At 42.8% G+C, this 72,089-nt stretch overlaps 1 protein-coding gene and 1 long non-coding RNA gene across 7 annotated transcripts; one reads left to right on the plus strand and one right to left on the minus strand.

Moving 5' to 3' along the window:
• The first annotated feature begins 10,320 nt into the window (after window positions 1-10,320).
• LOC306965725 lies at window positions 10,321-11,206 on the plus strand. Of its 6 annotated transcripts, XR_013793051.1 has the most exons (4): window positions 10,321-10,416; window positions 10,507-10,785; window positions 10,917-11,096; window positions 11,147-11,206. It is a non-coding gene; the product is annotated as an uncharacterized lncRNA (long non-coding RNA). The 6 variants fall into 6 exon arrangements; XR_013793052.1 differs by lacking the exon at window positions 11,147-11,206 and having other exon boundaries at window positions 10,917-11,138; XR_013793053.1 differs by lacking the exon at window positions 11,147-11,206 and having other exon boundaries at window positions 10,507-10,746; window positions 10,917-11,138.
• An 11,335-nt stretch (window positions 11,207-22,541) lies between these two features.
• On the minus strand, window positions 22,542-37,830 carry cyp26c1 (cytochrome P450, family 26, subfamily C, polypeptide 1). Its single transcript, XM_079559945.1, has 7 exons — window positions 37,752-37,830; window positions 36,619-36,910; window positions 31,093-31,317; window positions 27,886-28,161; window positions 25,541-25,696; window positions 24,182-24,592; window positions 22,542-22,997 (listed from the first exon to the last, which is right to left on the minus strand). The coding sequence occupies exons 2-7, from the start codon at window positions 36,817-36,819 to the stop codon at window positions 22,653-22,655; spliced, it is 1,614 nt and encodes a 537-aa protein (XP_079416071.1). The 5' UTR covers window positions 36,820-36,910; window positions 37,752-37,830; the 3' UTR covers window positions 22,542-22,652.
• Window positions 37,831-72,089: the final 34,259 nt, after the last annotated feature.

Genomic DNA, 72,089 nt, shown 5'->3' on the forward strand with positions numbered 1-72,089 from the left:
ACAACCACCAACAATGTTCACATTTACGGCCCCAATGAAATATTTTGTAAGAATCAGTGTGAAAGTTTAGCCACCAGCAAACTGGCAGTGTAGAGAAGTTCTGTTCATTTTACAAAGTGATTGATAATTGGTCTGGGGTTGCTGCTGTCGGTCAGGTCCAAGTTCAGCAACATTAAGAGCCCAAAGAATGAGACCAGATGACGACCTGCACATCCTGGATGACCGGCACATTCCAAGACTGATTCACGGGGCTCACGTTGTGAAAGAGTGGTTCAGGGAGCATGAGAATACAGAGTCCCGTACCCCTGGTTGGGAAACACTGGGCTACACCATGCTGTAAATCGAAACTGAAAGTCATCTAACAGAGCCTGTATCTAATGCCCGTATTTCATTTTTAATTTTGTTATCTTACAGGGGCCTTATTCCTAATGACTAAACACAAAACATCAATTCATTTTTCTCAGTTCTAGCAAATATATTACTTATTATGAAAAATATAAATCTTGTTCACCTACTACTACAACCACTACTCCTGTCCACCGCAGCTCACCCCATACTCACCTGTCTCCCTCAGCTCACCCCATACTCACCTGTCTCCCTCAGCTCACACCATACTCACCTGTCTCCCTCAGCTCACCCCATACTCACCTGTCTCCCTCAGCTCACCCCATACTCACCTGTCTCCCTCAGCTCACCCCATACTCACCTGTCTCCCTCAGCTCACACCATACTCACCTGTCTCCCCCAGCTCACCCCATACTCACCTGTCTCCCTCAGCTCACCCCATACTCTCCTGTCCACTGCAGCTCACCCCATACTCACCTGTCTCCCCCAGCTCACCCCATACTCTCCTGTCCACTGCAGCTCACCCCATACTCACCTGTCTCCCCCAGCTCACCCCATACTCTCCTGTCCACCGCAGCTCACACCATACTCACCTGTCCACCCCAGCACACACCATACTCACCTGTCCACACCAGCACACACCATACTCACCTGTCCACCCCAGCACACACCACTCACCTGTCCACCTGACCTGTCCACACACCATACTCACCTGTCCACCCCAGCACACACTACTCACCTGTCCACCCCAGCACACACTACTCACCTGTCCACCCCAGCACACACCACTCACCTGTCCACCTGACCTGTCCACACATCATACTCACCTGTCCACCCCAGCACACACCATACTCACCTGTCCACCCCAGCACACACCATACTCACCTGTCCACCCCAGCACACACCATACTCACCTGTCCACCCTAGCACACACCATACTCACCTGTCCACTCCCAGCTCACACCATACTCACCTGTCTCCCCAGCTCACACCATACTCACCTTTACCCCCAGTGTTTTTGAACAAATCTACAATCGCTAACGTCTCCACTTGCGCCTCAGTTCACCCGTCCACTAAATGAAACTACCCGTCGTGCCGTTTACGCCTCATCACTGCAGGCCGTGAGGCAGAATTAACAGCTGTGGTGGAAATGAAAGTGAAGAGGAGATGGACAGACACGTATTTATTAAAAGCTGGCGATTTGTATCCAGAGGGCAGCGCACGGTCCACTAAACCGTCACTGGAAATCTCCTCAGAAACCATGCAGGTGCCCAGTACTGTACGTCAAAGAGCCTGACGACTGGGTACCATTAAGGCGAGACACTGCAGGTGAATAGGGACGTTTTTAAATTCACAGATATCAATTTAACACTTTTGCTGTAAATTACTGGCATAAATTTTAGAAAAAAATACATTGCAAGTTTTTTGTCATTTTATGTTTTCATATAAAAACAAGGTGTTCTATGCCAAAAAATGCCCCAATAACAGATTGAGCTGCATTCAAATTTGTGGTTTTATTTTATTGATAAGATGAGTTACCAAGACTTTTTTCAGAGGGGATTGTGGATATCTTGTTTAGTTTTAAAATAAGTTTTTTAGTGAAACAATGTGTAAAAATGTAATTTTAGCCTTATTTTTTGACATTCAAAACTCAATAAATCAGGCTAGGAATTAGATATTAAAAAATCCCTCTGAAAAAATCTTCCAAATATTGTTGTTGAAAATGTCAAGTCTTTCTGGGTGCTACTGACGTGGAGATAGTGTCGCCACAATGATAGAAAAATGTGTTTTGAGAAAACGGCCCTTGAAATTGCGTTGTCCCATATAAATCTCTGGGGAAACATTGAATCAGTGCAATATTTAAACATGTTATTGTGAAAATTAGGTATATTTTTTGTTTCCAGGTGAAAGCTTATATGTTCAGAGACCAATTTGGCCCAAAACCTGAAAAAACAGAGTTTTGCCTGCAGCGTCTCCCTTTAAACGATGCCGGTCTGGTATCAGAAACAAGTTTGGGTACTACTGGTATCAGAAAAATAAAGGTATCTAAAGCAGTACCTGAAAAAAAATACCACAGTACCGATATATCGATACCAAATTGCTACTTTTTAAGCATCGATATTGGACAAAAAGTATCTATACTAATTTGCATATGTAAAAAGAAGGCGTGGCAGCAATTTTAAACATAAAAGGACAATTTACATCTTTGTTCTGATCCAAAACAGTCCACAGCAGCAGAGGATTGAACTGAGCCAGTCATATCATTCTGGCTTAGATTCTGTTTGTCATTAAAGTATTCATTTTATCCATCCATCCATTTTCTTCCACTTTTCTGTTTCCGGGTCGTGGGGCAGCTGTTGGAGCTCCCCGACTCACATTGCACCAGCCCCTTATGGCTCCTCCTGCAGGTGGTGGATCCACAGAAGAACAGCCTCATAGTTCTACCCGGGCCTGTTGGTCTCTCATAAGGGGCTTCTGAACCGCTCTTTGTCTGACCCGTCACCTAGGACCTGTTTGCTATGGGAGACCCTACCAGGGACACGAAGCCCCCGACAACAGAGCTCCAGGATCATTCGGGTGCTCAAACCCCTCCACCATTTTAAGGTGGTGGTTCCAGGAGGGGTTATTCATTTTAAACTTTGTTTATGTATTTAATTTCACATTAACTGTGGAAGACTATGGATCAGCTAGAATTGTTGCAGAATCGCACTTTTAATTTTTCTATTTTTATTATATTACTTTAACTGGTATAATTAACCACTTAAGTAATATAATTTTAATTTACCTAATAATTATACAAAATAACCAGTTTTAGAAATGTATATTGATTGAAAGACATACCCATATAAAATGACCAGTATCGGTATAGAGAAAAATTACCCAAAAAATTGGTATCACATCGATTGTGTGATACCAATTGTGTAGGGATGTAGCCCATCCCTACTTGGTTGTTTCAGCAACCAGTTTTTTTCCCCTATATTTTTTATATCCCGCCCCCCATCTTTTTCTCTGAATGTTTGCACAATTTTATTTTGGACATTTTTTGCCAATTTTGTAATACTAAGAATTTCCCAAATTCCCCCATTCATTTTTTGATTTTATTTTGATTTTTTTTATATATATTTTTTTCTTCAAAATCCTTTTTCCCCTCCCCTCTTCCACACATTATTGTTCTGTTTTCTGCTTTTAGTCGATAAATATTTTAGTATCAGAATAAGAATCGTTCAGGTATCAGTATCATAAACCAAGTATCGTTAAAGTTGCGATACATAGTCTGTGCAGCACTGCTTAAACCCCAAACTCAACGCAACCCTTTTTTCAAAGACACCACAGGGTGAAGATCAGGAAGCGGTGTCAGTCGCGTGCAGCACAGCGCCTAGTTTGGACGTGCCGTTGGCTGGGTGTGGCGCCCCAAGAGTTCATGAATTACGTGAACTGTTGAACCGATCTCAGGTATGTAACGGACAGACAGGCCGTCACTCACATCCAACGGGGAAGCTAATCCGCCTTGACAAGTTTGTTCTATCATGCAGCTCATTGTTTCTGGAGTCAGAGTTAAATAGGGCACGGCTATATCTGGAACAGCGTGCGTACGCCTAAACCGCTCTGTATGTTCAAATCTGTTACTGACTGTATGCACAAAATAGGTCACGTGATTTGAAAGAGGTTTGCATTTCCGTCTTCAGACAGAGTTGGTTCTGAAGACCAGACACAGGCAACAGGCTCTATGTCAGTGGTTCTCAACCTTTTGGAGCCGCGACCCCCATTATAACAGGTAAAGGGGTTCGTGACCCCCCGCCCGAGTCTTACCGTGAAAAATAGGAACATTAGCCGACATAATTCTTAAACAACAAAGAAAAAAACAAATGGCTGAAATAAAATTCATCAAACTACGATCAAATATTGGCACAATATTGGTAAAATAGCAAACACATGCTACAATAAAACATTAGATTATATGCTAATGAAAATATGTATATTTTATCTAAATGATCTGGCGACCCTCCCAAATCTGTCTCGCGACCCCCTTGGGGGTCCCGACCCCCAGGTTGAGAACCACTGCTCTATGTACATGAGCAACAGGTGACGTCCAAGAGATGTGCGTCAGTGTCCGCCATGATAAGAAACGTCTGAATAGTGATGTCAGTGAAAGAAGAGGTAGGGAAAGAAGCCTTTTTGTACAGTCAAAAATTTAGTTGTAACAGATTAAAGGGATATTTCAAGATTTTTCACATAGGGCCTCATTTCCTAGTTATCCAGAGTGTTGCTGATTTCTGGAGATATTTTTTTTGTAATTCATGCAGTTAAGAGTTAAGAGTTACGTGGCGATAGGCTAGTGCAAGACTAGCGCATTTCTACGATATCAGCTAGCCTACATTAAAAACAGTCTGACCCGCTCCACAGTGCACCTGAGGCAAATCACTTATAACACCAGACTAACCACATAAATGTCTGTGTCCATAGAATATTTTTTGGAATATAACTGACCACATGATCACATTTTGAGGGACTATTTTCTAGCAGATCACTCCGCCGCCACGTAGGTTATACAATCACGAAGCTGATCCTGCTCAAATATATGTTATTTTAAATGCAAAATGGTTAAAATTACTCTATCGACACAGATATTTATATGGTTAGTCTGGTGTTATAAGTGATTTGCCTGAAAGGTTGTAATGTAAGACTGTTTTTAATGCCAACTGATATCGTAGAAATGCGCTAGCCTTGCACTAGCCTATAAAAAAATATCTCCAGAAATCAGCAACACTCTGGATAACTAGGAAATGAGGCCCTATGTTGAAAATCCTGAAATATCCCTTTAACGGTTGGTGTCCCCCAGACCCGGAGTTTCTCTGCTCCTCACACCTCAGACGTGACTTCCATCTCTTTCCTTTCCCCCTTGCTGCTGTGCGCACAGCCACCAGATAACTACATGATGCAAACATTTCGTCAGGACATATGAACTTCAGTTTGCAGTAAATACTTGTATACCACGTTTGTATGAGTGGGCCGTGCATGAAGTCTTGGCATTGGCACACAACTCTTCTTTCTCATCGTTCTCATTCAATCATTCTTTTGTCTACAGCATTTATGAAATGGTGGCGCAAATACTGTTCAATGCAGTTTGATCACATTGTGGTTCCCCTTGGAGACTCGATTTTCCTGGCACAGTACGTTATGAGCAGATAGGGAGCGCCGGCACTGCATAAAGTGTGCTGTTCATACAAGAGTGCAGATCTTCATGACCGAAGACCCTGTCCACTCGAAGTCAAGCTCAGGCCTAAACGCAAAAATCATCCACATGAAACCTACATTTTGTGGGTCTGTAAATGAGCATTTTCCAAACTAAGTCTCAGCGTGGATAGAGCTCAAAACGTTTACGGCATCTCCACAACTTTTCCTAAAACAGTGTCTGTTATCCACAATCTGCTGACTTAATAATGCCCTTCACTGCACAAGCCTCTGCTCCTCTGCTTCATGGCGAGCCACAGCTGACGAGGAGTAAAACACTGCAGAGCTGGCCTCCATCCAGTCTGTGTTTTTGGACTGACAGTGAAAGTCCGTTTGTCAGTTTAGTCCTGTGAGTCTGAAGAATAGACTTTTCACGTTTTGTCTCCGTGTGGATATGGTTGTCCTAAAAAAGCCCATAAAAGTCCCATTCGCATAATGCACAAGCTTTAACATATTTCAACACATTCAGGAGGGCTCCCTTGAGGCCTGGAAGCCCTGACACAAGTCTGCTGGAATATATGTGTTAGAATGTGCTCCCTGCTCAGTGCTACCATGTCAGTGGGGTGTGCAGCGCGGCTCCTGAACAGCTGCTGGCTTGACTGCGGGGCCCGGGGCGACGGTGCTGCATGCACAGGTAGAGCGCAGGAGGTCGAGGCACTTCCTGGACTCCCCGTGACATGTGGATGTGAAGGTGTCTCATCCAGACGACTGTTTGTTTAACTGACTGACCTCCTGACACCGGCGGGGGCAGGGGTCATGGTCAGCCTGAGGGGCCAGGTCTGGTCAAGGACAAGGATTTGAACTTGTGTGTGTGCCTGTGCTTTACAGTCAGGGGCGGGTCAGCACAGGCCACCTCTGACCGAAACACACGGAGGGGCTGTCAGTGTATTGGGAGTCAAATACAAGTTCAATTACCTTTAAGGTTCCAGATGAAACCCGACCCTGAAAAGTGAGCTTCAGTTTGCAGAGCCGGAATCAATTCCCTTCTTTCTCAGGAAGAAAGCAGGACTTTTATGCCATCCTGCAATGATAGATCGATCGATTGAGAGATAGATCTGTATCAAGACTAATACAAAGACATACAGACACAAGCCATTTCACAAAGACATGGAAAACAATTGTCCACTCACCATGACACACTTTGATTTCATAAGTTCTCCTCATTTAGTTTCAGGATGGACTGATGCACAAACGAGTTCCTCAATCGGACGATATTAAGGCGTGGAACTAAGGCTGAAATGACATTGATAAATCAACAACTAATCAATTATTGTATTCTGTATTCTGGTTTACACAGACTCAAAAAGAGAAAAAAAATTGTTGTAAATGTAGTGTTTTCTTACGGAAAACGACTTTTTAGAGGCAGCTCCACTCTTCTTGTTGCCAGATCCTACATAAAACCAGTTTGGAAACCCCAGCAACTGTCCCCGTTCAGTCACTTTTTTAAAGCACCAAGAGCCTCCAATGAACTTTTAAGTTTACTCCATCAACACGTCCTCAAGCGGGCTCATTAATCGTAAAAAAAAATATCTGCAGATTAATCGATGACCAAAATAATCGTTAGTTGCAGCTCTAAGTGGTGCTGTGGGACAACAGTCTTTCCAGACTCAGATGCTGTTCCCCGCTCTTACATTCAAATCTTAGCTGTAACCCCCCCGTATTCCCAAAGTGCACCTCCATGGATGTGTAAAGCCCTCGATCCCGGCCCCAATCCTAAACCTCACCTTTACCCCAAATCCTAAACAGAACTCTAACCCCTTCGAGAAGAAACGGCAATGGCACTCCACTTGAGTTATGATGCAGTTTTTGTAGCTCATGCTTTTTCTGGCAACGGAGCCACTTTAAAGAAGAGCACACAACTGCAGTAGATCTGTCGCCATGGTAGCAATGGCTAGCTAAAAGTGCTGTCCTGGGATTGCGCTGTTTCTGTATGATCACCACTACCGATATTTGCACCTAGTTTGCAGAAAGCGGTGACTTTGCATGTGTCCGAGTGTCCACACATGTCAGTGCTGTATGAATGAAGCACATCTCCTCTGCATTCTTCATGTCTGGGCGCTGCATGTCACGAGTGGGGTTACCTGCACAGCTTGGAGGTGCACAGGCACAGGTATGCAGCTCGCCCCCTCTCCCTGACGGCTGGAATGCTGACATAACAGATGTTGTCTGACAAACCCAGTCATTATGTCGGAGGGCTGTGTGTCCGTACCCGCTCCTCTGCCTGCACATCCTCCTCACCTCCGCCCAGCGCTCCTACAGCTGCACTGAGGTCCCACACCAGCAACTAATACTATGTGTTCAAGCGCCGCACACTCTGACTATTAGGATGATCGTTTTGTGAAACCTATGACAAGGTGTTCTGTCAAAATAATCTTAGTTTGCTTCATTTTGCTGCTGCTCCTGAACGTGGCCCAGGATTAGCCCCAATGCAATAGGCTGGATGGAATATTAAAATGCATAATGAACGAGTGACTATGGACTCTTCTTGTTAAAACATATGAATGTCCTTTATAGTAACGCAGAAACATAATTTAAAGGTCCTATATCATGCAAAATCGACTTTTTGGAGCTTTTAAACATGTTGTTGTACTATTTCCTTATCAGAAACACCCCAGAATGTGCCCGACTGCCCCTGCAGAGAAAACAAACGCACCGCTTGTGCGTCTGAACAGATGTCATGTTTGTACTGAAAGTTGTGAAGAGGGAGCTCTTTCTAACCTTCTCTGGACACACCTGTTTTTCTTACCTAACGCTAATGTCACACAGAGGTAATGGCTACGAGAGGTACAGGACTTTATTCAACCTTTCTAAAGAAGAGGCCACTCGCCAGTTTGAATTCCTCTCCGGGATTCAGCGACTGTCACCAAAATAGTGTTTTTCTGTGACTGTCTCTGATGGATGTTTGGTGAACCTTCACCAGAATCAAAGTGGATTCACTTTTATAACCAACACGAGTCCCACAATAAAAACACCCGATGAAGCGGCCAGGACAGAGCGGTGAGTCAATCAAAACACGTGTTGGCGTGTGTGTTGGCCATTTATGAAGCTGTGTTTCCTTATAACTGCATAGTGAAGTAACTTCACTTATTGCTGTTGTATAAATATTTCTACTACTGCAAAAGTTGCATGGAAGGAGAGAGGGGGCGGAGTTAACTGACTCCAAGCATCGTGTATTCTAAATTTGCAAAAGAAAATACCTATATTTATTACAAAAAATAGTAGTCCATAGTGGTAGAGGTACAATATATCATATAAATACCCATACTTTACATCCTGAGATATGGTCTTACCTCAGCTTAGACGAGTTGATGCGTACCTGTCTGGTATTTGTACGTGCCCGTGGAAGAGCGTGGTAGCATCCAACTTCACCCCTGTTTGGAGCAACAACATCTATGGTGTGGTGGTACCGGACAGATGCGTATCAACTTGTCTAAACACAGGTAAGAACATATCTCAGTACGTAAAAATAGTGGCCTGTTCCTTTAAGACGGGTGTAATATACACACGCATGTGCAGGCTTTACAAAACTTTCTCAAAATTAAGTTTTATGTATGCTCTTGCAAAATCATCTCCACTTTAGTAGCTCCTACAGACTACAAACTTCACAGGCTTATACTAAACAATATGTTGAAGTTTTTTTTCTAGAGGACATTTTTTAATATCTAATTCCTGCTTGATTGATTGAGCTTTTAAACCATAAAAAATACAATTTTAAAATGTTTACAGCTTTTTTTTATTACTATAAATGGCTTATTCAAAAACTAAACAAAATCCAAAATCCATTCTGAAAAACACTTTGCAACTAATACATCTTTCTTCTCACATGTCACCAACCCCATTTTTTGCTTCCGTTATTTTCTATTCTTGGATTTGTTGATGCACCAGAGTGAGTTTGTGTTCACCAGCTGCACAGATGACAAATTACGCCTATTGCACCAGGATTCGCTTCAAGTGGACCACGGCCCAACGCAATTGGCTGGCCAGGCTTTCGTTTTGACACGATCAGTCAGCCAGTTCAAGCATTTCCCCCACGAGCCCCCAGCCCCAAAACCCCAATGCCAAACAGACTACCCCTCATGTGCCTCCATCCTCTTGTGAACACTTGGGATAAAGGGTGGTGACCTGCCCCGTGTTTGTTGTGGTGGCGGGGCTCTTTGTAACGCGCCACTGCCCGGACCAATTGGTTAACTTTTCTCTAAAGACCTCTCTTTTACCTCATTATAATAATTAAGCGCTCTCCCAATGACCTGCAGCGGCCATTTAGAGAAATCATTACTGATGTGTATCTATTGTTGAGGGCTGAGCACAAGCTAGCGCGAGGAGGTGAGCGGGTCAAGTACAGAGCACGTGGGGCAAAATGGCAGGGATTCCTCGGCGGTTAGCTATTTGTCAATAATGAATGAAAACTAGTCCTTATTAACGGTCTATTGATGCGATAACTTTAAAGTCTTCGCTCAGAGTGGAAGACAAAATGGAAGCATCAATTTAGCTATGGTAGTTTTATCAGTGAAAAATATCTTCAGATGTGCCAGCCTTTGGCCTTTACCGTGTGCAGGGTATGTAAATGGTAAATGGACTCAGGGTTGCCAGATTCTCAAAACCAGCATATCGTACCAAGCTTCCAAAACTATTGTATTTCAGCACACACTATCGTACAGCCCACGAGTTCCAGGTGTAACTACAGGTAACAAGAAAGTAATTACACATGTAAGTGCAGGTACTCTTACAACGTTTAACAAGGGAAACAATGTGTAACAAGGAAGTACAAAGGGGAACAATGTGTAACAAGGAAGTACACAGTGTAGCAAGGGGGAACAATGTGTAACAAGGAAGTACACGGTGTTACAGGGGGAACAATGTGCAACAAGGTAGTACAAAGTGTCACAAAGGGGAACAATGTGCAACAAGGTAGTACAAAGTGTCACAAAGGGGAACAAAGTGTAACCAAGGAAGTACACAGTGTTACAAGGGGGAACACTGTGCAACAAGGTAGTACAAAGTGTTACAAAGGGGAACAATGTGTAACAAGGAAGTACAAAGGGGAACAATGTGCAACAATGAAGTACAAAGTGTTACAAAGGGGAACAATGTGTAACAAGGAAGTACACAGTGTAACAAGGGGGAACAATGTGTAACAAGGAAGTACACAGTGTAGCAAGGGGGAACAATGTGTAACAAGGAAGTACACGGTGTTACAGGGGGAACAATGTGCAACAAGGTAGTACAAAGTGTCACAAAGGGGAACAATGTGTAACAAGGAAGTACACAGTGTTACAAGGGGGAACAATATGCAACAAGGTAGTACAAAGTGTCACAAAGGGGAACAAAGTGTAACCAAGGAAGTACACAGTGTTACAAGGGGGAACAATGTGCAACAAGGTAGTACAAAGTGTTACAAAGGGGAACAATATGTAACAAGGAAGTACAAAGGGGAACAATGTGTAACAAGGAAGTACACAGTGTAACAAGGGGGAACAATGTGTAACAAGGAAGAACACAGTGTTACAAGGGGGAACAATGTGCAACAAGGTAGTACAAAGTGTCACAAAGGGGAACAATGTGTAACAAGGAAGTACACAGTGTTACAAAGGGGAACAATGTGTAACAAGGCAGTACAAAGTGTCACAAGTGTTACTTTCTTGTTACACATTGCTCCCCCTTGTTACGCTTTGTACTCCCTTGTTACACATTGTTCCCCTATTACACATTGAAAGAGTACCTGTACTTACATGTGTAGTTACCCGTACTTACACCTGGAACTCGCGGGTTGCATTCTAAAGCGTTACCTAAATGGGTCAATAGCGCTGTAGCACCTGCGCAAAATATGGCTCATATCATCACCACTGACTACAGCTCACGCACTGTCCCATTATGTTACATTATACGCACACGCATGACATGCAATCCAATGCCATGGCTGCAGCCAAGGCAGGAGGATAATGCGATAGTGGAACTGTAAAACTGATCCAGGGACAGTCTCTCCTTCTGACAGCAGATATTACACCTACGTGAATACGGAGGCTCAGTCTGACTCCAGATCAGAGCGCAGCTGAGAGGGAACAGTGCATTTGACCAGACTTTGTACCAGGCTTGTAAATTATCATACATTTAGGGCTCTTTTGAATTATTGATCGTACATCGTACAGGGGTCAAAATTGTCTTACAAATACGATAGTTATCGTACATCTGGCAACCCTGAATGGACTCAACTTATATAGTGCTTTTCTACCTTTATCAGGGCCACAGCGCTTTAAAGTAAGGAACCAGTCACCCATTGACACTCCTAGTGTACGCAGACACTGGAGGCAAGTAGGGTGAAGTGTCTTGCCCAAGGACACGACGACAGTGTGCATTTGCGTGAGCTGGGATTCGAACACACGACCTTCCGATCACGAGAAGACCTACCACTGTCGCCCCACTCCGTATGTCCTCAGACCGGACTGATGACATTACATCACCAACAAATTAGGGCCCGACCGATATGGAATTTTTGGGTCCAATAGGTTGGACATGGCCAACCACCAAGTAAGTATGTAATTTAATTGTTTTTTAAAATGATTTAGAAAAAATTTCAAATTCAATTCAATTCAAATGCACTTTATTTATCCGTTAGGAACTTAATTTGCAGGAGAAGTGCCAGTACGGGCCCGATAAAAACAGTACATCCACAGACATTCAACAACATACAGCAATAATAAATACATTAAAAAAAAAAAAAAAATAAATATATATATATATATATATATATATATATATATATAGTGGGCCTTTGATAGACCGAGGTCCACACAGTCATTTATTCAGCAGGCGGATGGAGGTCGGGAGGAAAGTGAAGGTCGCCCTCTCTGTCCCCAGAGGGAGGGACCTGAACCTGCGCCCTGACGGCAACAGGGCGTAGTGAGAGTGCAGAGTATGTGAGGAGTCTGTGGAGATCTGGGTTCCTTTCCTCAGAACTCTCGAGTCATAGATGCTGCTGAGTGAGTCCTGCTCCTGACCGATGATTTTATTGCTGATTTTGATTATTTTATTGAGCATGTTGCGGTGGGTGAGAGTGAGTGAACCAAACCAGACAGTGATGTTGAATGTAAGGATGGATTCAATGAAACATTTATAGAAAGAGGTGAGAATGGATGGGTGGACTTGGAGTTTGCGGAGTTTACGGAGAAAAAAGAGGCGTTGTTGACATTTTGAAAATATGTGTTCAGCATTGAGTTTGAATGTGAGTTTATGGTCGATTATGGAACCCAGGTATTTGTATGAATTAACCTTTTCTGTTATTTCGTTGTTGACAGTGAGTGAGGGAGACCTGGAGTGACCATGTTAGAAGTTGATGGTCATCTCTTTGGTCTTGGATACATTTAAATCCAGACAGTTTTCCCTACACCACTGTGAGAATGAGTCCAGTTCAATTTGCAGTAATCCGTGTGTGTTTGTAGTGTCCATGATAACTGTGTCGTCTGAGTACTTGATGTAGGTTATACCTGGGGTGGTGCTCCTGCAGTCGCTTGTGTACAGAGTGAAGAGAAGTGGAGAGATGACTGAACCTTGAGGAGAACCAGTGGCTATTGTCCTGACAGCACTGAGGTGGCCGTTCACTCGGACCCTCTGACCCTCCCCGTGAGGAAGGAAAGGACCCAGAGGATGAGGTGAGGGTTGGCGTTCATCTGGAGCAGCTTACGTCCCATGAGATGTGGCTGCACGGTGTTAAATGCACTTGAGAAATCCACGAAGACCAGGTTGACATGGGACTTGGGCTTTTCTAGGTGGGTGATGACACTATGTACCAGAGTGAGCACAGCATCATCCACCCCTCTCTGTGGCTGGTAGGCGTATTGCAGTGGGTCAGAGTGCATGCCCACATTAGCCTGCAGCTGGGCCATGACGAACCTTTCAAAGCTCTTCATGACCAGTGATGTCAAAGCCACAGGCCGATAGTTGTTGTTGGTGCTGGGGTTACTCTTCTTCGCCACTGGACAGATGGTAGAGGACTTCCAGATGGAGGGGATGGAGTGTTCCGCCAGGGAACGGTTCAACAGGGAGCAGAGGACACCAGCCAGCTGACTGTAACAGCCCTTCAGCAGGCGCCCACAGATCTGATCCGGTCCAGGAGCCTTGTTGGGTTTAACCTGCCTCAGTGCGCGCTCCACATCCACAGGCAGCAGCTGCAGGTCCTCAGTGGACTGGGACATAGAGACAAGCTCTGCAGAGAGCGTCTCCCTCTCCTGGGCGTAATCACACTGATCATGCCTGCAATAAAAGATGTTAAGATCCCCTGCCATGTGGACACACACCTCAGCAGAAAGCCCAGATGAGGGGGATTTGGAGGGGAGCCCGGTCAGGGTTTTAACGCCCTGCCAGGCCTCCCTGGCCTTTCCATTGTTAAAAAGTCTCTCCATCCTGTCTATATAAGCTCTCTTGGCAGTTTTAATTTCTTTGTTCAGTCTGTTTTGAATGAATTTACCTTCTAGCTTGTTTCCTGAATTAAATGCTATTTTCTTTTCATTCAGGGTTGTTTTCAGTGATTTAGTTATCCAGGGCTTATATAAATAAGTCATATAAATGACTCTTAACTTGCCTATAGTTAAACATTATTATAGTAAAGATTTCAATCATCGACGTATATTTATGAGAGGTCGACCGATGTGGGGTTTTCTGAGGCCGATGCTGAATATTGGAGATTTTGATTGGCTGATGCCGATATGCACCGCTGATATTTTTTTTAAATATCTGGTCTATTATCCTGCGTATGATGCTTCTAAATGTGTCAGTGTAGAACTGTGACAGCAGGAGGAGAATTCATGTTCAGTAAGATCTTCAGTGGGAGCTCGTTTTAAAGAAAAAAATCAGCAGATTCCAAAACAAAAAGTGACAAGTCTCTGTCTCTGAGGTTTATATAAAATAGGTGTACAAACTTGTGACCGATTTTCACAACAATGTTTTTCCGGCCTAGGAAGTTGTGGGAGGGCTCATTTTAAAGATCTGACTGATCTCTGATCTCTGTCAGGCCCTACAGATAATACTCACTGAAATCGAAAACAGGTCGCCAAACATGTAAGTTTAAATACTTATGATCGTCGTCCAATTGTTAATGTCTTGTGCATTTGTTGTGGTATATTTGTTCACTTATCAGGTGTGCTGAGAGATATTACAGTAATGTCACTCTGGAATGACTCACATTGAAAGTGTTCATGAAGAGGACAGACATTTAGAGGAGCATTTGATCAAAAATAATTGTTAAATGAGTCGAGTTGTTACCAAGTATTGCCAACACATTGAGTGCCAACAATCCAGACCATTGTCATGATATTTGTAGCACCACAGCGTATTCTATGTTATAGCTATGGACACATGCTGTGGCTCATTTGAAAAGTGAGACTCTAAGCTCTCAGTTTAATTTTACGCGCCCCAGTTCCTGAGAAATCTATCCTAAATAGAGGCTAGTTTGGATCAAAATCACAGTTTTTTTTCTTCATTCGGAGACAATGCTTCTTTTATGAAACACTCTCCTTTCTGATTAACACCTTTCTCCTCCTCTCTCCTCTCTGGACCGACACTAACGTTATGGGAAGAGGCAAATGCCTAAATATATTAGTTTCAAGTCAATTTTCAACGACAACATTGTTTTAAAACACTGTGTGTTATCGATTGCTTTTTTTTATGGCGTGTGCATTTAAACAGCCAGGTTCTCGGATTGAAGACTTTAACAGGATGTTGAACCATTTAAGAAATGAGAGAAATGTTTAAACCTCAACTGTTTCAATCTGTCCATGAGAAGCCGCTCTGCTTTGTTAAACATGAAGAAGTGTCGGGTTTACAGCTGTTCGCTACGCAACACCACACCCCTCAGACTAAAAAAAACAGAAAGAAACACAATAATATTTATAAAATATCCAGATCTTGACTTTTTACAAGTTTTTGATCATCAGTTTTTTCACTTCTGTTCATCACAGAGCTACCAAAATCACACATAAGGTACATTTTAGTGTCTAGTTTTGTAATAAAAATAAATAAATAAAAAAACACAAAAACACGTTTTTACATTTTTGGCACTCAATGTGTTAAAAGTCCTTGTTTTTGTTGACAAATGTAAACCCGTCGCCTCGTCACAATACTGCCATGAGATTTTATTAGTTTGCGAAGTCTTAAATCTCACTACAGTCCACTTTGCAACGTAAAGCATTAGCTGTCTTTGACTTTAACTTGTTTCCTAACATATTTTTTCACAGCGCAAGTAGGTCTTGGTGAACTACTGGAAGTCATTTCATGACCACTCAAGTTGTTGAGTTACAACTCCAAGAATGCTGGAGTGACCTCAGATTTTCCTTAGGCCAACAGAAAGTGTTCAGATAGATTGTCCACAAACTGAGCAGGCAGATAAACACACACTCGTCTCTTACATTGTTTTTGGGAAGACAAACAGACATGGGCCTTCTGAATAGACCTCCATACAGTATGTGGAACAGAGCAAAACTTGCCACCAAGAGCTTTATCGTGCTCACCATCTGACCCTCTTTTCCCCCTCATTTGGCAAATAGCAGCCCCCGCCCTTATCATATGCAAGAACTGCCTCTGAACCAGAAAACTGGAGCACACAGAGCACCAGTCATCAAAGACCTGTAGGCTCTCCATGGGCATGTTGAGTTTGGGGAAAAAGCTAATGACTGCCTTTGTCGGGTTACATCATCCACTGGTCTCTACATTTGACCCACATGAAGGTCTTTGGCGCAGGGGTGATGAACGATGGGCCTCATCTCTGTAATCTGGGGATGGAGCTTTTTTGTTTTTTTTAGCTGACCTGCCTGTGACCCCACGCTGCCCTCTGCGCGCCCTCGCTCTCTCAGGAGAAAATTAAAGGCGACAATGTTGTGATGAGACATAGGGCATGGACGCCTTACCTTTGTGTGCCCTCTCACCACGCGGCGTGTGTTCAAATCATGGGCTTGGTCCATAGAAAACGAGCTGTTATCACAACCACAGCAGTTCCGCCTTCGCAAAACAATAATTAGATATGGATGTGTTGACTGTTTCTGGGCACACCGACGCTGACTCCTACAATTGTGCGCACGTCAAGGAGTATTTTTTTTAAACTGTGGCTATTACTTGCTATATCCTTCACAAACTGACTGATGGCAGTGTGCAGCTGTATAAAAACGAGACATACGCACGATTCTCTAAGGGAGTGGTTGCAAAAGTGTGGGTTGGGATCCGTGCACTTACAGTAATGTCATATAATGTCATACAAAGTGGTTGTTGCATGTTGGAGCCAATATAATAAGCTAATTACAGAATTAACATGACCTCCTTGTTGTGTTGACAATGACCATTGTTGAAGTATTGACCGTTACCATTGCCATTGCTGATATATACATTACCATTCTTGGTATTTTTTTAAATTTATTGGTTTATTTGGTCAGGTGCATGTTAATAAACATACATGGGTCTCATGCATGTAAACAAGCCACACCAGATTATAGCCTTGGGCTAATTTCCATCCGTCGTCCACCATGTGCACTCTCAAACACACTCTCATTCATCCCGGCCTATTGAACATGTTTTTAGTGTTAGGGGAAACTGGAGTACCTGGAGGAAACCTACGCAGACACGGGGAGAACAAACTCCACACAGAAAGGCCCCGTCCAGGTGGGATTCGAACACGGGACCTTCTAGCTGTGAAGCGAGAGCGCTAACCGCTGTGCTACCATGGCGGATAGACCATTACCATTCTTGGTATGCTTTCCATTACCATTGTTTGTGCATTAACCATTGCTATTGCTTGTATATTGTTCATCTTGAATCAAGAATGGTAATGGTCAAAATACCAATACCGTTGTATGTATTTAACCATTACCATTCTTGGTATACTGTATTGTCTATTACCAGTCTTGACTATTACCATTGTTGGTGTATTATCCATTGCCATTTTTAGTATATTGTCTATTCCTACTGTTGGCATTTGCTGTCTTTCCATTGTTAGTATTGTTTAAAAAAAATGGACAATGTAAGAATGAAGCTCATTAAATTTTGATGAGAAATGGGGGTGGGATAAAAAAACAACAACACTCAATTTCAGTGCCTTTTTCCCCATTTTTTATTTTGTACCTTGTATATCTATGTTTGAACAACATGTCACCACCCACTTTGTCTCCCTTGAGTTCCACAGGGAGACAAAATGTGGAAAGCCATTTGGCAAGATGAAATGAAATATGAATATGTCCTAACAACTATTTGTCATAAACGACCAAGACCATTTTATTTAGTTCCTGTATCTCACCATTGTCCAGAAGTCATTGTGTTTTTTGGCTCAATACTATGAGCTGCTGTTACCTTGTTGCTGTGTCAGTCCTGTCCCGTCCGCGGAGTTCAGCGACTCGTCTCCTGTGTTGTATAACGGCGTGGACCTTGTCGTGTGGTGCGGCGCTGCCCCTCTCCCGTTCCCATGCCCCCTCCCGCGCGCTGACCGGTGGCTGACCCTGCACGGCTGGTGGCACAGCAGTGAACTCTGGTTCAAAACGTTGCCAAGTTCACAGTGGCTGAGCGTCCATCAGATAACAACCTCGGCAGGGCTACGGGGCCCTGTGCTGGACATAATTAGGCAAGGTTTGTGTCCCATTCAATTTCTGCCACATAACTTTTCTCCATTCTCTCTTTGTCAGTGAAGGTTTGTGGCTGGCCGTGCCTGCTGACCTCCCCGATGACCACGGCACTGACCTCCCACGCTGTCTTCTAATGATGATGATATAAGGAGCTTTTCAAAGTGATAAAGGCTTGTGTCTGCGACGATTACCTTCACCAGGGCTCTCTACAAGGCTACTTTCACACTGCAGCTCCTAATGCTCAGAACTTTGGGAAGGGGGGGGCTGTTTGTTTGTTTATTTGTTTTGTTTATTTGCTGACAAAAGTAACGCCGAAGTAAAAAAAAAAAAAAAAAAGTGGCCCGCTTGACACTGTTAATGCTTTTTTCAATCACATAGCACCAGTCTATATCACACTACAATGATGACCAAACCTTCTGTTGGTCTGTAAATGCAGTAAATTAGAATAACTGCCTTGTTTAAAATTGCTCTCTCAAAATGGCTGTAGCGAATGTCTTGAAATAGGCCTCTGTCTCTTTAAGAACCTCTGACCCTTTCCGACACGCCCCCTCCAATCGCTGTCTGTGGCATCAGTGGGGAGGGGGTTCTGCTGAGGAGCAGTGGTTGGTTACTCGGCTGGTGACGAAAGCTCGGAGGCGTCTCCAGGAGGTGGGGGCGTTCCTAGGAGGACTCAGGCAAACCTATCCCTAAAATGGCCGCCATCAGAGTTTTTACAGATTACTCAAAAATACGTGAATGTGCCAAGGCAACACTTCAGGCATGTTTTTAATGAGGGAGTGACATAATAACATGATGTAAAGCTTGAAAAAGTCGATTTTGCATAATACCCCCCCTTTAAAGGCCTTTTACCAGATTTTCTTTGGTTTGCTTACAACAATGAAAGAGGCGTGGAAATTTTAAACTGTGAGGGGGGTATTCATCAAGACAGGCGAGCACAAGCTGAAATATGACATTTGTGGGCAAGTTGCCCCTAATTTAACATTTCATATTGCATGTATCATAGTATTAGGACCCGAAGTTTGGTATGTAAATAAGAGAATGCTGGGTGAGTAAAAAAAAATGCACAAATGACTGCTGCTGATCAACTTTTGCACGTGCTACCCACTTTGCACATGAGCTAACGTTTGGTAAATGACCCCCTTAGTTGTGTCTTAATTAACTCCCAACTAGGACTGCCCAATGTATTGCAAAGATATGTTGTGCTGCAATATTAGATAAGGGATCTTCAACCAGTAGTTCAGGAGCTACCTGTAGCTTCAGTCCTTTCTGGGTATCTTGTTTTGGACATTTTGAACAGAATCTGCCAACATATGGGTACATAAAGTAATATGGAATAAGAGAATCTTGGCTACCACGTCTCTAGGGGTAACTCCTCCAACAATGCACGTGGAAAGTACTGACAACCCTGAAGGGCGGGACAGTAGTGCAGCGGTTAGCGCTCTCGCTCCACAGCTAGATGGGTTCGATTCCCACCAGGATTGGGTCTTTCTGTTGGAGTTTGCATGTTCTCCCCGTGTCTGTGTAGGTTTCCTCCAGGTACTCCAGTTTCCCCTACCACTAAAAACATGTGTGCAGTCTTGACACTGCTTCTGTCAGTCTCCCCCAGGGGAAACTGAAGCTCCAAATGTATCTTACCACCACCCTGTATAGAGAGAATGTACAATAGTCTCATGTAAAGCGCTTTGTGACCATGTCTGTGAAAGGCACTATATAAATACATATCTTCTTCCTCTAAAGTATTATAGGGGTGTCAATACTTTCCGGAAGCGCTGTATGTCACTTAGTCATTACATAAACATAAGTAGGTCCCTGATGTTTTTGTTACATTTAAGTAACTCACCAGGTAAAAAGAGTGAAGACACCTGTAGTAAATGATTCAATCTTTGTATCGCAAGAAGCCACAATATATCGCAAAATTTGCGAACGTCTTCCATCTGACAGTTGCTAACTCAGCCTTAATTTAAAAAAAACACATGGACATTTATTTTTATTATTGTGCAAAAGTTCTACTTTAAAGGCACACTACGTAACCTTTTGGACTATACTGTTGCCATCAGTAGAAAACATGCTCCTAATGACCAGCTCAATGTAGAAAATGCTTTTACTGGAGTGGGTAATCAAAGAATGGATTTGAATGAGAATGTAACCTGTTTAAATTCCAAAATAAATGCATGTATTTTAATTTTATTTACTGGGTCAAATCCTACACGGTGTGACTTTAATTATAATTTTCCTGACTTGCTTTGGTCTTACTTTATATATATATATTTTTGAAGATTTTTTTTGCCACAATTGGCTAAAAAACAAACAACGTCTAGTATGGAACATAATGTGTTGAAAAAGTTAGTAATAAAGGGTTAATATTGTTTACGCAATATTGGAAACATGCATCGCAAGTTTTTTCTAAATATCATGCGGTCCTATTGCCAACATTTTCAACACATTTCTGACATCCCAGTTCATCATAAAGGTACTGGTAATTTTGTATTCATCAATATTTAAACATTCTTATTTTTAGTGTAGTTTTGGTCGATTATACAAGTTTATGTCAATTCAGTTGATTACATCTGCGTCTCCACTCAACTGAAGTATGCAATGGTTAGCGTTTAAACCGGAACTCAAGCTTCGAACTGTAATCATGATTTCCCCAGGGAAAATTTTCAAAAGTTTGGTCAATATTTTCACATCTCCATGACAAAAGCTCATAACAACAATGTAGTTAATCGTCTTCTAGTTTACTCTTTACATTTACTGTACAGCAGCTACATCTGAAAAAACAAAATAACATCAACATGACCTTATGTACAGACTCCTTACAGCGGAGAAAGTGCTATGTCCTTCCATTAATGCTCCACCACACGTCACAGTTCACAGCGCATCAAGCTTCAAGACAACAACTATATTTATATTAACTTTACACTGTCTACTTACACAGGTCTAGACTAGCTTTGCAAAGAGGTTAGTCTTTCTATCGGCGACTGCAGTGGGTATAGTCATAGAGGGAGTACATAAAGAAAAGATACATCTGCATTTAAATACAGCTTATTCAAAACACTACTTCATTTGATACACAAATAACAGCACTGAGAATAATAGATTATCACATTCATAGACAGTCTGTAGAAGTCCAGGCTTTGTGGGTGAGGAATGGGGGTGGGGGGAGTCAAGTGCAAGTTCCATGAAGGGGTTGTGGAGGATGTCTTTAGCCTCGCTGGCGGGAGTTGTATGTGTTCAGCAAATTCGTAAAAAAAACGGAGAAGAAAGGCCCAGAGAGCTAACTGAAAGGCACAGTCCGTAAACAGGAGTGCTACAGTGAGCAGTTACATAGTTGGAATAGCTGCGTGTCGGGGGAAAGGCACCTCGCGTTTGAAGTGGTCTGCAGTCTGTCATCTAGGAACCGTGTCAGAGGTCAGGCCCCCGCTTCGTAACATTAGGCGTTTTCGCACCAAGCCGTTTCGTAGGGAAAGTACCATTGACCCCTATACCCTCCTGCCCTATTTGTGTCTGCACTGTAAACCGTGCTAACCTGTCGCTCCGCTTAGCTAAAGAAAATGTTGCATGTTGTCTGAAGGCCCCGAAGAATATTGATGCTGGGCGTTGGGAGTTTATAGAAAGAGGGATTGAATGAGTTTTACTACTTCTGTTTATGATGCACAGGAGGAGCTCCGCACGCTTTCAAATTAGTGACTGGATTGTGCGTTTCAAATGAGTGTTTTGAAGGCAATTGCTGGACCCAAAAGTAAGTCGTGAGCCATTCCTGCCCATCATCAACTTCTGAAAAGTGCAAAAATACTACCTGAGACTTTCACACTGACTGGTGCTGAGTTGTCTTGATGAATATGTCAGCTTTATAGACTTAGTCAAAGGTTGAATCAGCAATAATCTGTGAAAATCCTGGCCAGTCAAATGACACGCTTTTCCTATGCTATACCAAGACATGTAGTCTCCACAAGGAGTTTGGACTCTGTTTGGGATTGTCCTGCACAATTATATCCAGCTTAATTGTAGGCTCAACGTAAGCGGCGGAAGAGGCAGCAGCTTGGACATTATTTTGTCACTTTGGGACACTGTACGAATACGAGCCAGGATGGAATACCCATCACGGCAGTTCTATCTTTCCAGCAGTGCTTCAAAAGGGTGGGGGTCTGTACAAAAAAAGTTCCAGTGGTGCGAAAACGCCTCGAAGCACAGGCACTGCTCTACTTTGTTAATAAGTTAAATGCATTTACACACAAAGCTTTTGGAGGCACTCTCCCGACCGACTGTCTGTGACACCAAATGTGATCCCCGCGGCCTTCAGCGTCTCTGACTCTGCGGTAGTCTGTGCAGCAGAGAGGGCTCCCATCGGCCATGACGGGATGAGTGGTCAGTGAACTAGCTCAGAACTGGAAGACCTTGACCAAGTCTTAGGTCTTCTCTCTCCACTCGCAGACTCACACCTGCCTGTCGTGCAAAGTCTCCCGACGTCAGGCAGCCTGCGATCTAAAGCGGGTGGTTGTAGCTGAACGTGACGTGCAGTCCGTTGACAGGGTGTACTATGGGCACAGTCTGCATCTTGGGGAAGTCCTCTGTGGCCAGTGTCCACGTGCACGTCCCGATCAGCTCCACGGCCAGAGTCTTTAGGATGATCTGAGCCAGTTCTTTCCCCACACAGCTCCTCACGCCACCTCCGAACGGGACGTAGCTGAAGCGGGATGCGCGGCTCTCCTCCCGCTCTGGACCGAAGCGATCGGGGTCGAAAAGCTCCGGACTCTGGAAGACTGCAGCGGTCTCGTGGGTGTCCCGGATACTGTACATGACGCTCCAGCCTTTGGGGATCTGGTAGCCCTGTGGAGAAGAATATAGCGGGTTAAAGTGGACATGTGTAATTGTGGCTACATTATAATAGCATCTGTGCATAAAGAAGACTTTTGAATGTGTTTACAATCCAATAACATTTTTATTTAGCAGCCTGCTAACAACTCGTGAGCGCTGAGACGATAAACCCATTGAGAGCCATCTTGTTCAGCGCCCAATGATTTATTTGAACCGCACCACTGGTGGTTTGAGCCAGTCAGAATTGCCGCGAGTAGCCAGGATTTTACACTTGCCGACAATCAAATTTTATTGTGAGAAGTTGACCAGATGATGCCACGAAAACATGTATTCTGCTACACATGTACAAAACACAGAAATATTTTACAAATGTATCGTGTTGTTTTTTGTTGATCTACATTTTAAAGGAACAGGCCACCGTTTTTCCATACTGAAATGTGTTCTTGCCTGAGCTAAGATGAGTTGATAAGTACCTGTCTGGTCTTTGTGCGTGCCCTCAGTCATACGAAAAGACCAAAGATGTTGATAGCATTTGGCCTCTCCCAATGTATTCCTATGGCTCCAAACGGGGTGAAGTTAGAAGCGACCATGCTCTTCCACTGGCACACACAATAACCAGACAGGTACGTGTGAACTCGTCTAAGCTCAGGTAAGAATATATCTTAGTGTGGAAAAACGGTGGCCTGTTCCTTCAAGGGCTTTAAAATATCATAGGGGAGTCAGGTTCTATCTATTACGCAATAAAATACTGGAATAATTTTATCATCATTTAATTGTGTTGTAGCAGACTACATTTATTTTGCCTCCCAAGATCTACATTGTAAATGCAGCATTTATATAAGAAAATCGAGGCCTGCACTGTTTTAAACCAAATGCTGAAGAGTCTGAATCAGCACATTGTTTTCTTTGGTGGTCCACCCTGTTAACTGCTCAGCACTGTCTGAGTTGGGCACCGATTCAAACACACGTCTAATCACCTCCCTTGAACAGTGGAGGTGACTGCGGAGGGTTTGCGAGAGCTGGAAACACGTTTGGGCGTCATGTCAGAGACTTTGCCAACTACAATAGGCCTTCACACTTTGAAAATGGGATCATTTATGTTGTACGCCTTTAAATACTGGCTCAGGTGTGTTTTTGACGAAGGCACATTGCAACACTGTTAGAACCATGATTTTTAATGATGGATTATGACTCACGTCCAGCTCAAAGGTCTGCAGCGCTGTGCGGTATCCCCCGGACACGGGCGGCAGGTACCTCAGCACCTCTTTGACCACACAGTCCACGTAGCGCAGTTGGCTCAGCTTGTCCAGACTCAGGTGGGGGATATGGGAGCAGGGCAGGGGCACCGCGGGGATCTCGGGCGCACTGCTGGGGCCTCGATGTCCCCCGCCGTTCAGCAGCCGGGTGCCCTCTGCCGCGTCCTCCGTCTCCGTAGCCACGCTGACAGGACAGAAGGTCTGATGTGCCTCATACCCCAGGCCCTCGGCCTCCAGCTCAGCCCGGGCCCGCTCCACCACGTCAGGGTGCCGGAGGAGCTGAAGCACCAAGGAGGTGGACGCGCTGGCGGTGGTGGAGTGAGCCGCGAAGATCAGCTCTACCGCGGTCTCCTGCAGGGACAAGGAGGAAGGACGTTTACATGACAGGGGCCAAGTGAGTTTGATCGTGCAGAGTATAGTCGCTTTGCTGAGACATTTGAAAGATAAACACAATACTTTCTGTTCTATTGCATTTCTTATAACTCCTAAGTCAAGAGTTTGTCTCCCTTTTGTTTTGTCTCCCCAGATATTAATAATTCAAAGCCTAAACAAGAAAGATGGAGGGTGTTAACTATTTGTTTTATAAAGTCACTGATGGATCAAACTCCTGCATTCGACACTGAAGTGTAAACTAACCTTAAAGCTTTGGGAACTGTGTGCAAACAATGAATTGTCATGTTGGCCATTCCCTAAGTTTGAAGCACCCCTCTATCGATCCAAAGATTCCGTAAAAATGCACCCTATTCAAAAGAATTCGTTGGGACTGAAGACTAGACTTTTTTGTAAACAAGTCTTCAGCATCATACCTGGCGCAGTAAGTGACTGGACGGACTCCCATGGCGATGTTATGCACAGCAGTGGGACCCTTCCCAAGCTTTATCTCCTATAGACAGTACCAGCCTGGAATATTTTCCGTTACTGTGGGTGGCGATGGATGTGGAGTACACGTGCTGATGTTTTTATCATGTTTCTGCGGTATAGAGTCTTAAATACTGGCACTAGAGCTGGACTATTGATATATTTAAGAGATGGACAGTGTTTAACTCACAGTGAGAGAAATAGTATACTTGTTGTAGTCAGGAACTTCTCAAGAACAAATTACTTACAAATCCAAAAAAAAAAAAAAAGCTAAATTTTACTTGAACTGTTTGCTCAATGTCTCCACCTCCTTCTCACTCTGTACATTACCTGCGAGGAAAATGTCCAATGAAAATAACCAACACGATGTATCCAGTATTTCAAAAAAATCCGTTTTTAAGCACTTCCCTCTTCACAAATTGCTTTAGTGTTTCCTCCTACCTTGAGCTCCTGTAAGCTGAGGTGATAGCCGAGCTCTTTAGCGCTGGACAGCATGTAGTCGAAGGCATCGTTGTACTCCTCAGAATGCTGACGCTCCCTCTTCTCCTCAATGATCTTCTCCATGTTGGCGTGGAGGATCTCCCTGGCTTTAATGCCCTGGAGAGAAGCATTTCTTCATTGAAATACAGTGCATCCATAGACTCCTCCCAAATATTTTCTTACAACCACAAAAAAAAACTGTCAAATGCAGTTGGCAAATTGCAGTGCGGGGACAATTATGCCTACAAATACTAAAAATGCAACAAAAAAAACTTCACGTAACGTATTCCCTGTTGTACAAACCCAGGTGAATATAATACAGCATATGTACGGTGGGAGGAAAATGTATGTAAACTCCTTGCTCCTTATTTCTGCCTAAATTGGTCATAAAATGTGGTCTGATCTTCATCAAAATCATAAGAATGAACAGTATCTGCTTAAACTAATACCACCCAAATATTTACATGTCATCATAGTTTTAATGGCCATAACATGTAAACATTCACAGGACAGGGAGGAAAAAGTAAGTGAACCAAGGAATCTCGCTGCAACAGTTTTGGAAAGAGGAATGGTCCACAATGTAGTGATTGTCTAAGGTTTTTCTGCAAAGCATCTTGATAAACTTGTGAATACATTATGTTTCCATTGATGATATCACATTGTCCAGGCCCTGAGGCAACAAAACAGCCCCACACCATGATTCTCCCTGCTCCATACTTCACAGTTGGAATAGGGTTTTGATGTTGATGTGCTGTTCCTTTTTTTCCTCCACACATGACGTTGTGTGTTCCTCCCAAACTGTTCAACTTTGGTTTGCGAAACAGCACTTGGATGCTCCACTGCACTACTACGTAGTAAGATATTCTATGGACTTATGAACCCGGGAGTAGGACTGCATCTCCTCCACATTCTCGTTTCCGTTACCCTATCTACCCACCCTTCTTTTACTACTTTCTCTTTCATTCTATTGCTTTTTGGTATGGGGGTTAAAAGCCCGAGAGCTTGTCATATCCTCTGTAGCGTCTCAATGGCCTCTAATTATATCACCTTCGATTGTTTTCAATGGCCATCTTCTCTACGTTCGCCTTTGATTGTTCTCAATGGCCATCTTATCTACGTTCGCCTTCGATTGTCCACAATGGCCATCTTCTCTACGTTCGCCTTTGATTGTCCACAATGGCCATCTTCTCTACGTCCGCCTTCGATTGTCCACAATGGCCATCTTCTCTATGTTCGCCTTCGATTCTTCTCAATTGCCATCTTCTCTACGTTTGCCTTCGATTGTCCACAATGGCCATCTTCTCTACATCCGCCTTCGATTGTCCACAATGGCCATCTTAAATATGTTCGCCTTCGATTGTTCTCAATGGCCATCTTCTCTACGTTCGCCTTCGATTGTCCACAATGGCCGTCTTCTGTACGTTCACCTTCGATTGTCCACAATGGCCATTTTCTCTAGGTTCGCCTTCGATTGTCCACAATGGCCATTTTCTCTACGTTCGCCTTCGATTGTCCACAATGGCCATCTTCTCTACGTTTGCCTTCGATTGTCCACAATGGCCATCTTCTGTACGTTCGCCTTCGATTGTCCACAATGGCCATTTTCTCTACGTTCGCCTTCGATTGTCCACAATGGCCATTTTCTCTACGTTCGCCTTCGATTGTCCACAATGGCCATTTTCTCTACGTTCGCCTTCGATTGTCCACAATGGCCATCTTCTCTACGTTCGCCTTCGATTGTCCTCGGTGGCCATTATCCTTCTTTAATCGTTGGATTCAATCGTTACCTTTCACAGTCTATTTTGAGGTCATGGCCCTTACTTCTTATCTCTTTACCTTTCTTTACATTGCATATTTGTGTTTGTCGTGCGTGCCTCTGTAACCTGCCACACTGTTAGCAAAACAAACGTTTAGCATGTGTCCAAAGGCATCTAGATCACACTATATTGCATGGAAAATTAATAACTTAGCAAGAAGTACAGCATGCAATGTGCGGGCTTTGGGAGTTTACAGAAAATCAGGGATTCTGGCAGTTACAGTATATCGCTTGACTTCATAATGCAAATCAATCAATGATTCACATGTATTCGCGTTACATACATCTGTGTCTCTTGCTACGTAACCACGTCACCGAAGAGTTCCTGGGCTAGAAAGTATTACCCCCAAGGAAGGGCCCCAGTTTGAACTCCCTTGTCCAAAAGTGTTTAAAGTGGGTGAGTACTTTAAAGAGGACTAAGATCAGGAGAACTTCTATTGTTGGCATTGTTTTTCAACTCAAATCTCCAACATATGACCCCGTGGTGTACCTTGCGCAGGCCGCTGAGAGGAGCGTCGATGGGCAGGGAGAAGAGGTTGTTCATGAGCTGCTCGAAGGTCTTGGCGAGGTACTGCAGCCTCTCCTCGTCCAGGTTCAGCCCCAGCAGGACCCTCATGGCGATGCGGAAGGTCAGGGCCTTGGCCGCGGCGTACACATCCACAGGGCCCTCCTCGCAGCACCACTTGCTCACCTCGGACTTCACCACGTCCTGCAGCCGCGGCAAGTACGACTCCAGCGCGCTACGACTGAACACCTTCGCCAGCACCTGAGGAGAAGGCAGGGGGTGTCAGGGAGTTTGCTTTGTCACAATCTGCAAATCCAAAAGGCAGGTATTTTATTTCAGAAGGGTCTGGATGTTTGTGAGACGTCGCATTTGCTCTACATTTTCAGTGTTCGATTCCTGTCGCATTCCTGTCGCATTGTTGAAATTCAAAGCACCTGAACTTTTAATTGTCATATTTATTGCTCTGTTTTATTGCCTTAATGTTTGGTGCAGCCCTGTGAGGCGACTTCTGTTGTGATATTGGGCTATACAAAACCATTAAACTTGAAACTTGAAACTATGATGTTAAGCTTGAAAAACAAATTGACTTAAAGGAATGGAATTAAAGATCCTGTGTCCAATTTTTCTTGTTGTCAAGTAAATAAAAGTGGGAGATGAGTTCAGAACTAACAATTCTCACGTAACAAACTCCAACTTTTATAAATGATTCCTAACATAATGATGTGTTATAGCTTTCAGGAGGGAGAGCGACAGTTGTTTTTGGCGTCAGTTCCGGTGTTTACAGTCACTAAAAAACGTTCATAATATAAGAAATGCTGTTAAAGGAACAGGCCACCATTTTTACATACTGAGATATGTTCTTGCCTGAGCTTAGACGAGTTGATGCGTACCTATCTGGTCTTTGTGCGTGCCCTCAGTCACGAGATGTTGTTAGCATTTGGCCTCTCCCAATGTATTCCTATAGCTCCAAACGGGGGTGAAGTTGGAAGCTACCACGCTCTTCCACAAGCATGTACAAAGACCAGACAGGTACGTATCAACTCGTCTAAGCTCAGGTAATGTATAATAACTTGTACCAATGGAGTACCATGGAATAATTTAGTAAGTAGTTTGGCGGTACATAATGTAATAAGACATAAGACATTTGGATTTTTACCAGTTTTTAGCAGCTCCGCGGCAGTAACCAAAAAGCTCCTTCGAAGGTCCTACATATCCTTCTCCATCTCTTGCTAAGCTTAATTCCTCTCATCGTGAAGTGAAAACACTCGTCACAGCGACCGCCACACAAGCCCAACAGGGTGACCAGGATGTGAAACTAGAGGATATGTAGTTTATTTTGGATCGATATTGCATTTTCTAACCAACAAAGTGTCAGACAGCAATTAAGATTTCTTAACCAAATACCTGAAAACAGCAGAATTCCCACCCATTAAGAAAATGTAATGATGAATGCTTGATAGAGTATGTTTACATTATAATTGTCCAGTCCTAACTGTGACAAAAAAGCATCTGGCTTCAAATCATCTGCTAGCACACCAAACTTAGCAGTTGTTTTAGTATGATAATTTTGACTTTTTGTATTTGCCCCATTTATGTATTTCTAGCTTAGTGGGGCCTTATGCAAAATACTGTTCATTTGACGCAGCCGAGATCTGTCGAGAGTCCCAGAGAGCTCTGCAGTTTTGCTTCTTGTTAGAAATGGCCGCGGGCATGTTAGCACTCCGGTCGTAAAAAAAGAAAAAAACAGATTATGACCCAGGACACGCACCCAACACCTCTGAAGGGGGAGACAAGTCGAAAGGGGAGACAGGGCGGGCCCAGGAAAGATGTGAAGGAGATACGGGAGATGTAAGGGACCGTAAAGCAAACGCACCTACAAAACGCTCAGACGCTGATTCCAACAGATAACACCACCCGCTCCAGAGAGGTGCTGGGCCTCAACTTTGTGGCTTCAAGCGGGTGATCACCAAATCATCAATGCAGGATCATCAAGGTCTTCCACCCGACTGAGATTTGCCTTTCTTTTTTTTCCACAAACATAGCCTAAAACACCTCACATTGGACCTTATTCATGTGCTAAAGTTGCGTTTTGGTCATGATTTCGTCTTTTTTAAGTCTTGATTTGATACAATATGACAAAAATAAACCCGCCACTGGGCCTGACATCTGCGCAAACAGATCTAAGAAGTTTTATTTTGTTGATTGTATTCGAGTTACAAAGACTTTGTCCGAGTTTTTGTTTGTTTGAACAAGCTTGATTTTGGGTTGAAAGCTCAACAAATAAATGATGCTAGGAAGGAGATATAAAAAGTCCCTCTGAAACAAACTTCAAGATATTGTTTAGTACAAGCCTGGAAGGTTTGGAGTCTGTATGAGCGACTAAAGAGGAGATGTTGTTGCAAGAGTGGGACGAAAACCTCATTTTCAGAAAATGGGCCCTAAAGTTTTGTATCATCTGCACATGCAGATTTAAATTTTTCCCGTCTTTAGCCAGTGCCTTCTCCCAGAAAGGAAATGACCAAATTTGGATTCCTTCCTGTGTATCTCCAACTTGCTCGCGACAAAACATCATAAAATAAGCATTGTGCAGGGTGAGTTCGGTCTTTATTTTGTACATTTTTACTCTGAAATTAAAACTAAGATGTTAAGGTATAAAACTACATACTGTACCGCTATGTCAACAGTGGCCCCTGCGTGAAAAATCTGGGCTGGGTATCATTAAAAAAACTAGATGCAAGTTCGCCATTATATGCTCATTACTGCCACCTCAGGTCATGCGTGTAACTGCACCTTCTATACCTTCTATACCTATACTTCTATACCTTCTTATACACAATTTTTCCTTATTTTTGCCACAATTTCTCATATTTTCCCCCATTTTTCCCCAAAGTATTTTCCCATTTTCCACACATTCCTTGACACTGAAGATGAGCCCGATTTTGTAAATGTGCAGCTCTTACAAACATTATTTTTCTGTTTTCTGTTTCTACATGACAAATATTTTTTGCATTGGTATCGATCAGGTACCAGTATCGAAAATCAAGAATTGTTGAAGTACCGGTATAGAAAAACAGTACCCAGCCCCAGCTTAAAGCAAAGATGGATTTTAACACCATAGTTTACAAGTCTCTTCAATAACAGCTTTTTGACTAATTGACCTGATGGTTTGGCTGAGAGTTTGAGCGCCTGTACCTTCCTCTTCCTCTTGTGCAGGTCCCCGATGGAGTTGACCAGCGTGTTGGGCCCCAGGATGATGCGTGTGCTCTGGGGCCACTGTGTGCACACCAGGCTGTGCTCGCCCAGCAGAATCTTCCGTATGTTCTCCGCTCCGGTCACGCGGATCACGGGCTTCCCCAGGAGGTGGGTCTTAAACACGTTGCCATGGCGCTCTCGGCGGGAGATGTGAAAGTTCGAGCCCTGTGAGGGGGGGGCAATAAAAAAAACCTGTCACACTTACGCAATGTACACTTTTTTCCTCAAGAGAGCTCATGCATGTGACGTCATAACTAGAGGTCGACCGATATATCAGATCTAGTGCCGATAAAAGCTGATAGCTCCGGGGCCGGAAGTGAGAGTGAAGTCAGGGCTTTAAAATGAGTCCTCCCACAACATCCTAGGCCTCAGGGGAAATGAGAAACATTGTAATGAAAATTGGTTAGTTACAAGTTTGTCAAATACAAGTTAAATCTGAGTGCATATGAGCATGATGTATGTCATTTTGAAGCTAAGAACCGGGACAATTCAATCACTGAGGTAGTTGTATATTGGATCGCCGCACAAAATGCCGCGGCTAGCACCAGTATGCTAATGCTAATGGCAGCTTATCAAAGATGGGACAGAAACTATGATTGAATCACCTAAAGCAGTGGTCCCCAACCTTTTTCCTCCTAGGGACCGGTGTCAGACTTGAAATTTGTCCGAGGACTGGTGTGACAGTTGGAAAGATTTTTGCTGACTTATGAAATTATTCAAGTCACAATCCCACATACACACCTTTTCAAAACCCAAGGGCTCTTTTGTATTAACATAAATGTGTAAAACACAATATTTTTTTTCCCCATGGCAGCCCAGTACCGGACAGCCCGTGGCCTGGTTCTGGGCCGCGGCCCACAGGTTGGGGACCACTGACCTAAAGTAATAAAATAAAATCGGCCACTGCTGAAGGGGCCAAGTATTAAGATTATAGACCAGATATTTGGAAAAATATCGGTTGAAAATATCGGCAGAGCATATCACATCAGCCAATAACGATCCCAAAAAATCGACATCATCATCGGCCTTAGAAAAACCCATATCGGTCAACCTCTAGTCATAACATAGCAACACCATGGCAGTTAGGATAGGGTGACCAGAAGTCCCAGTTTAACCGGGACAGTCCCAATTTGGAAGCCTCTGTCTCATGTCCCCTTGGATTTTCCAAAACCATTTATCTGTCCCTGTTTGTCACCAGTGCCATGCCAGAAGCAACGTATTTTTACTTGAAACTTACTGACTTTTGGCCGTGTGTCCATCAAACACAAAGGTTCCATAGCAAATTGACCAATAAAAAGTTCAGAAGTCTACGGTCCATTTCACTTCAATTTTATTGCTAAACCTGGGGGGGAAAGTCACTTTTTAGCTCCAGACACAAATTCCCATTGTGTCCCAGATTTTGATATGGAAAATCTGGTCACCCTAAATTTGGATTCCAAAGTTTAGTGGACTTACTCATAGGCGTTTGATCCTAACATATGCAGACAGTTAGCAAGTCGACTAGTCCAGGAGACTGTTCAGGGTCCGTTAGCCTGCTCAATGTATTTTTCCTATAGTCGTTAGCATTAGCCATTAGCCATCAAATATCGCAAATTATGAAAGAACCCGATGTGTTCAGCTGTTGTCAACCATCGACCATGTTTATGTGAGGTCAAAGCCTCGTTAGAAGTGAATGTATGCATGAATGTACAGACTTTGGATATTTTACTTTATTCAGTTAGTTTCCATTTGTGTGAAGTGTTTCCTAACCAGGGGTGCGGGGACGTCATTTCAAGAATTATTTCAGATTAAAAAAATGTAATTAATTTGAATACATATTTTAAAGGAACATTTTAATTATGTTTTTCAGTAAAAAGTTTGATTTTGAGAATGTTTCAACTTCACTTTGACACACTATTAAATACGGAATAATCTTAATTGAATTGGTCACTTTGTAATAGTATTGGCAAGAGCCTCAAGGTGGGGGTACTCGGAGTATAAATGAACGATTTCAAGGAGTAGGGAGACAAAAAAGGTTGGGAACCACTGAGTTACACATCCAGCCCAGCCTACATTTCCACTGAAACATATTATTATTACACCTTGGCTTTTAGGTGATTTTATCTCATAGTCCGATTTAACGTTTTATGTGTCTATCTGTTCTGTATCTACTAGCTATTATTTGAATAAATTGCCGGTTATTCTTTTGTCTTGTGTTGTTTTCACTGCGGTTAAAGTGACAGTCTGTAAGTTTGCAAAGATGGAGTGAAATTTTAAAGTAAACAATCAAACTCCTGCCGTCTTTAACCAGAAAGCCTGTCTTAGTTTGCAAAATGAGGAGAGCAGCAACAGAATTTTCCAAAGTAAACGATCAAGCTCCTCCCCCTCCCTCCTGATTGGACCTGACTGGCTGGTTCACAGGAAAAGCTTGTCTCATTGGTCGACACAGTAACTAGTTTCTGAGATTTGGGATTGAGGGACTTCACAAAAAACAATATTATATTATTAATTACTTTACATCAAAATGCAAGACCAGGAGGAAAAATATTTAGACTTCCAGACTATCACTTTAACCTCTTAATCCCCACATTAGTGCATTTTCTCCAGTTCAGCTTTACTCAAATCCAGAAGCTTCTTGACTGGACAGCAAAGTGTAATGCCTCCTTTGAAAGCTAAGACATACAGAACTCATCTAAATGGAGCTTTTTCCTCACGTTCTTGCTGCCCTGTCGACACTTTTTGTTCATCTCATTTTTGCCACATTTTCATTGCTTTTTGTCATGTTTTGTTGTGTTGTTTGTTTGTTTGTTTGTTTTACTTTTTTTTGCTCTTTTGTCGCTTTTTGGTCACTTTTTTATCACTTTTCCCTTGCTCGTTTTTGACCCTTTTTGTTGCACTTTCATCCTCGTTTTCATCTCATTTTCGTTGCTATTTTGACCATTTTTACCAAGAAGCTTTCAGATTTGGATAAGGCCGAACTGGAGAAAATGTGCTCAGTTAAGGTGGGGGTTAAGAGGTTAAGCACTTTGAACTGCCACTCTGTATGGCAGCACTAAAACGCCATTGAAAAGCATTCAATATGACTTGCTGCTGCCCATAGAAACCTTCTACTATAAAAGTACTACCCTAACTGAATGAAGTATGACATGGCACCTCAACACAGCTTTAATTGTTATTTATTTATTTAATTATTATTTCAGTATCTATTCTGTTCAGGTGTGTGTGAGCAGGTATAACCACACCCCAAATTTTAAAACCCCATGCAAAAAAGATAAATGGCTCAAATTTTTCTCACAAAAGACTGCATCGACTGTGCCAAATTTTTTAGAAAATCCAAGAAGGTTCATATAAATTTAACGTGGAATGGTCTCATGGGCCAAATAGGGCAAATGAATGGAGAGTTCCACACCTCAGATTTGGGGAGTATGGAAAATATTTTATGTTATAGCAGGTGGGCTAAACTGAAGCTAAAGAATTGGATAACCTTTCCACACACAACTGAGACAGTCATTTGATATCACAGTGTTGGATTAACAAAGTTTGTAAAGAGAAGTTGCCATTATGAATGACATTTTTTGAGATGTTGGCTATGAAGTGGCTTGATCTTTGAAAACAGAAACACACAAACCCGTATTATGTTACATTGCCATACTCCTCATCATGCCAGGACTCTTTGTTCCAAATTTCACTGCAGTACGACACAGTACATGACTACAGTCTAAGGCTTGGCCCCAGAAAAAGAGCAGTTTTGGGAGGGTCCAAACCGTCCTGTCTGGTAATGGCCTGAGGTGTATTCTAATGAAAAATAAAACTTTGAAAATAACCACATGGACGAGGTCTGGCTCTCGAGCTGCTAGAAATTGAGGGAAGAACTGCAATTCAACTTCACCGAGGCAATCAGTCCATTTAGAGAAAATGAAAATGTGCTTTAATCCGTGTCTTAAACAAAAGAATGAGGTTGCTCATGTGCACTGGGAACCTCTGCTTCTGTTGTTGCACGAGGAGGGAAGACGTTCTCATCAAGTCTGCACATGCTGCGTTATAGTTTCTCTCGATTGACAGGACACCGCTCCTGACACACGGCATTTCTCTAAACACTGCACGGCCTTTTCTTTATCAGGGGCCCAGTTCACAAAGAACTGCGCTTTAACTCGTCCACACAAACCCCCAACTCTGCTCAGTCAGCGACGTTTGACATGAAATGGCAAATGAAGATGTGTTCACACTCGCATCATGTGTGAATAACATCAAATTCTTTGTCTACGCAAAAGGTTCCGTATTTGATGTCCAAACTTTCAAGGGTTGGAAGAGTTTTGTGGCCTATGCACTGCTTTTCTTGTGTTTTTGGGGCAGATGAAATGGCTCCATGGTGGGTCTTGCTTTAACTCAAAGTCCGTCCCTCAACTTCCCATCACATTAGGGTGACCAGATGTCCCAGTTTTGAGTTCCTTGTCCCATATCCCAATAGATTTCTCCAAAACCGTTAATTTTTCCCAGTTTTACTCAGTGTCTGCGCCAATTGTCACGGTTTTCTGCCAACATAGTCCCCAAAAGAACACACTTTACTTAAATAAATAAATAAAAATGTTTTTAGCTCACCTGTATATCAATAAACAAGTAAACCAATTATAAAATCTCAACTCCTGCAGTTTGGTGCATGTGTTGAGACGTTAACAGTTTTCCCAATGATCGTGAGAAAGACAGCCTTTTGCAACCCCTGCATATTCCCGGACTGTGTCTATTTTTTTTTTTTTTTTTTTTTTTTTTTTTTTCACCCTACACCACATTTCAAAGGTTCTCCCTCTTTTGGCTACTTTTTGAGGTGTTCTCCGCAATATCTTCAGTCTTACTTAAAGCCACACTGTATAGCATTTAATTCAATAAAATAGAATCAGATAATTCACAATAAAAATAAACAGAAAATGACCAAATAAACAGTCCTCAGACCTGACTGTAGCTTTACTAGGAGTGTAGATCCAGCTCGTCTCCATGGGGATGTCGACTAAAGGCGCCAAATATGAGATTTAAGGTATTTTAAGGTTAGGTCCTCCATTTGTTGATTATCCACTGCAAAAGTGACTTTTTCTAGAGCTGGTCTTGGTGCATGTATCATATTACTTGCAACAGTAGAATCCAAATGTTATGCAGTGTGCCTTTAAGAAAACGTTTTTACGCATGTGTAGTTTTTATGTGCCCATAGTCGCTTTACTCACGCAGAAATTCCGAATACTGCCATTGACTTTTCACATGAAACAGCAAAAAAATATGTACTCACGTTTAGGTTAGTACATTTTCTGGAACTGTGTGCAAAAATCTGTTAGTGTTTCCAGTCAATGGCATTGATTGCGTGTATTTTCCACTGAGAACGGTAACTTTCGCTTCTTCCAAAGAAAGAAAACAAGAAAAACTGCCTGCACCAAACGCAACGTCTTGATAGAAAAGTAAAACCAAAACTCCACCGCGTTGCCCTGCATCGTCTGCACTCACCTGAAAGAGCCAGTGGAAGGTCTCCCCGACCAGCGGCCAGCCCATGGAGCCCTTGGGCAGCGGCAGGCTGCTGTCCTTGTCCCGGGTCAGGCTCCAGCGCAGGCTCCACAGCTGCCGGGTTAGCGCCAGCAGCAGCACCGCGGACAGCAGCGACGTGAGCGCGGTCACCAGCGCCGACAGCACCCCGAACTGGAACATCATCCCACCATCCACCTGCGAGCGCGTGCGTAAAAGAAAAGGGGGGAAAAAATCCGGTGTGTGCGTCTGACCCCGTGCGCCGGTCTCTCCGCGTCTGTTTGAGGAGGACACAACGGTGATGTCGTTAAAGCTTTTCTTTTGCTATTTTTGCTTCTTTATTTTATAACCCACAATTAAATCAGCAGATATTTTATTAGACCATGATAAATATGAACTTTGAGTTCACGCAGATGGAGCAAAAACATTATACGCGCAACATCCCCCGGCTATACAGTTCCAGATGAATGCGTAAAACTCACTTCGCCAACGTGTTTTCAGTGAGCGTAAAGGACTTACCAGCCGAACTAGAAATCCAATTTCTCACTAGTAAGCTCAACACATTCTATCACAGAACCGCTTCCCCCCCGCTACCAGACCGCCTGCCTCCTCACAAGTTGCCAAGTTGTACGAATACCCAAGTGCCAAAACAAAACGAAACAAAACCAATGAACACACCAAAACATCCTGTCTTTTACGCACGCACCGCAGCCTCTTCTCCAAAGCCCGGATTTACCCAACAGCCCCCCGCGAGTCGAGGGAGAGATGCGGCTCTAAAAGTTCCCGCAGGCACCGGGGAGCATCATTCCTGCCACGCTCCGAGCTGTCAACTATTCCGAATAGTTTTAGTTTTTTCCCCTTTTTTTTTTGTTGCATGCGCCGGCTTGTCTATCACTGCGGCTTTATGAGTATACAGTTCAGACACCCGCGCGTCCCAACACCCTCTGGCTCTGGCTTTATGGAGCAGCGCAATAAATCAAGGCTCCCAAAGAAAAAAAGGAGAAGAAAGCTCAATTTACATACAGTGGAACCTGACCATCCCGTTCCCCCCCGTGCTCTCATCACGCAAAAGAAAAGAAAAAATCCCTCACGCTCAAATAAGTTCCCCTCTTTCTCACCTTTGCTCCGCTGTGATCTTCGCTTCTCCTTCGATTTGTGCGCGCGTTTGGAAAGTGTCCCGACTTGTTGCTCCGATCCGCGCCGCCGCTGGAGTTTTATACTAAAGTCCGTGCGCCATGATCCACCTTCGGGATGACGTGGTGAATACGTTAAAGAGGCGATCCAAAGGAGAGAAAGGAAAAAGAAAAAAAAACCGGGAGAGAAAGCTGAGAGAGGCAAACGCAACCGCTCCGCTCTACACACTCACTCACTGAGCTCCTAGTGTGTGTGTGTGAGAGGGGATGGAGTACGCGCACAGGTACAGCCAATCAGCTTCCGCCTCGGCGAGGAGCTGCAGGTTGCAGAGTCAGGGGGGTCGAGAGAGCCGCGCGGTGCCAGTCGTGGTTCTCTGCCTCCTCCGTGCGCACTGGTATGGCGAGGGAGATAAACCGGTTCTGTTCCAGGGCTTCCCGCGCAGAGGTCACACAGGGTGAAGACGATCGAGGCGCCTTTTGGGGAGGAGAGGGTTAAGTAATTGCCAGGGTTTAGTTCTGGAAAAGAGTCTCATTTCATTCAATTTAGACACTATACTATACGCATACTCATTCGTCTTTGCTCGGCATTTTTGACTGAAATTGGTTCATTTCATTATTTTCCTCTTTTTTTCCCTTCAAATTCAGCCAAACCATATCCCACAGCTCACAACCGATCCCGCTTTTATAACGTGGACACTCCACAAAACATCCCGTTATAAATATGTCCTTTTACGCGCGTTTTCGAGCTGGCGACACCTGCTTTTACGCATGCAGAAATTCCAAATATAGCCAGAGTTTTTTTGCTTTGTTTTGTTTTGTTTAGTCCACCTTAACAGGTTATCAAGGCCCTGACCACCGTAACAAAAAAACAAACACAAAAAGTCGCCAAAGTGGAGCAAATTACGCGCAGTGGAAGGACACGGCCGGTCAGACATAAAAAGTCCGACCTTATTTGAACCACTTGCTTTCCTTGTCGGTGGGGTTTTCAAAGTTGCCGACCGGACTGGACTGGGCCCTCTAGTCAAGAACCAAATCCTGGACCACCGAGAGTTTACACTAAACATTTTATTTGTCGTTGTTGACCCAAAACACACAAGTGTCGATCACGAAATATTCCAAATCAAAACAACCAGTGTTACAGCCTATTTGACGCAGTGATGATCTATTACATATCATTGTAAAAAAAAACACATCTAACCTGTTTAATGTATTTTCTTGCCAACATTGGTGGGACAGTGGGACGCAAGACTGCCTACATCGGTCGTAAGCGGAGATGAAGACCTGAAATGTCTGCGCGCTATACAGCCAAAAGCGGAACGGGACGTGCCCGCCTCTCCTCTCGCGCCCGCCTCTGCGCTTTTAAGGCCGCTGAATTTGAGGACAGAGTTTGGCCTCCAGCTGTTTGAGGTGGCGCGCGCGTTGATGGAGCACGAGCGCACTGTTTGGTTTTCCTACCTCTCAGTTTGCGGGGCGATAAGGCCGCGTGTCCGCAGCAGCGCAATCACGGGCCGCGCTCTGCCGCTGCCGCATACGGGCCTCGGAGCCCGGGATTTTACATAAGGGAACATATCGGTACATAGACTGTTCTTGTGAGAGATTATTGTTATTTACTACCACTATAACCACAGGTTTAAATATGATGAAACTAATCATAAATAAAATATAACGCATGATGAAATAAACCAAATGACCACAATTTATTATATTGTTACATCAAATTATTCCATCTAATAAATAATAATCCCATTTAAATAATTGCGCACATGATACAACAAATTATTTGTATTCATGTTTTAATTTATTTTTCATTTTTGGGGCAAAACGTATTTTAATCAACAGGAACAGATTAATTCTCAACTCATTTCTCAGAAAACTCATTCATGTCAATCAATGCTCCTCTTTAATGTTGCACTTCTCCCCTCTCTACTATATAATTCATATTACTGTCTAAATAATTTTCTGTCATCTAAACGTGTATGTGCGCCCTTTCCTACTTACTTATTACCTATTCTATTTCCACTGGTATTGGCCTTAAAGTGATAGTCTGTAAGTTGAAGTGTTGACATGAGTGTGCATCATTAAGCGCCTGTCAACTCATGTTAACTAACTATATTTTTAAGATAAGATAAGATAAGATGATACTTTATTGATCTCACAGATGGAGAAATTGCATTTTTTCTATAGTCTCTCCCTTTGCTGATCTCAGCAACTAATCAGCATCCCCGGTGCCATCACTTTGACCAATGAGACGAGCGTCTCCTGTGACCGGCCTGTCAGGTCCAGTCAGGAGGGAAAAGAGGAGGGAGCTGGAGTGTTTACTTTTAAAATGTTTCTCTTGTTCTCTCTCCTCAGACTTACAGAATGTCACTTTAAGATTGTTTTATGTACATTTTGGAGCTGCTGTTGTAATACAATTGTCCCTGCTGATCAATACAATTCAAGTCAACAATGTTTTTATAGAATTATTAAGTTTGTTTTTGCGTTGCCTCAATAATTTTGCTTTTAAACAGGTTTTGCATTACAAGAACCGTTAACAGGAATTAAGGAGTTAAAACAAAATCAATCAGTTTATTTAGAAATAGTAGCCTAATTATTTATGCACGATTGTCATGTTGTCCCCTGGCAGTGGTTCGAACTAGCGTAGCCTCAAACAAGCCGGGCCTCAAACAAAAATATTTATATATATATATATATATATATATATATATATATATATATATATTATATATATTATTATTATATATATATATTTTTTAAATGTTTGAACATTTTTTGTAAGTGTGCCCTCTGCTGGCCTTAAGTATCATTGGTACTTCTAACATCATCAAACCTAGGGGTATTCTCTAAAGATTTAAAGACTAAGGGTTATAGTTGTAATAGGCTGAAGCTGCGTTTCTCAAAATTTGGAATATACACACCACTTCTACAGGGAATTTTATTTTGTAGATTTCTTCATTAATTATAATTTGAGATTATTTTATCCATGCATTACTATTGAATTTAAATTATGTGTTTTTTCTTGTTTACACTCAGTTTAGACACACTTTAGCCCACTTTACATACATATACACATTTTCTTTAGTTCTGATTTGTTCTTGATCCAGGCCTGGCTATGGTTGAGGTGTACTTTATTGCCCCCAACAGTGCCCAGGGACCCATCTCTAGATGTGGAGCCAGTATCACCTGGCTGGAGGATTCCATGCATGTTTTTAGTGGTAGGGGAGACCTGAGTACCCAGAGGAAACCTACGCAGACCAGAGGAGAACGTGCAAACTCTACACAGAAATTGCCCCGTCCAGGGATCGAACCCGGGACCTTCTAGCTGTGAAGCACGAACTAACTGTTGCACTACAGTGCCGATCCTGTGGAACCCAAATCTTTGGGCACCAGGCGAATTCTCCCAGATACAAAATAATTCAATAGGTATAACCTGTGAATCCCGAAAGCCCTCACTCTTCTAACATGCTAGCGCGGGTCGCTTCATTACAGTAGTAGGTGTGGCTGCAGTGCAACTGTGACCCCATCTATTTTGGGAAAAACGTAAACCTATGCCCAGTGGTACTTGGTGTGAGAAGTCTGAGAACCACTGGCATGAACCCTAATATAGTGCCTGTAAAGCTGGCTATCACAAACCATCAAAGCAATACATCTGCAGTCATAATAATCAACAGGCCCACGACCCATTGAAAATGGTCCCATGACCCACTTTTGGCTCGCAAACCACCAGTTGAAAACCTATAGCTTTATAGCTTTAGCAGCAGACCTGCCCCAGTCCTGCAGTGACTTCAAAGTACAAATTAAATTACAATCACAAACCCATTGTAATAAATTAGCCAGCACCCATGATTCCACAGTGTGGGTGTAGTTGTCTCCGGTGTGTCTGGGACAGATGTGATCTGTCGGTGGAGCTGAGAGTGGTGCTGGCCCCCGAGGGACAGGCCTCTCCATTACAGCAACTCTAAAGCAGGATTAGGATTATCCCAGTGGCCTTTGAGTGTGGGGCAGAGACATCAGGAGATACATCTGCATCGGCCTCAGTGTGTGTGCTGTCAGTGAGCACAAAGAGAAAACTGGCTCTTTCACCTTCATCCCATTAAAGACACCAGTCTGTTTGGCCAGTCACACTCTTCCTGTCAGTTGTTCGGAGATTAGCACTTGTTTATGCCGGCAGAATCCTGCAGGCAATCAGTCAGAGCGGATACATGGATGAGGAGAAAGTCGAATGTCTTGCCTATTCGAACTAGAACAGGGTAGCCCCAAACCCATGTAAAACCCAAGACATTCGATTGGGGGAGCTCAATCCGACTTTTCCTCAGAGCTGATTGGCAACCTGCCTGCTCTTGTAAGATCTGTGCAGCATGTAACCACATACACGTGTTCCAAATAAAGCAAACTGTATTTCAGTGCCATAAAGGTTAGTTTTTCAGTTAAACCCATGGATGCTATTGTGTCTCAGGGCTCATTGGATCACTGGCATCAATCTCAGGAATGATTCGTTTTCAGGTTAAGCCCAGTTAAGGGAAAACCTACTGAAAAATGACGTTCCACATTATTAAGCAGACCACCATTTTCAAGCAATATGGGAAAGAAAAAGGATCTCTCGGTTGACGAAAAGTGTGAAATAGTTGAATGCCTTGAACTAGGTATGAAAACCTTTGATTTGATTTCATGAAAGATTTAGATTACTGTCAAGATATTTGTGGCTGTTTCTGCCAGACAAACACATCAGATTAAGAGAACAGATGCTACAAAGCAGCTTACAGGTATTTGAAGCTGCTGGAGTCTCCCGAACATCAAGGTGTAGGACCGTCCCGAGGCTGCAGTTGTGCATAAACCTTCTATCCGGGCCTCCCCTAAACTGTTAATTGAAGCTCATGAACAGAAACGGCTGCAGTGGCTCAGAAATACATGAAGACTCATTTTCAAACAGTCTTGTTCACTGATGAGGCCGTGTAACCCTGGATGGTCAGATGGATGGAGTAGCGGATAGAGGGGGCGGAGTCATGGGGAGAGAGCTGGTCGGCCCCTTTAGGATCACTGAAGGTGTGACAATGACCTCTATGTGGAGTTTCTGACTGACCACTTTCTTCTATGGTACAAAAAGAAGAGCCGTGCTTTCCAGAACAAAATCCTCTTCATACATGACAGCGCACCATGTCCTGCTGTAAAGAATACCTCTGCATCATTGGCTGCTATAGACATAAAAGGGGAGAAACTCATGATGTGGACCCCCTCCTCCCCTGACCTCAACCAATTGATAACCTTTGGTGCCTCAAACAAAACATCTATGAGGGTGGAGGTTTTTCAATCACATTCAAATTATCCGCTAACAGACTTGAAAATGATGCTGACTGTTATTTGAGTTGGCAGTTGCCTTTAGCAGAAGTGATGCTCGGTCGTACAAGCCAGACTCTCTCATACCAGTGGCATCAAGGCTTCAGCCCACCATCTTGCAGCTGCAGGTAAAAACATCTAAAGTTTCAAACTGATATATCTAAATAATGATTGTACCCCTGTTCACCTGCAGCATCTCACCTTCAGAAACATTATAAAGGAACGTTATCAAGCGGTTCAAAGATCATCCGGCGGCAGCGACAGTAGAATGCAGCCAACCGAGGGGCAAGTAGGAGCACGCTGGACACAAGCGCTCGCACACTCTCACATCAATGCGCTGTGCATTAAAGACACATGCGATACGTCTGCACCCTCCAACCAGAGCCCTGTGGCGTGATTAAGGAGAGACACAACAGGCCTTCACCTGGAAACAAATAAGGACCTCATGTTCACGCGAAGGTGTTTGAGGAGTCACAAAAGTTTTATTAACCTTTTACCTTTACATTCTAAAGCTAAACACGATAAAGACGTACAACAATTCTGTGCATCTACACTGCGTTCCAAATTATTATGCAAATTGTATTTTTGTGTCAAAAAGGTTAAAAAAATAATAATAATAATGAAACTTGTGGATGGTATCGTGTCTCGGGGCTCTATGAATCACTGACATTAATCTCAGAGACCTGGGATAATTAGTTGTCAGGTTAAGCCCAGTTAAGGGAAAAACTACTGAAAAAGGGTGTTCCACTTTATTAAGCAGATCATCATTTTCAAGCAATATGGGAAAGAAAAAGGGTCTCTCTGCTGATGAAAAGTGTGAAATAGTTGAATGCCTTGCTACAAAGCAGCAACAAGGTATTTGAAGCTGCTGGTGCCTCTGGAGTCTCCCGAACATCAAGGTGTAGGACCCTCCAGAGGCTGCAGTTGTGCATAAAACTTCTATCCGGGCCTCCCCTAAACTGTTAATTGAATGCTGATGAACAGAAACGGCTGCAACGGGCTCAGAAATACATGAGGACTCATTTTCAAACAGTCTTGTTCACTGATGAGTGCCGTGTAACCCTGGATGGTCAAATCAATGGAGTAGTGGATAGTTGGTGAATGGCCACAATGTCCCAAAAAGGCTGTGACGTCAGTAAGGAGGTGGCGGAGTCATGTTTTGTGCCAGAATCATGAGGAGAGAGCTGGTCGGCCCCTTTAGGCCCTTTTAGGATCCCTGAAGGTGTGAAAATTACCTTTGAGAAATATGTGGAGTTTCTGACTGACAACTGTCTTCTATGCTACAAAAAGAAGAGCCGAGCTTTCCCGAACAAAATCCTCTTCATGCATGACAACGCACTATGTCATGCTGTAAAGAATACCTCTGCATCACTGGCTGCTATGGGCATAAAAGGAGAGAAACTCATGATGTGGACCCCATCCTCCCCTGACCTCAGCCCTGTTGAGAATCTTTGGAGCCTCAACAAAAAAAACTTCTATGAGGGTGGGAGGCAGTTTTCCTCCAAACATCAGCTCTGGGAGGCTATTCTGACATCCTACAAAGAAATCCAAGCAGAAACTGTCCAAAAACTCACAAGTTTAATGGATTTAAGAAGAATGGATTGAAGCTGCTATCACACAAGAGCTCCTATGGTAAAATATAACTTGACCTGTTAATATTTTTTTGATTGAAATAGCTTTGGATTTCAGTAAATATGACCTCCTATTGCTACAAATTCAACAAATGACCATTTTCAGTTAATTACAAGCTTTAAAATGTATTGAAACGATGAGTTGCATAATCATTTATGCGGGTCATACCGCCTTTGCTATGCCCAATCCCGTCAGATCTTGGAAGCTAAGCAGGGAAGGGCCTGGTCGGTACTTGGATGGGAGACCGTTTGGTAACACCAGGAAGCCTGGGGTGAATGTGGTGTGTGAGTGAGTGGTTGGTGGTGGTCGGAGGGGCCGATGGCGCAGACTGGTTGCCTCGCTTCCGTCAGTTTACCCCAGGGCAGCTGTGGCTACAACAGTAGCTTATCACCACCGAGTATGGAGTGAATGAATAATGACGACAATGTAGCGCTTTGAGAAACTTGTTAATACAGGCTTGTAAAGCGCATTACAAGTGTAAGGCATCATTTGGAACAGTGGATTTTGAGGTTTTAACTATATTTTAAAAAAATACTGTTATCACTGGGAGATTTTTTCAACCACATTTAATTGATTCTACCAGTTAAAGACTTGAAAATTATGCTGACTCTCATTTGAGTTGACAATTTAGAAAATCTTAGAAAAATGTCATTTGCATAATAATTCGGAACGCAGTGTATATCAGGTCACACTACAAACCTGGTTCTATCCATTATTCAGAGTTTGTTTCTGAAAATGAAGGCAATTTGAGCCATTTTTTACTCATGGCGTTAAGATTCAAGTGAACTTTTTTCCTTATGCGCATTTTAAAATCTAATTAGGAGAATAACCTTGAACATTGATTTGAATAAGGTTTCACACTTTCCACTCGATTTGCTGCAGTTGCCGCGATGGAACGCCATGCTGTTGCTATGTTATGACATCACATGCATAACCTCTATTCACCTTCAGTGCTGCGTCATCGATTTTTTGTTTACCAGTATCAAAATCGTGGTACAATATGCAGAGACTTTCTCCAATACTTTTAAAAAACATATATTTTCTACATGTTGACAACAAATAAAGACAAAATGTTATACATTTTTAATTGATTTAATGAAGCTTATGCGCAAATTCAACCTGGAAGACCTACCAGCTACATTCATTCATCACCTCATCACCGGCAGCGCACTCCAATCATCCAATCACGGACCCTGCTCAAGCCGCACCTTCACAACAGCCAATCACCGCAGCGGCTCATCCCCTCACCAGCCGTTCATCGCTCAGGATCCCCTTTTAAAGCTCCCTGGTCAATCACTCAGCCGTCTGCCAGCCGTGCTACGGCCCTCCTCCACCCCTTTCTCCGCCTGGCTCCTCCTCGGCTCCGCTCATCAAGTGGCCAACCCAGGTCTTTTCCACCACCACCAGGGTCCAGGCTCCGGGGAAGATCATGGCTATCATTCGTCAAAGCCATGCATTCCACATCGTTCGTTCAGTATTCCGCCGGGGTCTGAGCCCCAATAATTATTCATTAATAAAACACTCATACCGTCATTCCGTTTCTGTGAGTCTTTTCGGGTTGAAATGGGAATTGATTTATACAGAATTTTCCACAAGTCGCCTAAAGCGCTCCACACAAGGGGAGGGTTTTCCATGCCCTCCACATTGACTGTCTCCCACCCAGGTCCTGGCCAGGCCTGACTGAGCTGTGTGATCTAACAGGATCGGACACAAGATCAGAAAAAGGCTGGAGAGCACTGAATTCACATTCTAATATTCGATTTATTTAAATCTGGGCTAATTTCCATCTGTTGTCTTGCACTCTTCAACAAAGCCCCATTCAACCTCGCCTATTGTACATGTTTAGTGGTAGAAGAAACCAGAGGAAACCTATGCAGACAGAGGGAGAACATGAAACCTCCACACAGAAAGACCCCACCCAGGGATTGAACCTGGAACCTTCTAGCTATGAAGCAGGAGCGCTAACCGCGGCGCCCGTGTCATAATCTCAGATTTTGGGCAGGGGCTTTTTACAACTCTATGGGAGAGATGAAGCTGACCAGTGCAGGACACCACGCTCTGAAACAGGGACAAACCCAGGAGGCACTGCACCGTTTCAGAGGATCACTGAAGGCAGTACTCCGGTTTCCCTGACCTCCTAAAACATGCTGCTCAGGTCGGCCCACAGCGGCTCAGGACTAACCCAACACCCAAACGCAAATACAATTACAATTACAACTGTACAATGACAAATAAACCACTTACTTACTTATAGTCTCCAAAAGGAAAATTGACAAATATCAGCAGTATTTGGTAGTGAATGTCTCCACTTTCGGACGCCTTGCAGAGAAAATAATTGGACCTTAGTTTATACGTGTGGTCAGAGAAGTCAATGTTCCATGTGGATTCTTCCAGTAATGACGGAAATGTTAGCAACAAAGTGAGGCAAAAAAATAAACAATGCATGTTTGACCATGTTGCCATAGTTACCAACATGGAATTTTCAGCTACCAACCACCTCAACTTTAAACTGTCCTCTCTTCAGAATGCCGTGATGTCACTCAGAAAAAGTCTGCAGAATTGCACGCTCTGACAGTCGCAGCACACCTCTGATCTGCTGCCATAGCTCCAGGAGACACAAATACTACCCGGAATACGCTAATCCAACCTGTTCATCCACAAACGTCTCATTAAACTAACTGCCTCATCATCCTCCACTGATGTCTCTTCAAGGAAACCGGAAATAATCAGTTCATAAAGCTGTTCATACAGGTGGCCCATTTATGGACTCTTCTTTTACGCTTAATTCATGATTAGTTGTTTATTTCTTTGGGGCAGTGCATGTTAATAGTAATAATGGCTCTTCATGGGGAGAAAAGCCTTTGGGATCTGTTCGTTTCAAAGAGCTCGTTTTGATGTGCATTTTTATTATAGCCAACCAGCTAACATATCCAAGAGGTGATCTCTAACAAGCACCTTTTCATTTAAATCATCCAAAATGACAATGGGACTGACGCTTTGAAAGACATGTGTGACTACAATCCTGTGCCACAGTGAATGAAAAGAGGACTGTCTGAAAGACTGTCTGAAAAATCATTCTTGTGCCGGTTCAGGGGAGTTCTGGGCAAAACGGTCTGGAAGAAGATCCGTCTCTTTACACAAGTGAGATCCCGTTGGAAGTGCTCTCCTTGAAGGTGCATTATGGAACTTTTTATGTAAAAAAACCAAAAACCTTTTCATTAGTGCATATTTGACCCAGCGGCTGTATAAGTGCTCCAGAATCTCAAGGGGAAAACTACTGAAAAAGGACGTTCCACATTATTAAGCAGACCACCATTTTCAAGCAATAAGGGCAGCAAACAGGTATTTGAAGCTGCTGGTGCCTCTGGAGTCTCCCGAACATCAAGGTGTAGGACCCTCCAGAGCTGTGCTTTCCCACCATTTGCATAACAACTGTGAACGCAGGGTATAGCTATTGGGTCATAAAAAGGTAAAAGAAAATATACACAATGGTTTTTTTTTTCATAATCCTGCGGTTCCCAAAGTGGGGGTCGGGACTCCCTGGGAGGTCGCAGGACACTCAAGTGGGACAATATTTTTTATATTTTTGACATATGGTATGATGGAAAGCAGCACATTTTAGGGAAATTTTGCCAAATATCAATATGCATTATCCAAATGAACATCATGAAACCAGATTATAAATATTGTGCAACTTCAGTTATTATAAATGCTAATTACATTTTAGAGAAGGGTGTCCTGAGTGCTTGGTTGAGTGACTTTGGGGGTCGCGGCCTGAAAAGTTTGGGAACCCCTGTCATAATGCACCTTTATAGAGCCGATTCGGTCATGAACGTCACATCACTATAATGAACATAACACAGCATACTGTAGCTACTGTATGGGCTCACCTCCATCTGTGAGCCCGCACTCACAAACACACTACGCAGACACGGGTGAGAACATCAACAAAACATGAGACACACATTTGTAACACATTTATTACCACTAAAATTAAATCCATTTTATTTTGCATATTCGTGCTGCCTTCATGTGTTTTCTTGTAGTATGAGCTGTCTTCATGTGTAACCCCCTGCCACAGCTACAGCAACCAAAATAGTACACTGTAAATTCCAACTCATTGCACTTAATTGGAATAAGTCGTAAACCCGATGCATAACTATTACTCCCAATGTTAAGCCATGATTACTAGTAACGCTAGTATGATTAAGAGGGCTTTCACAGTGTTCATTACTAATGATACAAGTTCTGATTACTAGACATGTTAGTACTGGCAGCTGGGAATTCTGAGTACTGATTACTTTTGTTACTTAAATATGGCCTTAACCTGTACTATTATGCTTAGTACTGGTTAATGGAATATTCCAGTTTCCTTTATGGTTTATTGGTTATTCCCATGAATTAAGTTTTACAAATTTAGTACAAGATATAAATGTTGTAATAAAGCAAAACAAAATGTAGTTATAAAGTCAATTTATTTAACATTACCACAGTGTAAAACACTTACATTTTTAGATGCAGTTAATGATAGAACATCTGTATTTCTGCAGTTATAGTTTACATCAGTCCAAACAGGTTAGTTTTGCCCGTTGCGATTACTAGACAGTCAAGTTCCTGTTACAGGGGGGCAGTAGAGGACACTGGGGGGGTTAGTGAGAGTTACTAAAACCATGTACTGGGTAAAGAGAAAAGCAAGTCAAGCCAATGTCAAGCCAATATTTTTCAAAACGGGCAAATCCTAGTAAGTGGGACAGTATCTGATAATGGATACTTTAGATTGAGCGTGAGCACAACAGGACGACAACTAATCATTACTGGCATCATGTAAAGTTAGTCAGTACTTGTAAAACCCTGTTTTTGGAGCAGAAACATGTTGCTGTAAAATGGAAAAGCAATTAATCATAATTTTCTCTTGAAAATGTACCTCTTATATGGAATAGAGGGTTAATGCTGAAAATTTCAGGTCTCTTAGTAATTATAACACTTATTTCATGTTGCGACCTTAGTTGGAATTTACAGTGTATTTGACTATGCACGCAGCTATGCAAGTACTAGGTATGCGGAAGTCAAAAATTAGTCATCCAAATAATGACTGTGCCTGCAGCTGGAGCAGGTGAACTGAGGGTGAGCACGAGGGAACGAGAAAACGAGAAAACGCCTACAAAGCACAAAGCCTGCTTATAGGTCGCAAACATTAGGGAAAAGGAGAAAAAGTATAGGAAATGTGCATCTTCAAACTTTTGTCACAGAAAAACTCTCCCACTTTGGAAACGATATCTTTATGGATACTTCGAAATAAGGCAGGCAAGAGTTGCAATTTGTTGCTGTAGCTACACCTCAAGACAGTAGGGCCATATATTTAATATTTTATTCAATTGACCTTTTGCAAAAGCCCCGCCCCCTTAGCAAATGTTAGCTAGTTCCATCAAGAGGTGGAGTTTAACACTCCTCATAACAAGGGAGATGTGCATGTTAGTGACTCTTTTTGGTGCAATACCAGCGGTTGGAAGAGGGAAAACAGGGCTGTTATTCCGTTTTTCTATGGCAGAAGATCCAGAGAATGTCTGATAGCATGGTAGCAACAGTTGCTATGAGGTATGATTGGACAATAACCGTTTTGGGGTGGGTTTTTGTGAAAGGTCACTTTCAACCATACAAAGGGATTGAGCTGCCCTGATAATGTTGCAGTCTGTGGTGTCCCCTGTAGTCTGTGGAGTCTGAAGCATTTCTGAAGCAGGGGCTGATCAGAGAGGAAAATTCTGGGCTGGGGCCCCAACTGGAGGAGGTCACTTTCTGAGGATCTACTGACTTTCAGTGATCTAGATAAAGACATGTTGGCCAGGGCTATATACTGTGTAGATAATTTTATAGAGCCATGGTTCCCAGATGGGCCCAAAATATGTACATATATATTGAAGGATGGTTTGTCTGATTTAAAGACTTTTTGGTTGAACTAAAAGGACATTTAACGCTTTTAACAGGCACAATGTGTGATTACAGGGTTATAAAAGTGGTCTCAAACTGTGGTGTTTATTTCCATGGACCTCCTTCTTAATATCTGGACACCCCTTGGACAGCCTTGGCAAAAGCTTTCTCCCTCCACCACAGAGACGAGCTGTCCTCAAAGCCAAACCTGTTGGAATGTTTGACCTGGGCATGACCTGATAATTACCACATCGTCGTTTAAGCTCCTCTGAATCCTGCTAATCACTCTTCAAACTGATTTATGCCCCACGTCAAGCTGCTGACAGGCCTTTGATTTACTCTAGCTCAATAATAAAACCTTACTACACACAGAACAACTCAATAATAAAGTTTATCTTCCGCGCCAGTCTCGACTTGTACGCAATTGTCTCCAAGTAACCTTTATCTACACTACGCACACCAATTATTGGTCCTGTGTGAAAATACTGTCCTGGGAGTTTGAGGTGAACTTCATAAGAATGTTTGATAAGTCGTGCGGTACGTGATGAGATTGCAGATAAACACATGAGCAGGTCACGTCTGGAGGCGCAGGGAGTCTTAATTAAGAGTGAAACATGAAACCACAGGTGTCAGGGCTTAAATATGCTGCACACATCGGTGTTGGTGCTTGTAGATTGTTATGGATTGTTAAAGATACTCACTGTGCTCTTCCACTTCATGTCAAGCTCCAGTGGCCTCGTGATAAGCTCTCCCAAACTTCATCGGCCAGTAGAAATGATTGTAGACCTATAGTTTAACTATCCACCTGGTGCTGCTGGTGTCGCTGATTGAAAAGAGGGACAAGCTGCAGTTGATCCAAAGATCTACAAATGAACGGACATATGTCAAACCATCCATCCATCCATCCATCCATCCATTTTCTTCCACTTGTCCGTTTCCGGGTCGTGGGGGCAGCTGTTGGATCTGCCCAAATCACAATGCACCAGCCCCTTATGGCTCCTCCTGCAGGTGGTGGGTCCACAGAAGGACGGCCTCATGATTTCAACCGGGCCTGTTGGTCTCTCATAAGAGGCTCCTGAATCGCTCTTTGTCACCTAGGACCTGTTTGCCATGGGAGACCCTACCAGGGGCACGAAGCCCCCGGCAACATAGCTCCCAGGATCATTCGGGTGCTCAAACCCCTCCACCACGTTAAGGTGGAGGCTCCAGGAGGGGTATGTAAAACCAACAATTTGTTACTTGCCATCCCTCAGATCAGGGGCTTAGGGTAGAGTTAGGAGCGGCAAATGTGATGTAAGTTGTGTTTCACTCGCACATATCCTACACATTGTTGAAGAAACTAGAAGGTCTTGGCTGTCAGATGAGGTATGACGCGGGCATACTGTATAAACTCTCCAGTCATTATGCAGATAACAGGCTAAGTGATCAGATTTGTTATCTGATTACTTCAGTTATCTGATCTGTCTGGCTCGATGATGTTGAGGTGTTTGAGAAGCGCCTTTGAGTGGACACCGAAGGAAAATTAATAGGATCAGTCTGACCCATCACCGTAGCTATAGTTAAGGAGACGGGTCACCCGCCACAGCCCAAATCTACCCACATTTGGCAGGTGTTAATGTTAAGCCTCGGATAGGACAGCTCAGCATCAAAGGGGACAAAGAGTTCTGCAAGAGTTTTGCATTCTGCAAATCTGTGCCGTAATACTGTATGGGAAATTTTAAGATTTACATGGTTGGATCTCAACGAGTAGAAATCGATACGGAGTGATACAAAAAAATGTGAAACTGGTACCAGCTGCAACCCAATAACCATCGGTGGTCTTCAAAAAAAACAAAACACAAAAACCTTCTTCAAAGGCTGTGTCTCCTTGAGCCAAAAAACTGTCTGGACCTTGGAGAGAAACATTGAAAGTTCTGATGAAAACAAATGTAACCTTGATGGTCCTGATGGTCCGATGGTTTCTCTTGTTTCTGGCATCACACGCAGATACATCTGAGATGTTTTCTACGCTCCACAAAGAGAGGGCGCCATAATGAGCTGGGCTTTTTCCTTCAGTGGAACAATGGAACCTCAGGTGATACAGGGCAAAGGTCAAATGTGCAGATGTTACAGACAGCATCCCTCAGACTGAGGCCCTCGTCTGTGACCACTGGGTTTTTCAACAGGACGACGCTACAGTTCACAAGGACTTCTTCAGGAGAATAACATCACTCTTTTGGACCATCCTGCGTGTTCCCCTGATCTTATTCCAGATAGTTAAGAGTTCCAGACAACAGATGCCCCTCGTGAGGCTGTCTTGACCACTTGGAGAAATGTTCCCACTCACCTCCAGGAAAAGTCATCAACAACAAAGGTGGAGCTCCTTATTACTGAGTTCATGAACTTTGATTTCTGGTTTGAGGGGGGCCTAAACTTTGGATCAGCAGCATAGCAGCCTTATTGTGTTTTCAATAAAAGGTTTATTGAAAACACTCCCATTTCTTATTGTCACATATAAAAGTTCTACTTGATAAGATCCAACCATCTTTCTGAAACTTTTAATATTTAACAACCATTACACCCAGTTGTCCTGTCGTGTTGTACAATTGTGTTGTACTGTGATTATCTGCTCTGTCACGGGACAATCAAAAACAGCTCTGAGGAAATGACCAGATTCGTCATGAGACGTTGGTGCAGATCCAGCGGTTTCTTTTCATCGAGCTGTAATTTGCTCTGTGCGTGTGTGCAGATTTGGATGATTTAAGAATCTGGTCCTGACAAAGAAAGGAGTGTGTTTGGGGAAATGTGTGCTACTTGTCGTTAATAATGGTTCAGCGGGGAGGAAAACTGCAAATTGAGCAAATTTATAAAAAGCACCCATCAGTGCAAGATCGGGTCTTTCTGGGTCAACCTGAAAGTGCTCTGAATTTCAAAAGGCCTTTGGCTGACTTCCTCTCCCGTTAGGAGCTGCCAGTCAAGAGGAGCTGTCACTTTACAACGGAAGAGCCCCGCGATATTTTACACCGTCTTTCCTGGAAACTCGACACGGCGGCGAACAGCGAGCAGCGGGAGGCGGCGCAGCCCAAAACGTTTTCCCTCTCTCCCAGGAGGCGAGCCAAGAGAAATGGAGGGTGGGGGGGGTGGGAGAAGAAAACCCAAGTTCAGGAGAGGGGCGATAACGAGGCAGCAGCGGCGGCTGAGGTTGTCACATTAATAAACACTTTCATAGTATCAGTTTGGTGCGAGATATTTTGGTCGCGCAGGGAGAGGTCTTCGAGGAACGATCTGTACGTCAGAGGGAGGCGCCGAGGCCAACACGGGTCTGCGGTCCCTGCTGAGGCCAGACACTGCAGGTGAACAAGGAAAAAAACCTTTGTGTGCTACGAACGCCTCACACACAGTTCCAAAGCTGATCAAATGATGATCATTTAGAAGCAGAAGAGCTGACAGCGTTTTCTCGTTTTTGACACGAACGAGACACATGATTAAGTCGAGATGCTGCAGGTTAGTGATGCTGTTGTTGATGTATTTTTCTGCTACAAAATTTGAATAATGGACAGAGCCAGGTTTAATTGCATGGTTTTATTTTGTCGACATATTAGTTGCAGCGATTTAAAGGATATGTATCATGCTATTTTAGCCATCCCAAAGTAAAGTATAGGCTTTTATATGATATATTGTACCTCTACCGCTATGGAGTATTATTTTTTGTGAGAAACATAAGTATTTTCTGGGGGTATTTTGCAAAGAAGACAAAATGGTAAATGGTCTCAACTTATATAGCGCTCTTCCACCTACTTTAGGCACTCAAAGCGCTTTACAGCAAGGATCCACTCACCCATTCATACTCTCATTCATACACCAATGTACGCAGGCACTGGGGGCAATGTGGGTGAAGTGTCTTGCCCAAGGACACAACGATTGTGTGCAGTTTCAGGAGGTGGGATTCGAACCCCCGACCTTTCCGATCATGAGACGACCCACTCTACCAGCTGCGCCACTGTCGCTTGGGTACTCCGGTTTCCCCTACCACTAAAAACATGTACAATAGGCCAGGATGAATGATGTCTGTGAATGAATGGTGGTGGTCTGAGGCACCGTTGGAGCAGTCGTGACATCATTGCTTTTGTGACTATGTCTCTGAAAGGCGCTATGTAAATAAAGTTCTTCTTCTTCTTCTAGTTATTTCCTGATATATCCGGCTAGCTAGTGCCCAAATGTAATGAAATAACTATTGTAATGGGTAAGTTTCATCTTTATTATACCTTGACATTAAAACTAAGATGTTAAACAGGAAAACTAGCTAAAAATCTCAACATCGACCACTGCAAATTAATGTTTTCTCACTTTAATCGTGTTGTGTGATTCTTATGGCCCTTAAGTGATGATAAACTGGGGGCCCACCATTAACTTAGAATGACAAGTCTAAACCTATATGTACTGTATATAGGTTACAGTACACATAGGCTATATATGTTGTTATATTGATTCGTTGAGCTGAAATTAGGAGAGAAATCTGTTTACAATCGACTGCTGTGTAACACTTTGACATTTCCGTGGAGGAGTTCACGTTGTTTTGGAACGAGATGTGTATCAAATGACTTGACGGTGGATTGGCACTTGGCCCGTGCAAAACATGATGAAAAGAACGAGACGCCGTCAGGGTGGAGGTTTGCAGCGCTGCTCAGATCACTCGTTTAAGAGGAAAAGTTAACTTAACGCCCAAGTACTGATGCACTGCGTACACATGTGTGCGTATCGAGTGATGAAGAGCAACTAACAACCAAAAACATACTGTGGCTGGTGAACTGGCTCTCCTCTGCTGCCCTGCCCCCGGACACCTCGGCAGGTCAGCTCGGCCCCTCCCCACCCGCCACAATCCTTTGATTCCGCGCTCCTTTCTCCTTGTCCGAGCGCCGGCCTGTCAGCGGCCCTGTCCTCCGGGAGCGCGCTGTTTGTGTGCGTCCCGCTGACGGAGCGACGCTGTTCTGGCTTGTTCGTTGACTCACAGAAAGGACTTCAAAAAAACTTCTCCAAACTCGCAGATGGAATGTTAAAAAAAAAAAGATCATCAAATTGTAAGACTTTTAGAGGATCAGTACTTTACTTGAGTAGTATTTTTTATTGAGAACTTTCAAATGTTACTCAACACTTTGTAATAATGATACATGAGTTCATACATGATTTTCATGAGTTAATGCATGACTTCATGATACATTCATGCATTACTAAATCAGGAACAAACGTGATCACATGTTGGTTCATGGATGACTTCATCCCTGAATTAAACGTGTCACTAGTGTGACATGAATGTACATGAAAATCTTAATAATTCATCATGATCATGAGGATCACGTAAGAATACCATGAATTCACTAAAACAGCAAAGAAATTACAATAAAATTATCAACCAATGATGACCATGAGGATCATGCATGAACATCATGACTTATATGGTGGAAATCTACTTTCTAAATTATGGACAAGAACACAAAGTATAATGTCATAGGATAAAATTTAAATCATGAACTTTTATTTATTTGTTTATTTATTTGTCTGCTCACAAGGAGTGGGCCGAAGCAAAAGCTTATGAGCGCATAAGCTTCATTTGCTAATGCTTAATACATCATGATATCAGTATAATTGTGTCCCCTCAACTAACTGGTGCATTATCCTAAACTTTTTAACCTGTTAAAGACCAGCTCTGGAGCTCTTATTTGGTTATGCTGCACTTGTGACAAATTGCAATGAGCGTTTAAATTGTTTTGTTCCACACAAAAATTTCAATTGGGGAAACAATCCAGAAATCATTGCTTCTTCTTCAGGACTAAAGTGGCCGTTAACAGGTTAAAATGTTTATGGTAAGGCACCACAGGGGACATAATCTGCAAGTAGATTTCCACCATATGAGTCATGATGTTCATGCATGATCCTCATGATTGTAGATTATTTTATTGTCATTTCACTGTTGTTTTAGTGAATTCATGGTATTCTTATGTGATCCTCATGATCATAATGAATCAGTAAGATTTTCATGTACATTCATGTCACACTAGTGACACGTTTAATTCAGGGATGAAGTCATCCATGAACCAACATGTGATCATGTTTGTTCCAGAGAAGTCATGATTTAGTAATGCATGAATGTATCATGAAATCATGCATTAACTTCATGAAAATCATGTGTTACCCTACATTTCTATAAAGGCTCCAAAGTTAAAAGTAAATTTGATCATGTGTTTGGTTCATTTAAAAAGCCTTGTAATGCACACTCCAGAGCAATAGGTGGCGCTGTGAAGATGTATTTGTCAAATGCGACTGACTCACAACAAGGAAGAAAGTTCGTCCCCGTCGTGTTGTGAATTTAGGTGCAGTTTTTTGTATTTTTGAAAGCGCAAAGTTATTTTTATAATGTATATTCAAACTGATGTGTACTTTAACATATATGGGAGTAATATCTGACCAGCAGTATCTGTACTTTTACCCAATCAATTATGTTTTTTAACACAGTGACATGAAAATGTTTTTTTCCATAATGAGGCGGAACACACCTTCCTTTGAAAGCCTCCTTTAGCATCCTTTTTGAATTTTATTAAAACCTAAAGAAAACCTCGACTCCATGCCAACGCGGTGGCAGATGGAGAAACTCGGGGTGAGTAAGGTGAGGCGCGCTGCCTTTGACCCCCGGGGGGAGAGGGGAACACGGGCGGACTACCGGTGGTCCACTTCCTTATCTGTCAGGCCAAGAGCCCCGCTGAGCCGCAGACCCGGGGTATCGGGTTCGGGCCGGGGCCAGGGGTCCTGACCTCTGCCAGGAACAAGGCCTACTGTTCAGCTCCTCTCGAGCTTCTAAAAGAGCGGTCTGTTCGGCGAGGCAGAGACACTCGTAACGGCACAGCTTGACCAAAAACAGGCCAGGTCAAACAACACATCCAAGACGGAAAAGCCGACGAGAAATGTTCACTTTGTACACTTAAAGCGGGGGTATTACAGTACACTTATTGCATCTTGATCAGTGTTCTTAGTCTTAGATTCGGCCAAAATATAAGTTCTGTACCTGATTTATTTTGAATGTCTGCTTGTCAAAGTAATTCTACATGAAAATAAACATTTATTAATTGGAAATATTTATAGACCCCCAAATTCCCCTTCTAATTCTGTAAAAAATAATCTATCTACTGTTACTTCTTTGGGCCGAACTGGGGCGATTATCCTGTTGGGTGACTTCAATATTAACTGGCTTGCTGCGTCTTCAGCTAGTGAGCGCAATATCAACTTATCAACAAACCAACTAGAATCAGTCTTCAGACAAAATATCTTCTCGACTGGATCTTAGTAACTCACCCTGAAAGATTTGTGGAATCTGGTGTCCTATCTGACTGTTTCAGTGATCACTGCATCATATTTTGCCGCTGGAAAATTAAATTGCCTCGACTGCCTCCTAAATTTATTACAGTTTGTCAAACGAAATCATTTAATTGTGATCGCTTTATAGATGATTTGCTTAATATCTATTGGAATAGAATGGAATGAGGCCTGGAAATGTTTCCATGATGAAATTCAGAATGTTATTAACACTCATTCTCCTTTTAAAGTGATCAAAGTCAAAGGGCATCATCTTCCATGGGTGAGTGGTGAATTTCTGCATCTTTTTAAACAAAGAGATAAAGCATGGAAAAAGTATCATCTTACACATAATTCTGATGACTGGAAAGCTTATAAACAGCCTAGAAACGTTTGTACAACACAAACCAGAAATGCCAAATCCAATTATTACAAAAAGTGTTTAACTGATAACTTTGAAAACCATAGGCAATTCTGGAAGCAACTTAATAGCTTACTTGGTAAATCTGATTGTACTTCTGTCAATATGACAATAATGATGATAATAATCAAAACACAACTGATTCTGCAATTATTGCCAATGCTTTCAGTCATCACTTTTCCTGTTTACCTCAGATGAAGCTTCCTTCTCAACCTATCATGTCTTTTGATTCTCAGACCCATGGGAGTTCGTTTTCCTTCAGACAAATAAGTCCAGCTGATGTTCAGAAGGCTATTAATGGGCTCTCCTTCAATTCAAGTGCTGTTCCAGATGGTATTGAAGCCAAATATATCAAGCTTGCATCTCATGTTCTTTCTTTTCCCTTAGCAGATCTTTTTATTATTTATATAACTTATCTTTGTCCACCTGTGAAGTGCCTTCTGATTGGAAATGTGCAAGAGTTATTCCCCTTCACAAAGGGGGTGACCCCTGCAATATGAACAACTACAGACCTATGTCTATTATTAATTGCATTGTCAACGTCTTTGAGAAATTAACTTTTAATAAATTATCTGATTATTTGTCTGACTACAATCTCTTATCTTGTTTTCAATCTGGATTTAGACCATGTTTTTCAACAACCTCTGCTCTACTTAAGTTCACAAATGATATTTTCACAAGCTTTGACAACAATTTGCTCACTGGTGCACTATTTATTGACCTCTCCAAGGCATTTGATGTGGTTGATCACTATCTTTGGTTAGACAAACTGCATTCCATTGGTCTTGACAGGTCCTCTCTTCTCTGGTTTAACTCGTATCTTCATTTTCGCCAACAATGTGTTTTTTTTGTAAAGGCAATTATTCTGATTTTCAAATTATAGATCGAGGTGTGCCTCAGGGTTCATCACTTGGTCCTCTTTTATTCTCAATTGTCATCAATGATCTCCCCCTCACCTGCACAGACTGCAATATTCAACTTTATGCCGACGATACTATTATTTACTGTTCGAAACCCAATATTATTGATATTCAGCACTCTCTTCAACATGACTTTGATACAGTACAACTTTGGTTTCAAGCTAACAAGTTACTTCTTAATAAATCCAAATCACACTCAATGGTATTCCAGGACAAAACTAAACGTACAATAGCTGGTGCACTTGATGTTGTATTTCTGGATGCAGCGCCAATCACACCAGTTGAGACGTATAAATATTTGGGTTTATGGCTTGACTCAAACCTTTCTTTTAACTCTCACATACATTCTGTTGTCAATAAAATTTCATATAGTTTGAAAGTCCTTTACCAGTCAATTATTGCTTTAGTTTCTCAGTGAGAAAAAGGATAGTCACTCAATTGCTGCTCCCTATTCTCGATTACTGCGATGTAGTCTATCAAAATACCACTGGCAATAATCTTCAGTCACTTAATATAATCTATAATAGTCTGTGTAGGTTCATTCTCCGTTGTCCCTTCAGAACTCATCATTGCTTGTTGTATAAGCAACTCTCTTGGCTCACTCCATCTTCCAGACGCCAGTTTCATTGGTTATTATTTATATTCAAATGCATTAATTTCAGTTATCCTGATTATTTGAGACAATATTTAATACCATTTAGTACTTCTTATAATTTAAGGCACGCAAATCAAATCTTTTTTGTTGTTCCTCGTATTCATAAAGAAATAGGAACATTTTCATTTAATTACAAAGCACCTTTCGATTGCAATAATCTACCTGCCTCTATCCGCTCAATAACTTGCTATCAAATGTATAAAAATGTACTTTTGCAATATTTACAAATAACCTGTAATTGCTTTTGAAATTTGTTGTTTACAGTATCCTGCTGTAACTGATTGTTTACTGTAGAGAGCCCTATGTGTGTGTGTGTGTGTGTGTGTGTGTGTATTGTGATTTACTTGTATGTTTGTTTTATGCCTGTACTGCTGTATCTGTCTCTGTGTTTTGCTTTCTTTGGTGATTTTTGAGGACCCTCTCGAAAACGAGATGATGCATCTCAAGAGGTTATCCTCTCAAATAAAATGAATAAACGTCTAATTTCATCACTTCACTTTATTGACTGTGCAGTGGTTTGTGATTATATTCTATTATGTATTGATTGTAACAGTAATGTAGCGTTAGTGGTCGGATAAAGACACATTAGGGTATTTTCTTGTAATCTGTAAACACAGAAGAAACACGCTATGACCATGCCATTCTCAGTGAGGCAAAATCTAATAAGGACCCACAAGGCCCCCCTGGGCTGCCATCCCCCCGTGCGTGTGCGTTCCCAAAGTATCTCCTGATTAGAATTACATTTTACTTTCCACTTCTTGTATGTTAAATAAAATATGAATGTAGTGTTAATTACAAAAATAAATGGGTGGTGTTTTGTAATCATGGGCATCTATTACCAATCTATTACCATTTGTCCCACAGTAATGCCTTGTTTTTTTGGGTTCAGAGCTGAATAAATTAGGCTGGGAATAAGATATTAAAAAATCCCACTGAAAAAATCTTGTAAAGCCCAAGACTGGAAAGTTTGGAGTCTGTAGGAGCGACTAAAGTGGCGATGTCGTTGCATGAGTGAAACAAAAACGTAATTTAGAGAAAACCAGCCTTTAAGTTTTGTACCGAGTGCACACGCACACACTTCTCCGTACCAGATGTACTCGGGCACCCTTCACAGGACACATGTAAACTATGTCAATATTTGTGACTGAATACACGTGGAAAAGCCGGCTTTGTGGTTGCTACTCCTGGGAAATCTCTGTGTCGCGACAAATAAATAATAAAATAAGCATGTTTAAGCAGTACTAAGTAACTTGTTTACCTTAATAAATCCTTTCCGTAGTCCCTCTGGGGGGGACAAGTGTTAATGGGATAAGTGGAGGGTCTTTCATCTCCGCCTGGTGTCTTTGGCCAGAAAACTACACTTGCAACTTTGCTACCACCGGGTAGGTGTCACCAATACACACTAATAGAATCACAAAGATGAAGCTAGCAGGCTAACGGGCAAAGCTAACTATGGGTTAGCACCACTTAAACAGTATTTGCAGCCAAGTTCGGGTGAAAAAAAAAAGATCTCCATGGTGTAATTGAATGAACAATATCCCTCTCTCCCTTTGTCTTTTCTGTCAGCGTAGTATTTACTCTCACAGATAATTAATGAGTAAAAATCACAACATGCTACCACACCTGCAGTGGCGATGAGTTACTTACTACTCCTTTAAGGAAGAAAACTTCTTCTCTTCAAAAAATCTCCACTTCGTGCACTGTGTGAAAAATCAATACTTCAAACCACACCTAAACTAATCAGGTACATGGCCTTTAATAAGAACGGTTCCAAAATCTCTCTCTCCGCACAGACTGATGTCAAATTATTTTACTCAAAACCATGATTACCGTGATATTTCCACTCTGTCTTTTGATGTGCATCAGCTTGGAAATGTTTAATAAATGTGCTATAGAAATGAAGTGGAATGCACTATGCAAAATCATCATTACTGTTCAAACTGTTATTCAGTTCACTTTAGAATTTTCAGTTCTTTTTTTTTTTACTATAACTGAAAAAACACTTCGGTGACTACTTTTTACTTCTACTTGAGTAACAGCTAAATGATCAAAACGTAAAGAGCCTAATTTAAAATCACTGCCAAAGGAACAGGTCTGAGCTTTGCCCATTTGGGAGAAGCTCCACGAAGCAGAGGACTAAATGTACTAAATTTACATGCAATTTTAGGCGACTAAAATAGACTAAAATTGAAGAGAATTATTTGACTCAATCTTAAGTAAATCTAGATTAAAAAATATGTCAACATTAACACTGCTCGTCACCTGATCTGTGGCCCTGCAATTCTTATTTATCCAAATCCTTCCAGCCTGGAGCCGTGTCGGTGTCCTACCAGGAGAGAGCCTAATGTGGAGGTCCGTGGCCCCAGGGCTGACATACCTGACAGGGGAAATGGGCAGCACTCACTCCAGCTCCTACCTGCTCCTGGATGTCGCCTTTGTTTACTCTGACGAGGCCGTCAACAAAGGCCACAGGAAGCGTCCTTTATGTGAGGGCTGGTGTCCATGCAGCCCTGCAGTCACAGTCAGCCGCCCGGGACACGGCAGCTGTTGGACAAACAGCCCCTGGCCATGGGCAGAACATGTTCCCAGTGGTGGAGGGCTTTACTGCTCTGCAAATCTTTGGGGTTTGTTCATGTAAAAAAAAAAGAAGCTGTTCTAAAGATGAGCTGGTTGTATGTCGGGTCTAGGACAGGTTTACAGCCCTTTTCTCCCTGTGACATAGGTTATATACAGTGGTATGCAAAAGTATGGGCACCCCTTTTTTCACATTTTGCCATACTATGGACCATACACGTAAGTATATTTAAGGCGAGACACTGCAGGTGAATAGGGACAAAATGTATATTAACAGATATCAATTTCAAACTTTTGCTGTAGATAACTGGCATAAATGTGAGAAAAAAATACATTGCAAGTTTTCTGTCATTTTATCTTTTCATATAAGAACAAGGTGTTTTATGCCTAAAAATGCCCCAAATTTCCCTTCTTTTCGGCGACGAAATCTGAATAATGGATAGAGCTACATTCAAATTTATGGTTTCATTTTATTGATGAATGAGTTACCAAGACGTTTTCAGAGGGGATTTTGGATATCTTGTTTAGTTTTAAAGTAAGCTGTTTTTTAGTGGAAAATTTTGTAAAAACTTAATTTTCGCCTTATTTTTTGACATTCAAAACTCAATAAATGGGGCTTAGGGATTAGATAATAAAAAATCCCTCTGAAAAAATCTTCCAAATATTGTTCAGTCCGAGGCTGGAAAATTTCAAGTCTTTAGGTCCTACTGACGTGGACATAGTGTCGCCACAATGACAGAAAAAAAGTGTTTTGAGAAAAAGGCCCTTGAAATTGTGTTCTCCCATATAAGTCTATGGGGGAACATTGAATCAGTGCAATATTTAAACATGTTATTGTGAGGATTAGGCATATTTTCTGTTTCCGGGTGAAAGCTTATATGTTCAGAGACCAATTTGGCCCAAAACCTGAAAAAATTGAGTTTTGCCTGTAGTGTCTCCCCTTAATTGAAATTGTATGTGAAAGAAACAAATGTATACATGATTTAGAGTATGATGTGCATAAGTACCGGCCCCCCTTTTCTTTTAGTCTAACCAATTGCCTTCAGAAGTTGCCTGATGATTTCTGAATAGTCACATGTTGACCTAATGACTAAATAGTGTCGACCTGTGTGGGATTTGGCACCGCCTTTGCCCTGCCCAATCCCGTCAGACCTTGGAAGCTAAGCAGGGAAGGGCCTTGTCGGTACTTGGATGGGAGACAGTTTGGGAACACCAGGAAGCCTAGCAAATGTAGTGAGTGAGTGGTTGGAGGGGCCGATGGCGCAGACTGGTTGCCTCGCTTCCGTCCGGCTACCCCAGGGCAGCTGTGGCTACAATAGTAGCTTACCACCACCGAGTATGGAGTGAATGAATAATGCAATGTAAAGTGTCTGTGAGTGTCCAGAAAAGCGCTATATAAAACCAATGCATTATCATTATTATTAACAGTATTAGAGATGTACTGCAGGCTTTGGGAAGCGAGAACAACCTCCTCAATCTGATCCAAAACAATGGGCAGTCTCGCGCTGTCCTGTCGACTAAAACACAAACGGTTTCATTAGCATTATTATAACAGACAACCAACTAAAACACTAGGAGGAGGAGGAGCCAAAGAGCCCGTGTGCCAAACACAAAATTAAAGCATATGTTTCTTTTTAAAACCAAGAAACAAGAAAAATGCCCATTTTATAGATATCTATTTTTTTTTTTTCATTTACTTATTTTATTTGTAGATAAAAAACAACAACAATAAAACAAAAACTTTATTTTGATTTTCTGATTTTATTTTGAAATGAAATAAAAAACAAAGAACGAACTATACACAGACATATAACATTCTGTGTGATGGTCCCACAAGTCCACATCCGACAAGTCCGGCTATGTTTGTCATTTCTTTTTAGTGAATCTGTAATCCATTTGAAACTGTCTGAGGGGATTTCCCCAGAGTCCTGTTGGGCAGCTTCACCTGCTCCTACCTCTCACCACGAGGACATAAGGGTTGGATTTTGAGAGGCTTGAAACATTTGACTACAATGGAAAACTCTTGGGTGACCACAGGTACAGAATTTGGATTAAATCCATCAAAGCTTAGAGTGGAACTGGTTTTGTTTACAAAACTCTATGCCACAATTCCAATGAAACTGGCTTCAATTCAAACGTCTAATGATTTTAGATAAGATTTTGATACGATGAGGTCCTTTGCACTACATCTCTTGCCTGTGGACCTGGGAAGAACACATATCCCCAGGCCAAGAGGGAGATCAGACCTACAGAGAGGGCTGTTTACGAGCCCTGCTGACGCACTCGCTCAACCACAAACTTCTCCTGAGGTTTAGAACTGTGGGAACATGCCACAACTATAAAAGCTCCGGAGAAGACACTGTAGTGTCAGAATCACATCATGTTTGAATAATACATTCCGTTTGTAACACCCATTCATCAGCCTGATGAGTTATGTACAAATAGTTCAAATGGAGGATGAGATTTTGAAAAGGTTCTCGATATGGTTTCAGACATTGAGGGGTGAGTCTATGTGCCCCCAGGTTTCTAACATAGTTGAAAGCTTCGACAGACGAGGAGATAGTGTTGAATTTGCTTATGGATCCTCTTGCAGGGGCTGTGTCCATGGGGGTCATGCCTGCGACACTCCTTCAGGCCTAGAACCAGATGCTGCCAATCTTAGCATTTTAACAAGCTCTGCTGGTCTCTCAACTGCTTGTCCACTGGGTACTGTTACATTTACGACAATGATACCTGAACAATACTTTTGTTCAATACCTATGCTAAAATATCTGTCAAGTAGAACAATGAAAGAAGAAATACAACCATGATAGAATAATATCATTATAATAACATGTCTTCCATAAAAAATAAAAAAAATTGGCAGTCACTCCGGCATATGTGTGGGGTGAATATTGCCCAGCCAAGTATTATTTCCAAAATCTGACCCTGATTGCCTCTTTCATGACAAAAAGGCAACCTGACACCCCACCCTCACTGCCAGTGTGACAGCTGACCTTTTTAATGCTGTCCCCTTTTGTAGGTGAACTAAGAGCTCTCCAACAGGAGGACATTCAGCGACCATCAGTCATGAAAAATGTTCTGAATGACTCGACCACTTTCAACGATTTGGAGAGAGACTAGGGCTGTTTCTCAATCCCCAGTATGCGTACTCAGTACTTGTGAGGTAATATCATTGCATTGAAGTACGTTTTAGCTCCTTGTATTGTCAATGCATTTCTTATAGATTTAAATGTAAACAGATTATATTTTATTGTATAGCATACCTTTTTGATGTGTTTCTTAAAGCTTAGTTTTGAGTCTAAAATGATGCCAAGGTATCTGAACTCATTGACATTATCATTTTGTTTCCCCTTTTACTGTAATTAAGGGGTTCGTTTTTTTGTTTGGTTTTGTTGAGAAAAACATTGCCGCAGTTTTACTCACATTCAGTGTTGGACAGGAATCATTCAACCATATAGAAATTTTGTCCATTGCCACGGATAGCTTGGTTGCCACTTGGTTGCTACTGATGTTGGGTCCCGAGATAGATGAACCTCTGAGAGTGCTCTGGTTACGCTTAGGGCTGGAGGAATGGGTGGGCTGCAGGGGGTCATCTTCCCAGCACTGGGCATGGCGGAATGTTCTAACTTTCAGACACAGATGAACCAGCCTGCAAAGAGTGTTGCGCTGTGAGTATGAAAGCCTGACCTTCCTTCAAGTACAGTATATACTGACTCGCTTCACACAAACATGAGGACATTCTATCTCCACCCAGTAAGCGGTGTGGAGATAGAATGCAAGCTGCTCCAAAATGAGACCCCATTCAGGATCAAAAGCAAAATGCCAGCAAAAGCACATGGAACCTCCACTGATCCCCCGCCACCAAAAAGGGTACGTATGGAGGAGAATGTCCAGGAGTCGGAGGAGGACGTGCAGGTACAGTTAAATATTCAAATCTGTGCCTGATCTACAAAGTTATCAATGGACTAACATCGCCAGCACTTAAACAGTGTCTGAACATCCGCACAACCATTCACAGCAGACCCAGGGGGGGCGGCCAGAGGGGGCTGTCATTCCCTTCAGGAAGAAGTTCTTTTGGGCAAACTTCATTCTCTGTCCAAGCATCTAAGGTTTGATATCTCCTACCCACTACCATCAGACATATGAACACCTACCACACATTCAGAATACATCTGAAACAACGGCTCATCAACAATCAGATCTGTGAGCACTGAGCACACGTAGACTGCGGCTCGACTCACATGGAAGAGGGTGAAGCGGGAACCAAAAAGTACCAGGTCCCCAGGTGTTAAGCCCTGGTGGAAATACCTTGAATCCAGGTAGAAATATGTGCGTCTGGGCTCCCCTCCCACAGCATCCATCACGCGGCCTACTGTAGGAAGCTCCTGCCACTGTGAGTTATCTGCACCTCCCCCGGGGGACACCACCCTGCTGACTCCCACACATTGAACTGCTATTACCACTGAGGGGGGCACAAAGGTCAGGCAAATAAGTGCCAGATATGCAGCACGTGTGTATTGGATAAACTATTTACAGAATATATAGGGCTGCTGCATGTATTCATTAAGGGGACACAATGTACTTACTCACTTTTTAATCATGTTACACTGATCCTTCATGAACGTAAACATATCTCTGAATCTGGGCTGGACAAATCAAATTAATAAAAGAAAAAATGTATAATTTATTATTATAGGCCTACTAAACTACTAAGCTTTGTTAGACTGCTGCTTAGGGATGGGCACCGTTAAACGGTTCCTACTTGGAACCGACCGAAAAGCTTCGGTCGGAGGCGGTATCGAAAAATTTTAATTCTTTCGGTGCCAACTTCCGGGTTCTTTTTCTCTCCAAACGTCAATATATGACCCTCAGCGAGTCTTAAAAAGCAACATGAATGTGTGCAGGTACTGGGCGGCTTCAGCGCAAATGGAGCGAAGCAAAGATATATTTCATAGATGTAGCCTAACTTATAGCGAAGCAAAGCTATAACTTGCTAAACTTCTGCAATAGAGATGGCAGAGCCGCGGTCTGCGTCAGGACTGAGCAGGACTGAGCCAGGACGTGGACTACACCGGGTAAAACCCAGAGCTAAACAAAATCAATTATGAACCAGGACTGAATAAGAAACTTGAGCTTTTAGTCAAATTGAAAAGCAAAAAAGAGCAGTGACAACAAGAAAGACGTCTTTACCTTTAGCGACAGACCCGGAGGCTGAGCTTACGTGCTCTTGTTTACAACTTTACAGCAGCTGCAGCGACAGGAATATCAAAGATTGTTTGTTGTTTGTTGAAAGTGAGCGCTCACTCTGTATTAGACATTGTTGGTCCAGTTTTGGTAAATTGTTAGTGGCAGAGTGAGCGCTCACACCATATAAGGATCTTTGACGTGTGAAGTTGCTTTCGCTTCGTCGAACAGCGCAGTGTGTTTAGAAAAGTTTAGCTGACAGAAAACCATGTCCTGATGTGGGTCTGTCTCTGCAGCTTAAGAGGTAATAACGTCCTTTCTTTCTTTTTATTACTGCTTAAGTGGAAATTGTGCTCAAAACACGAAGTCACAGGCGACGCTGCTGCTCCTGTGTAGCTTCTGCTGTGCCGTTTTAGGACTTTCCTGAACTATACTTTTAACACACGTTATTTTTATTGAATTAAATTACATAGGTATCGAAAAAAGTACCGTTAAGGCACCGGAACCGAAAAGCAGGTATCGATAAAGTACTTGGTATCGGAAAAAAACAAACGGTACCCATCCCTACTGCTGCTACAGTTGTGCCAGCTCAGAAAGTTTCAAACATGAACCACCGTAACGATATGAAGCCACACAGAAAACAGACGATGATAAAAAGCTGTTGCAGACTTATCCTCCGCAGCTAGTGCCCTCAGTCACAGAAATAACAATGCTCTGGTCAAATATTCCACCAGTATGGTGGCTTGTGGGATGGCTCATTGCTCCTGACGGCTGGTGAGGAACCTCTAGATGTCCCTATGCTAAAGGAGATATGATAGGCTCCTTTCCCTACCTCCAACCTCCTTCCTCCGACCTCTGACCTGCATCCATCAGTGGAGGTGTGAGCCGCCCCTGTCCCATGTCTGCGTGTGTCTCTGCCGTAAAATACGGCTCTGTATCTGCGGCCACAGGGGAGACGAGGCGTTACACGTTATTAGTCACGTTAGTTTAAGGAATAGCCCCGAGGGGCTGAAGCAATACTCTGGTCTTCTTCTTTCATTTTAGATTGGACTTACACAAAGGATTCAATTAATTTGAATGGTCATCTTGAGCAAATTGCCAATGCTGCAATTCTAGGTAGGATAATATCAAATGGTTCTGAGGTTTTGCTACAAATTATTGGCCTTAAAGGGACAATACGGAGTTTAAAAATGTTAAAACTAAGTATTCCAGCCATGTCCTAATGTAGAATGAGCTCAGACCTGTTCACCACAACTGCCTCTGAAATCCTGCGCTGTCACTCAAAAAGGGTTTTTTTCGGGTCCAAAGTGCCGTCATGCACGAGCTTAATATAGAAGGTGCAGTTATGCATAAGACCTGAGGTGGCAGAAGTGAGCATAAAAATGACTAACTTGCATCTACTGAAACTACTGGTTAAATATTACTCAAGTACTTAGGTTTAAGTAATTGCTGTAGATAGAAAATAAAAGTATTCAAAGTCAAAAGAACACATTATTTTCAAATAAAAGTCAACTTTATTTATATAGCACATTTAAAAACAGCTTCTCTGTCTCCTCTGGTTTTCAGCTGTGATTTTGGCACACCCAGAGTCATTTGGATAACAGGGCTTTGAGAAGAAAGGCGAGAATGAATGAAGATAGCGGAACAGGTGGAACTGGAGTGATTTCTGGACTAAATCCGGGGCCTTAAGTCTTCTCAAAATGTCACAAAATGTTTTTGTCTGTTTTGACATCAAACGCAAAGATGCCAAAGAAGGAAACAGCTGCAATCTCCACCATGTGCAAGTGGGAACAACAAAAACTCAAGAAGGCATCGTCCACCGCATATCCCAGTCCGGAGACGTCCCGCCCCAGCACGCTGCATTCATCTCCCACAGTAAAAGATAGCAGCGTGCTGGATCCTTGGGTAGTTGAAGTTAAGAGCTGTAATTAGACTGTCTGGGCCTGTACCACCTGTCATGTGTTTGTAACCATACACCGCACTCAGTTTCTGGGCGAGCACTTACTCTGGAGGTTACGGTCTGTCTACGGTTCATTTAGAATGACTTTGATGAACGCTATTTGGGGGCAGTTGGTTATGTAACTTCAAACTCTTGATCACTATCTTACATAGTTGCTATTCAAAGTTGGCACATCTTCTGGTTTCCAAATACGCAGCTACGGCGATGAAGGGATAAGCAGCACTATGAACCGGGAGGTTAAGGAGAGCCCTGCCTGGTTGCGAAGGGCCATGGGACAAGCTCTTACGAATAGGACTAGGTACTGGTAAATGATAAGTATGTGCTTTATTTGTCATCGTACAAGTATACAACGAAATATATACATCAAACTTGTATAGCGCAAGTTAGGTTGGTAGTGAGTCAGAGTTTCTAATGGGCTGTGGGAGTGAGTTCCAAATGGTGGGGGCGGCGATGGCGAAGGCTCGGTCCCCCAAGGTCCAGCGGTTGGTGCGGGTGATGGGAGTGAGGTGGTTGGAGTCGGCTGAGCCGAGGCGGCGGGTGGGTTGGTGTTGCAGGAGCTCGGTGAGGTAGGGCGGGGCCAGGTTATGGAGGGATTTGTAGGTGAGGAGGAGGAGCTTGTACTGAATGGGATATTGAACAGGGAGCCAGTGGAGCTGCTGGAGGACGGGGGTGATGTGTTCTCTGGACCGGGTGTGGGTGAGGAGGCGGGCAGCAGAGTTCTGGATGTATTGCAGTTTTTGGAGATGAGTGGTGGGAAGTCCGTAGAGGAGGCTATCGCAGTAGTCGAGTCTGGAAGTGATGAATGCGTGGATGAGGATTTCAGCTGTAGACTGGGTACGGGAGGGGCGGAGGCGGGCAATGTTGCGGAGGTGGAAGAAGGATGTTTGAGTGATGTTGTTGATGTGTGTTTTGTATGAGAGGGTGGAGTCCATTATGATGCCAAGGTTGTGTACAGAGGGGGAGGGGGTGACACTGTGACCGTCGATGAGGTGGGTAAAGTTCTGGACAGAGGGGAGGAGAGATTTAGGGCCGGTGATGAGGAGTTCTGTTTTATTGCTGTTGAGTTTGAGAAAGTTATTGTCCATCCAGGTTTTGATATCGGAGATGCAGTCAATGATGGTGGAGAGGATAACCAGGGTGATGGATTTGGTGGAGATGTAGAGCTGGGTATCGTCGGCGTAGCAGTGAAAGTGGAGTCCATGGTGGCGGATGATCTGACCGAGGGGAAGCATGTAGATGATGAAGAGGAGGAGGCCGAGCACGGAACCTTGGCGGACACCGTGGGTGACGGGGGAAGTGTGGGAGCTACAGTTGCTGACAGAGACGAAGTGATGACGGTCGGAGAGGTATGATAAATAGGTAAGGCAAATACTAGAGGAAAAAGCAGTTAAAAGACTAACTATGAAAGCATGCTAATGTTATGCTATCACCTGCTAAAGTTGTGGCTAAATCACTTTTTTCAACAGCAGTACGATGTTGTGAGATATTAAATCCGTATGATCTGCATGTTAATAGTGAGGGCTGTTCAATATATGACCCTCAGCGAGTCTTAAAAAGCAACATGAATGTGACCAATCAGAGGCTTGAGTCTGTCACGGTTCAGCACTTTGGCCATGGCCCGAGGTCGGTCCCAAAATGGTCAGACTGGTTTGGCTCTGACCTGACCTGGGCAGTGGAGACGCCTGGAGAACCTGTGACTTCTTGAATATCCAAGAAGAAGTCTGGACTGGTGAATTTGATGGCTTTGATTTATTGTTTAGCAAAAATGTTATTTTGTGGTACATGGAAAGAGAGCCAACTGGCCCTGAATTTAGCTTTGCCACATCGAATATCCTCTACCTGCACGACAGTCTCCACAACAGTCGTCACTACAGTCCAGCACATCGTCTCCCAGACCTGCACATGTTTTGGAGATGCATCATCCAGAGGCAGGAATGCCTGGCCCCCAGCACCTCTGTTATTTGCATTTTTACACGACAAACACAGGGGCTGTTAGGATTTCTGCAAATGACTCAGTCTCGTGGTTCCCTGTTGTTAAGTCTGTGAGCTTACATGGCCTTTGTGGTGAAGTATTAGCCATTTAGTTTATAGATTAGTCTGAAACCTCAGCAGTCCTTAGAGGTCAATTTAAGCAGTGGTTTCTAAACTGTTTTGTCAGGTAGACTGCAAGCTTTTCAAGCGAACATACCTTAAGTGCGCCCCGATGTCAGTAACAGCTGCACTAGACGGGATCCCCAGAAATTTATGGGGATAATGCGCAAAATGTTTTCTTCTTCCTACAGGGGAAAAAAATTTAGAAGCACTGCCATAGGATAACAAGATATCCATATAAAACCTTGTGTGCACGGTCTTAGCAGAGCAGGTAAGTATCAGGCGGAGTCTGAGCTGAGAC

Source organism: Gobius niger (assembly GCF_951799975.1).
Source record: "Gobius niger genome assembly, chromosome: 7".
NCBI lineage: Eukaryota > Metazoa > Chordata > Actinopteri > Gobiiformes > Gobiidae > Gobius > Gobius niger.

Coding starts and splice junctions, on each gene's coding strand:
- cyp26c1 (XM_079559945.1), bottom strand. CDS start 36,819: ATGATGTTCCAGTTCGGGGTGCTGTCGGCGCTGGTGACCGCGCTCACG. Junction 31,318..36,618: donor CCTTCCACTGGCTCTTTCAG/GTGAGTGCAGAC, acceptor CCCCCCTCACAG/GGCTCGAACTTTCACATCTC. Junction 25,697..27,885: donor CTCTCAGCGGCCTGCGCAAG/GTACACCACGGG, acceptor GCTTCTCTCCAG/GGCATTAAAGCCAGGGAGAT.